Source organism: Helianthus annuus, chromosome 16 (assembly GCF_002127325.2).
Source record: "Helianthus annuus cultivar XRQ/B chromosome 16, HanXRQr2.0-SUNRISE, whole genome shotgun sequence".
In the NCBI taxonomy this organism is placed as follows: domain Eukaryota; kingdom Viridiplantae; phylum Streptophyta; class Magnoliopsida; order Asterales; family Asteraceae; genus Helianthus; species Helianthus annuus.
Window position 1 is genome coordinate 33,726,598 of NC_035448.2, and position 72,089 is coordinate 33,798,686.

At 37.7% G+C, this 72,089-nt stretch overlaps 2 protein-coding genes across 21 annotated transcripts; one reads left to right on the forward strand and one right to left on the reverse strand.

Annotated features, from left to right (window-relative positions):
* Nucleotides 1-21,494: 21,494 nt before the first annotated feature.
* LOC110920441 (abscisic acid and environmental stress-inducible protein-like) lies at nucleotides 21,495-36,137 on the forward strand. 2 transcript variants are annotated; one of them, XM_035985785.1, is made up of 3 exons: nucleotides 21,495-21,644; nucleotides 35,444-35,623; nucleotides 35,759-36,137. In XM_035985785.1, exons 1-3 carry the CDS (start codon nucleotides 21,545-21,547, stop codon nucleotides 35,971-35,973), a joined length of 495 nt encoding a protein of 164 aa, XP_035841678.1. In that variant the 5' UTR covers nucleotides 21,495-21,544; the 3' UTR covers nucleotides 35,974-36,137. The 2 variants fall into 2 exon arrangements, with proteins under 2 accessions (XP_035841678.1, XP_022020345.1); XM_022164653.2 differs by having other exon boundaries at nucleotides 35,444-36,137.
* Nucleotides 22,133-35,190, reverse strand: LOC110920442. 19 transcript variants are annotated; one of them, XR_004884333.1, is made up of 10 exons: nucleotides 34,995-35,184; nucleotides 34,755-34,828; nucleotides 34,494-34,572; nucleotides 34,305-34,400; nucleotides 33,746-33,908; nucleotides 33,546-33,636; nucleotides 33,263-33,340; nucleotides 32,474-32,578; nucleotides 23,676-23,759; nucleotides 22,182-22,486 (listed from the first exon to the last, which is right to left on the reverse strand). XR_004884333.1 is itself a non-coding variant. In XM_035985794.1 (10 exons), the coding sequence occupies exons 4-10, from the start codon at nucleotides 34,334-34,336 to the stop codon at nucleotides 23,250-23,252; spliced, it is 525 nt and encodes a 174-aa protein (XP_035841687.1). In that variant the 5' UTR covers nucleotides 34,337-34,400; nucleotides 34,494-34,572; nucleotides 34,755-34,828; nucleotides 34,995-35,183; the 3' UTR covers nucleotides 22,537-23,249. The 19 variants fall into 19 exon arrangements, 12 of the variants coding, with proteins under 12 accessions (XP_035841686.1, XP_035841687.1, XP_035841684.1 ...); XR_004884332.1 differs by having other exon boundaries at nucleotides 22,447-22,486; nucleotides 23,654-23,759; XM_035985794.1 differs by lacking the exons at nucleotides 22,182-22,486; nucleotides 23,676-23,759 and adding exons at nucleotides 22,537-23,263; nucleotides 31,141-31,182 and having other exon boundaries at nucleotides 34,995-35,183.
* Nucleotides 36,138-72,089: the final 35,952 nt, after the last annotated feature.

Here is a 72,089-nt window from a genome sequence, read left to right on the forward strand (position 1 = left end):
AACAACGCCATCAAACTGTCAAATGTTTCGTCTTTCGATTTCAAGAATGAAACCCACGAAAATCTGGAATAATCATCAGTCACGACCAAGCAGTAGTAATCTCCTGTAATACTCTTAACATTCACTGGACCAAACAAATCCATGTGAAGTCTTTCCAACGGTCTTGAAACTGAATTGACTTGCTTTGTAGGGTGTGACTTTTTCTTCTGTTTGCCTTTGACACAACTTATGCACTCCCCTTCCAGATAAAAACCTTTGACATGAACTCCTGTGACCAAATCATTATGCACCAAGTGATTCATCTTCCTTAGGTGAATATGCCCCATCTTTCGGTGCCATAATCTTGATTCTTTCTCAGTTGCTCTGGACACAAAACAATGAGCCTGATCCGTGGTTGTAGTAGCAACGCTCATGTCCAACAAGTACAGATCATTAACTCTTGGTGCCCTCATGATGATCCATTCCTCAGGTATCACAAATCCCGGTTTCAAGATCAAACATTCTTTGTCAGTGAAATGAGTAATATACATCCTGTCACAGATCTAGGAGATACTCAGCAGGTTGTTCTCCAGCTCAGCGATGTAGTTAACTCTCTCAAACGTTACAATCCCATTGGATAACGTTCCTTCACCTATAATCTTTCCTCCTTGATTACCCGCAAAACCAACGTAACCACCATTAATGTTTCTCACATCATACAGTAATGCGGTCTTCCCTGTCATATGTCTCGAAGCTCCACTATCCATGATCCATCTGGATACATGTTTTGGAAGATCCTGCACATAACAAATTATCACTTAAACAACTTCAAGAAAGATGCCGATTCATGCTTCGCGAACCAGGAAGCTCCGGCAATTCAAACTGTTTAGTCAAACATCGAGTCCACCCAGGCCTCATCAGCCTTAGGTGTAACCTTGACTCTCGCAATTTGAATTTTGATATTTTCAGCCTTGAGAGGTGGAAAATTTGCATTATAATCAACCGTAATTGATTCTTCAGCCTTTTTCACTTCAGACGTTGAAATTTTCTTTTCAATTTTGGGTTTCCAAACTTGTTGAGATAATGCAACCCTTTTGTAAAATTTGTCGTTTTTAGTTACCAACTTCTTTACGGGTTTATTTTTCACTTTGGTATTTTCATTTTTTACACTCTTTTTCTCAACAACGATTGGTGCTTTACCCTTTACATCAACTTTCTTTTGTTGAGTCTTCACAGTTTCAGTCTTAGACTTCACATTGGTACACTTTCGTGCAATGTGACCAACTTGATTACATCTGAAACAAGTTCGAGTATCAGCCACTCGACTTGTGCCTTCAGACTGAGACTGCGAAGCTCTTTTCTCAAAGAACTCTTTGTTCGATTTTGAAAAAAAAAATCTTTTTCTTCATCAGCAAGTGAACTTGAACTGTTCACAAACTGTTTCTTCTCGACAAACCTCTGGTTTGGAACATTTCTTTTCTAATAAGACTTACCCCACTGATAACCACCCAACCAGTTGTTTCTGTTGTTATTATGAAAACGCGGTGGATTAACAGATTTCTTGTTGTAAACCTTTTCTTTCTCAAAACTCATTTTATTTTTCTTTTGACTCATATTGTTCACTGCTGACAACTCAACTTCGACCAGTTTGAAAACATTTGTCAATTTGTTCATGTTTACATTCTCAATCGGAAACTCAGAATCCGAAAACAACTTATCCGATCCCGACATCTTGTACATGACAAGATCAGGTTCATCATTTAAGTTATTCTTTGACTTTTGTTTCGAAATGTATTTGTCCAAGAAACACCCATCTTCCTCAGTAGTGTCACCATCTGGTTTTAACACGTTTTCAACAACACTTTTTACAATATCATTTTGGACACTATCGTCATTGGAAGATGTGAACGTGACATCAATGTTCTCTGGAAGTTTAACTTCACTTTCTTCCTCTAGTTCAACCAAAACAGATTGCTTTTTCGTGTAGTTATCCAAAATCGGCGGTGGAACTTTGTGAAAACCCACCCCGGTTCCATCAGAATACACATCTTCGCCAGCTTTGTTTTTGCCAATGGGTTTTGGAACAATATGTTGCAAAACAAAGCTTGCGGAGCAATAACTGTTAAGCTTCAACTGGATTCGCTCGTTTTCAATTTCAGCCTCTTGAACTTTAAGTTTCAATTTAGCGATTTCATCCAGTTGTTTGTTAATTGATTCTTCTTTTACTCTCAGCACAGCTTTTAGATGTGCGTTTTCTTTAAAAGTTTTTCCATTTCGATCATCACTATCTTTTACTAGGATTTTGAGTTTTTCAAATTTTTCAGAAATCTGACGGTTTTCAAGAATTAACTTTTCATTTTCTTGTTTAACTTTTTCATGTTCAATTTTATTAGTTTCAATTTGAGCAGTTAATTCTTTAATCCGTTCAGTTGAAGCTTTAACTGTTTTGTCACGCGCAAAAATCTGATTCTCAACGCTTCTGACCTTAGCGGTTAGATCTTTGACTTTCTCACCGTTGAGTTATGTGACAGTATTACAAAATTTGCACTCTTTGTTGCAATTTTTGCAATCAGCGTTCCCTTCAATCTTTTTACCTGACGCATTTGTTGACGAGTTTGGACTGACCTGGCCTTTTGACTCAGACACGGAGTTAGAGTCTACCTCAAGTGCTTTAGCAGCTAGCACTTTGTCAGCCATTTTTCCCATATTTTCTGCCGTCAACTCCTGCGTAGTATCGATAATGCCGGTATCATTCTGCTTTGCTTTATCGATCTCTTCTTTCTCCTTTTTCTCTTTCTCTTCTTTCTCTTTCTCTTCTTCTTTAATTTTCTCGGTTGGAGTTCCCCACCATTTGTGTTGCCAATACTCATCATCTTCTTTTATCTCCTTGATGATGGCTTCCAGATCAAGTGTTTTGTCATCAATCGCAATATTTCCATACTCATCAAGATAACACTCCCTATCTGGATCCCATCTTCTCGCTCTTCTAGCTTCCAGATAGATACGAGAAATTCTGATGATTCTGTTTTCAGCAATCATTTTCCGATAGCTATACTTCTGCTCTTCAGTACGATCATCTTTCCACGGAATAGGTTCATCGTTTTTCGCCATGAATGCGTAACCAACCGCATCTTCTTCTGGTAAAACATCTTTACTCCAATCATACCCCTCATCATCGTAGATCACTGCAAGAGCTCTAGATTTCTCTCTGTTATCTTCAGACTGCTTCAATCTAGGCGGTTCAGATTTATTCTGGTGATAAATCGCCTTCTTGTAATAATCATCTCTGAAAGGGTTTTCTGACTCATCAGCATAAGCATTTCTGCATTCTCGTTTAAAGTGACCCTTCTGCTTACACTTGAAGCACGTCACCTTGGATTTGTCGAACCCCAACTTAGTAGATGGACCACCAATCGTCTTCCTGCCAGTTATTTCCATGAAGCGTTGTGCTCGACGAACTGCACTGGCCATAGCCCAACGAATATCTATAAGCTCCATTTCTTCAGGATCTATTTGGTCATAGTCCTCTTTCGTTAGGTTTGTGTTGCCGATCTTCCCAGCTACTAACCCTTCATATGATTCCAATACCGACGCCAAGAAAACCATTTGTTGTTTAGCCGACTCTTCGTCAAAATTCCGAGCATTCTTCAAATCTATTGCGATATTGTACTGAAACTTTGCATCAGAATGATTTGCAGATGATGAAGATCCACTGTGATAACCACTATGACTTCCACTGCTTTGACTGCTTTGACTTTCTTTGCTTGTTGTCGACACATTCTTAGTAGAAAATGCAGTTTTTGGAGAAGTTGCTTTTGGCATCATGCTTTTCGGATAATAAAGATCCAAATTTTGTTGATAAGATGAATGAATGACTTTGTATGTCTTCTTCAGCTCCAACTCGTGACTCTCGAGTTTTTCAATCAACAAATCTAACGTCAACTTTTCTGGTGCCTTGATGGTATTCTTCAACATCAGCACATAGTATCTCCAATCCATCTCGTCCGGTAACGAATCGAACAATTTGTCGATAAGCTCATCCTCAGGATATGTGATATCATGTCGTGCTAATTCCAGCTTCAGATGACCAAATCTTTCTATCATTTTACAAACCGACTCGTTCTTTAGACATCCAAAAAGATCAAATTCTTTTCTAAGAAGTTTTCGTTTGTTTTTCACAATTTCCTCGCTTCCTAAACATTTTGCTTTAAGTTTGTTCCACAGATCTTTTGCGTTTGAATAATCAATCTATGCAATGATGTCTTCCCGAACAGATTGAAACAACAAAGCCACACATTTTTGCTCAGCTACAAATGCATCCATCTCTTCAGCCGATCTTAACGCTTCACCATTTTTGTTTTAATTGGCATACCCGTTTTTCAAACTTTTCCAGCTGGGAAATGCGAATGCCATCAGCCAATCTTCAAACTTCCTAGACCACCGACTGTACTCCTCGATAGCCATAAGCTTTGGGGGTCTATTGAATGTTCCGAAGGCACTCTCCGATTCCCAAGCTTCCTTTTTCTTCTCTTTCGGCGGATTCTCATTTTCTTTGCTTGATGAAGTATCATCGTTTTCGGAATTTCCCGTGAAAGCGTACATATCGCTGAATGGGTTCAAGAAAATATCATCCATCGTGAACGTACCTGCAAAATCAATCAACACTTAGAAAAATTTTCAAGTTTTTGACAAAAATGACAAACAAGCGAAACAGTATGACTGATAAGCGAAATCAGAAGTGACTGATAAGCGAAACTAGCAAGTTGTCTTTATAAGCGAAACCAACAAGTCCGGATAAGCGAAAATATCAGTGTCCAAAAAAAGGGAAACCACCTAATTGTCATTACAAGCGAAACTAGGTCTTTTCAAGCGAAACCACCTAATTGTCAAGTGGAACCTTCAAGTGGATCTAGGTCTTACAAGCGAAACTAGGTCTTTTCAAGCGGAACTTTCAATATCCATTTAAGCGGAACCTAGTTCTAACCAATTTTTACCATGTTTTAGTCTGAATTTTAACCTGAGACTTTCTAGGATTTATTAATACTGTATAACACACAATATAGTCAAAATTCAGGCCATTTCAACCGTAGGAACCACTTCAAACTGAAAAAGTATGAGAGAAAGTGAGTAGAAATGAGAGATTTCTGCAGATTCAAGCTGTAGTAGTATGAACTCCTCGTCCTGAGCTCTGATACCACTTGTTGGACCGTGTTCCGACCCTGAATAGTCAGTAGAGAACGTTCATCTTCACATACGAAGGCGGAATCAACGTAAATGAAGTAACAACAGCTTTTCTATTCAATTCCTTGCTTTTTATTGCTTTCTGAAGTAAATTTGACAGAGTTTCACACCTAAAGCTCTCAACAGTTCCGCTTTAATGTTCAACAACTACTCTCCAGGTTTCGCTTATGAATGATATATATAGTCCCAGTGGTTCAGCTTATACGGACATGCCGTATAAGCGAACCTGCCTAATAAGCGAAACCCCTATGACTTACAAGCGGAACCTCTACAACTAATGACATTCAAGCGAAACTACATATAATAAACATGTTTTTGACTTTCTAGACCCTATGTTGACCTATCTTGACCTAAGACTTCATGCAGACGTAGTCAACAGACATTCCGCGCATCAACATTTTCGATAATAAGTTAACCGGTCCAAGTCTACGACTTGAATAAGACCCGTTGACATTCTAATTGGTTATTTATACCATCATTCCAGACTAGGTCCTTCCGGTAAAGTGCAACCTACCTTAGTTAATTGATTAACGGCTGAGCTATTTATAATTCTTGCATATTAAGACGAGTTTTAGCCCAGGTAAATACTCATAACCTATTTTCCCTAAACGAGCTTGGGATACGGTAAATTATTACCGCTTGGTCGGTTATGGGATCATATGTCGGATTGTGACTACAAAATTCCATGACCCATTTTAATCTGTTTTGTCTGATAACTTAAACATTGGGGGTTAACGCGACCTTGTCCTGGATATCCTTGACTCATTTAAGTTGCTAATGTCCACGACCGAGCACGGGGTGTATGTAGGATCGTATTCTGACCCGAACGAGTCGTTCAGAGGTTTTCTCCTTGGTTTCAGGTGCGGAATAACAAGAAACTAAGGTAGAAACAGCAAGCAAATCACTTTTAACTACTTGTTTATTGAATTCAAACGTTTACAGCTCAAATCTCGCACCGGCAGAACCTCGGTACGATTTCTACACCACGTTACCACACCTTCAACTGGAATCGCCCTAAAGGTATTTATAAAGATCTGGACCCGCTTATTGGACAGGCCCAATAAGCGGTCCACACATGATGTCACAAAAGCGGTCCAACCATGTGTCATATGAGCGGCCCAGATTGAATGTCACATGAGCGGTCCAGCTTGTTTGTCGTTCGAGCGGACCAGCATGTCCGTTCGAGCGGCCCAAGCTCTAAATGACCTAAAAGGCGATCCAACAACCTAATTTGACTCTAAGAGCGATCCAACCATCTATCACCTATACAATCTCACTATTTCTCGTATTTCGAGCCCAAATCTAACGTTCTAAGACAATGACTCGATACAAGACGTAATCAGCAGATGTAGTGCACCAACAGACTCCCCCTCAGATGTTGATGGAGTCGACTATCGAGTCACACCAATGCTGTCTTCCGTTCTTCAGTCTTGATCAGTCTTCGGGCTTCTCTCACTCTAACATTCTATCAATCTTTAGGAACTCAGCCTGGAATAATATCTTCTTCAGGAATTCCTTCCTGGAATCATATGCCTGGATCATTCTCTGGCTCTAACTTTCATCAGACTCCCCCTATCATCGTGCTGGGATCTCTGTCTGGAAATCGTTATCACCATTGAAATCAACTCCTGGCTTTCTCTGTTTAAGCTCTCCTCTGGTTCTGATGTATCTCCTGGCTATTCGTAGCAATAGGATCAGAAACCTGCAAAACTCAACCATACTTTTACAAACTAATACAATTTGCAATTCAACTTAATGAATCAACAAATCATATAAGAAAAATTATGAAGATCAAACTGTAGGTTACCATTCAACTTATTCATCAAGTTAATGAACCAAATTTGCATTTCAAATCTTCACAATTTAACACTCTCTCTCAAACCACAAGTTCAACATGTTTAGCACTTGAAATGTCAAATATCAGTTCTTCACACTCTGTTGTCGAAAATCTTTTTGTAGTTTTCAAATATCAAACAAAAATACAATATTTTTGGATTTTTGAATTTAATGAAATACAAAAATGAACACTATTTTTGAGAGATTGTGCACGAGGATCATATCGGTTTTTTGAGACATATCACCAACACCGTTGATCTTGATTAATCAGCAAATGTTAAAAACAAATTTACTTCTGATTGTCAGTATTGTTGTCCACTTAAACCTCTACACAAATTTTCAATTGATTCAAGATACGTATTTAATGTATTAGCACTTAAACTTATTTGAGTGTCCCACCTCTTGAATATACTCCCGTATCCAGATCCCAATATTCTGATCTACAGGTAAGTATAACTACAAATGATATATGTATATAAATTAGGGGAAAAATGCGAGAACTGAGGGATCTCAGGTCAGAACTTCCGTTCAGCAGAGAGATATCAGCTTCGACTTAGCAGTGGGTCCCCTTTAGAGGATCTTTTCAGCTACAACAACTGATTATCAATTTTATTGTCTAATCAGCTGAGGGCTTTATGCTATGTTTCAAGCATATGAAGAAAGTATTAGCCAGGGACTAGGTCAGAACTACCGTTCAGCAGAAGTCCCGGAATAATACCCCAGACATCAATTGAGTACAAGAACCTAGTATTCCAGAATAAGAAACCTTTCAAACGAGATTTCAGGGGTTACCTATATATCCAAGTAGTGTTCCCCACAAAATAAGTAAGTTTTGATTTTATGTTTATATCTCGAATACAATTTACTAACTGTGTGAAGCCTACTGACACATCATTAGTAAGACTTGTTTAAAAACAATTTTGTCTTTACAAATCTCTAGCATGCTGTGATAGTCCACCAATGTACTATCATCTCCTCTTTTTGCAACAAAACTCATTTTCATTTTTCAATTTTTTAAATTTTTCAAAATTTTAATACTCCCCCTAAAATCAAAATATGTTTCAATTTTGATTTTCTGAAGAAAAATTGAAAACAAACTATACAAGAAACTTGACAACATTATGTGAATTACCTCAATTCACCATTCTCGTGCAAAAACAATCAGAACTCCCCCTCACAACAAACTATTTTCCCATAATGATTTCAAAACACTTAAGTTTGTTTCAATCAAAATGGTTTTTCCGGAAAAATTAGTTTGTGTTCCAACCATTTGTAGATTCGGGGATATCTCTTCATCTTGTTTTCTTCAAACATTTTAAAGATTTATCATTTCCAGTTTGATCATAAACCATCAGTAGAAAATCAAGTACAAATTAATGTCCCTGATTTACCACGTACGAGGCGAAAAATCACCAAAGTGAAATTTCTCAAGAAATGTGCCGATTCATGATCCACGATACCATCTTGGGATCTCCGGCAAGTCAGGTTTTTCATTTAAACAGATTCACCCAAGCCTGACGGTCCTTGGGTGATTTCGAATTCTTGTTCAACAATGGTGGAAAATTTGCATCATCCATTGCTAAACTAGAATTCTCAACTTTTACCTCAACACATGGCTCCTCTGGTTTTACCATACCAGAATCATTGCCTGAAGGTGGCTTGTCCGACTTTGATCTGTCAGATTCATCGCCGACCTTCTCCTTTTTCTTCTCCTCTTTGTCCCCAGATTTGTATCTGATGAATTCTTTTTGCTTGTTGTTGCAGCTGAGGAAGTTGATTCATCAGAACTTTTAATCTTTTTGTCCTGTGAACCCGAGGACAAAATCTTCTCGAGATATTCTCTCGCTTTCTTTCTCTTCTTCCTCAGTCGGTCTTTCTGCCCCTGAGAAAGTTTAACTTTCGTCTCTAGAACTTTCGGTTGTTGAACTTTTGGTTCTCGAACTTTTAGTTCTTCGGGCTTGACCTTGACTGGAATTCTTGCCACTTTCTGAGACATAACCCTTGATCTTCCCATTGATCTCCTCGGGCAATCTCGGGCAATATGACCTTTGATATTGCAGTTATAGCACCTCCTGGTCTCATATCTCCAGTACTGGCAATTTACAGCAATGTGTCCATGATAGCCGCAGCTGTAACACATTCTGTTATCGTACCAGTTATCACCATTTTTAGTCCAAATGCTCAGATCAAAGCATTGTTTGGCTTGGTGATATTCCTTCCTCACCTTTGCTGAATTTGACTTTGAAGCACTATGATCTGTCCTGCACCCAGCAATTTTTGAATTTTTAAGTTTTAAATCTTTTGATTTTTGATTGTGATTGGATGATTGAACTGATGAGATTTTTTCTTCATTTTTAATCTTTTGTTTCTGTTTTACAATCTTCTTCACAGGTTTCTGCTTAGAGCATTCTCCCTTTTCAGTCGAGTGTAAAACAGTTTTCTGAAATTTTTCTTTTAACTTCAAAAATTTCTCCTTTTTCTTAATTTCAGCATCAGATTTTGTCTCAGATTCATCTGCTGAATAAAATTCCTCATTTTCATCATCAGTTTTCTCATCACAATCTTCAATCTTTTCACTTATCGGCATAGAATTGAGTGGTTTTGGACAGGGAAAACTCAAACTGTCAGATTTAGTCACAAAACCTTTCAATTTCTTCTCAAGTTCATCAATTTTGTTCCTCGAATTCTCAGCTTCACTTTCAAGCTGAGATTTTCTCTCAAAATGAGACTTGATAGTTTTCTCATTCTCAATCTTCAAATTTTCAAGAACAGATTTTTCATTCATCAAAACTTTTATCTGTTCCTGAAATTTTGATTCATTCGCTTTTAGGTTTTTGTTTTCCAATTTTATCCAGAAATCTTCATTTTCAGATGATTTCTGTTTGTTTTCAAAAACCTTTTCATTTTCTTTTAAACCTTTGTTCTCTAATGTCAAACTGTTCACACTATCCAACAGTTTAACATTTTCGGCTTTCAGCTTCTCACAAATACTCTGAACTATAAGAATCTGTTTTTCAGCAGTATGCTTCTCGTGTTTCAACTTTTTGACTTCAGATGTCAAACTTTCTGCATCCTTCACAAGTTTGTCATTGACTGTCTTGAAGTTATGACACTTTGAACATACTGAAGCAGACCTTGACGATTCATTCTTCCCAGATTCTTTGACTTTTACTGCTTTTTCTTTCTTTTTCTTATCTTTGATCTCCATCTGTTCTTCAATCCTTTTAATGAGTGGAGTAATTGTCAGTTGAGAAAATTCTCTAGAACTTTTCAAGTTCAAGACATAATCTTCCCATTCTTCTTTCGGTAACGCACTGATAAATTTTTCAATCCACTCTTTTGGTTCTTTTGTAATATTTAAATCAGACATTGAACGAACAAGATGTTTGTATCTCTCAATGACACTTCTTGTACTCTCTCCTGGAAAACCTGAAAATGAATCAAAATCATTTTTTAATATTATTATTCTATCAAGTGTTTCTTGAGTCCTGTTAACGAGATTGAAATCCATGATTCAATAACACGTTTTTCAAACACTGTGACGAATAAGCGAGCCAAGTTTGTCCAGATGAGCGATCCAAATAAGCGATCCACCAAATGTCTGAATAAACGATTCAGTATCGGTCCAGATAAGTGGTTCGAGAAGTTGTCCGGATAAGCGGTCCTGATCCAGTCAGATAAGCGGTTCAGACGTCCGAATAAGCGAGCCTGAACCTGTCGAATGAGCGGTTCAACCGTCCGGATGAGCGATCCAAATACGTACGAATAAGCGGTCCGACCAGAAAAGCGATCCTTGATTTGATCCGGATAAGCGATTTCAGAGTAGTCCGATCGAGCGGTCCATAATCAAATCCACATTTCACCCAGTTAAACTTTTAATTTTGATCTGAAACTTTCCAGGATTTGTCACGGTACTATTTTGCACAATCCCTGAGATTTTGAACGAATTTCAACCGTGAAATCTTCCCGAATCACAAAAAGAAGGTGTAGAAGTAAGAAAAAGTGACGAAAACCAGCTGATTTCTGCAGAGAACCTCCTCCTGAGCTCTGATACCAATTGTAGGATCGTATTCTGACCCGAACGAGTCGTTCAGAGGTTTTCTCCTTGGTTTCAGGTGCGGAATAACAAGAAACTAAGGTAGAAACAGCAAGCAAATCACTTTTAACTACTTGTTTATTGAATTCAAACGTTTACAGCTCAAATCTCGCACCGGCAGAACCTCGGTACGATTTCTACACCACGTTACCACACCTTCAACTGGAATCGCCCTAAAGGTATTTATAAAGATCTGGACCCGCTTATTGGACAGGCCCAATAAGCGGTCCACACATGATGTCACAAAAGCGGTCCAACCATGTGTCATATGAGCGGCCCAGATTGAATGTCACATGAGCGGTCCAGCTTGTTTGTCGTTCGAGCGGACCAGCATGTCCGTTCGAGCGGCCCAAGCTCTAAATGACCTAAAAGGCGATCCAACAACCTAATTTGACTCTAAGAGCGATCCAACCATCTATCACCTATACAATCTCACTATTTCTCGTATTTCGAGCCCAAATCTAACGTTCTAAGACAATGACTCGATACAAGACGTAATCAGCAGATGTAGTGCACCAACAGTGTAGGCATACACCTGACAGATGCTAATGCTATTATAAAATGTTTTTCTTACCCGTTAATCGGGGATACCCTTTTGTGGGTTTAAGTGGCGTGTCGGTTAATCATGTCTCGTTGTTTAGTATTGGGCCCCATATGTATTGACAGGCATGTAAAACTGTATACAAGATCATTTTGAATTGTCCCAAGTTATTTACAAAATCATGTGCCTTGTGCATGATTTTGAAAATATTTGCAAAACGAGTCGGTTGATTGTATTTACCAGTGTAAACTGACATATTTTCAAAAGACTAAGTTACAGGTTGCAAGGATACGTAAATAGGCTGGAAGTTGCTCGGTAATGCTAGAAGAGGAATTTGCAACTCCTTTGCATAAAGCCTAGTAGTCTGTTGATCTCACTTTTGTACAGTTTACGATCCGCCTGTGGATCTTTATTACAAACCGTCTGTATATTTTTTTGAACATTCGGACACTTGACAGCTTGTAATAATATTTTAACTCCAAGACTTTTGTTGTGCTATCTGTGTTTGTGTCTATGATGATACAAATCTTACATCACGATACTCCCCACCCGGGCCCACCAAGATATGCTATAAATATCGGGGTGTGACATCTACATAGCCAAAAGTAGAGACTCAAAAGGGAACAGGTTCGGGTTTATTAGCTTCAACAACGTGAAGGATATAAGGAGCTTGAGAATAATATGCACAACACGAAGATGGGAGACAACAAGCTGAAGGTGAATGTCGCCAAGTTTACAAGTGCCGAAGGGGAGAAACCACCCCCACTGGTGGATAATCGGAACCCTCAGCAGTTTCCGGTGATGAATAACGCGGATAGGAAGCACCTTACGTATAACCGGCATGGGGGTATGTCATGGAAGGATACGTTATTGAATGGCCAGAGACAAAACAAGCAAGAGGAGATTGTTGAAGTGTCTACAGGCAATGACCTAGGTTTAACTCTTATCCTTATTAAGTTATATGTATTGTTTTTTGATTTTTGACAGGAACAAACATGCCGCCAAGATATCGCGGAATGGGACGAGGCAAAGGTCCAATGAGGGGAGGACCATCGGGACACATACCCTCCCAATCTCATGATTCGGACCCCTACCAAGATTAGGGAAATTCGTATTCATCAGCGAGACATTCTGTCTCACTGGACTCGTCACCTTCATATCATCATTCTTACCACTCACACCATTCCCATTCCCATCATTCATCACACCACTCTCATTCTCATTCGTTTAATGGGTGCTTTGACCCAAACAAGTACATAAACAACCCTCCAGCTGCTCAGAACCAGTTGGACCAAAACATGGAGCCGGACGAAGATCTAGATCTGGAAATGCCACCCTCGGGTCACCAGCGCATCCCATTGAAATTTCAAGTGGTTACGCTTCTTACACGGGGTCACCTTATCAAGGTCCTAATGAATGGGACCAGTATTGGAACCAATTTACGTTCGAATACACACCCTCTTACCATTCTCCAGCACCGCCTCTGCCACCTCCACAAGAGGATGTGCACATGGAACCGGTGGAACAACCACAACCACTACCAGCTGTGGAGCAACAACAGCCACCTCTAGAGCCACTAAGGAGAAAACGTGGTGCACGCATGTCCATGCGTTCAGGACCGCGGTCAAGACCGCTACCATCATTACCACCAACTTACCCACCTATCCCTAAGGATCCACAAATGGGTGGACCCTCAAACACTACGCAAGTGGTTGATCCAACGCCAGCAACGTTTGCTCAACCACCACCGCCAATAGGTTTTAACAACCTAATTCCTACGTATCTAGTTACGTCTGGATACAATCCTTTAGAACCTTCTACGCCGGTAGATTATAACTACCAGACGCCTCCGTACGACCCTTATATACAAGGGGTCATACATAATGCCTTATACCCATCTCCTTTCCCTCCTGCTTACCCAACTACGGGATATCTAAATTATGGATACTCGTATCCTACTGTGCCTTAACCACAGCCACTGCCACCGCCACAATTAGAGGCCATTAACCAGGCCTTGGAAAGGGCAGAACAAGTTTAGCGTCAGGCTGATAAGAATGAGAAGAAAACAAGTAATTTCTTCAAGAAACTTACCAAGCTGATCAAGGGAAAGAAAGAAGAGTGAAGGCTTTCTTTATTTTATCATTGTATTTCTTTTAGTCCCTGCGTGGACATATTTTTTTAGTCACTGCATGGACATATCTTTTTAGTCCCTGCGTGGACAAGTATTTCCTTTTAGTCCTTGCGTGGACAATTAGTTTAAATTTAGTTCAAAGTCCTATTTAAAGAAAGTATTGTAATTTCTTATCATTTAATGACGATTTTGGAATTTGTATTATATATGTATTCATTACATCCTTTTCAAGCGATCGTCTCGATTTTAATTCGAACTTTATCGATCCGCTCGATAATTCCAAAAGATCTTCTTAATGGTTTTGACCAACCAATTGGCAATGTCCATATTATTTGACAATTTTAAATGATAGTTAAGGATGAATAACCTTTCTATCATGATAGTTAAGGAAGAATAGCCCTTCTATCCAGAGGTGGTGAAATATGTTCAAGCCTCAAAGCCTTTATGGTCAAATGCGATCATGGCTTTTTTTATTTAACCATTAAGACAATTATTCTCTGTTAACATTTAAGTAATGTTAATATTCCTGGCAGTGTGAACTGAGGAACCACACTAGCCTTCAAGGTGATGGACTACATCCAAACCTTATAGCCTATATGATCAAGTTAGATCGTGGCTGATATCATCAATTCGATGATCATATTTTAACATCCTTAGTGATGGATTGCCTACGGGCTATATTATATTGTCAAATGAGACAATGACAGTTGTGACCTTTATGGTTCCCTGTCCAAGGCAGTGGCTATGCCCAAACCTCATAATCTATATGATCAATGAGATCACGACTAATATCATCAGTGTGATAATTATTTTTTTTAACATCCTTGTGATGTCAATTGATTTGCCTACGGGCCATATTATATCTTCTATTATGACAAGAACAGTTGTGTTCGTGTGACTCCCTGTCTAAAGGTGATGAACAATGTTCAAGCCTTAAAGCCCATTGATCAAATGAGATCGCGGCTTATATATATATATATATATATATATATATATATATATATATATATATATATTAGTGTCCTTCGTGACAGGCCTATGTGCCTTAACTTAATGTTAATGTCCTTCAAGACGAGCCTATGAGCTATCTATAATTGTCATTATGACAATGGCAGTTGTGACTTTATGATCCACTTTCTAATGGGTAATGGACTTTGTCCAAACCTCAAATGCCATTGATGGTCCTTGTGACCTAGGCTAAACATATACTTGATTATCTTATTTAAACATTCATTTGAAATGTTAAAACTTGGACCAGTGTGCACAATGTCCAAAAAGGCAAAGGATTTATATATCCAAACCTTATAGCCTAAATGTTTTAATGATACCTTGGCTAAAGCATTATAAGTCATCAAAATTCGATGACTAATTGTATATTGCAACTGAGCAATTAATTATTTCTGGTGTTTAGTACCAAGCTTACGAATATGGCAAATTCGGATGAAGCCAATAGCGGTCGCAACAACGATGATGCGAATATAAACCGCAACGCCGATGGAGTTGATCTTCAGGCTATGATTGCCGCTGAAGTCGGCTAGGCCATGAATGTGTTCATGACTAATTATAGGGAATCAAGTGGTACTCGTTCCAAGTCCCAAACAATTCCACATTCATCAGCTCGTAGAGAGAGCTCACGTCACTCTTCAACTGCGAAGAGTGAATCTAAGAAGCAAGTGCTTCAGGATAGGTCTCGTTCTTCTAGGGACGGTTTTACCTACAAATATTTCGTATCCTGCAAACCCCGGGACTTCAATGGGGAGAAAGGGGCTATTGATGCCATGAGATGGCTGGATGAAATGGAGACGGTTGTAGATATCAGCAGTTGTGCTGATAAGGATATTGTGAAGTTTGTCTCACAATCATTCAAGGGCGACACCCTCACATGGTGGAAGGCCATGATTCAGTCAACGGGGAAGATACCCCTATACAACATTGAGTGGTCCAACTTCTTGGACCTCATTAAGGAGACTTACTGCCCACCGCATGAGTTGGAGAAGGTGGAGTCACATTTTCTAACTCTCACAATGAAAAACTTGGACTGTCAGAAGTATGTTACCGACTTTAACTCTCTATTGAGGTTAGTGCCTTACCTGATCACTCCAGAGTCCAAACGCATTACGCGTTTCATTGGTGGTCTAGCACTAGAAATTAAGGGCATGGTAAAGGCTTCGAAGCCTACCTCGTATAGGTCAGCTGTGGACCTAGCAATGTCTCTCACCCTAGATGCGGTGAGACAAAAATCAATCAAAACTAAGACCGATGGAAAGTGGAAAAGGGAGGAGGATAACTCCCACAAGTCCAAGAAGAAGGGTAAGTCTGTGTTCAATAAGAACCAGCAAAAGTCTGATGAGAGACCAAGTTGCAAGACCTGCAACAGGAGGCACTGGGGACAGTGTCGTTCGGATCAGCAGGCTAAGCCTTGCGGAATATGCAAGAAGACAGGGCACAAGACCTTAGACTGTAAAGATCTTAAGGATGCTGTCTACTATAGTTGTGGCGAGAAGGGCCACATTAAGACGAACTGCCCAAAGGCTGCTAAGGAAGGTACTTCTAAGCCTAGTGTGGCAAAGAAAGGAAATGCTCGGGCCCTCCAAATGAATGCAAAGGAGGCAGTGAACGGCAATTATGTCATAACGGGTACGTTCCTTATCAACGACATCTTTTCTAGAGTTCTTTTTGATTCGGGTGCTGATAAATCTTTTGTAGACCATAAGTTTAGCAAACTATTAAACTTGCCCATAAGAACTCTAGATATTACTAATGTGGTAGAACTTGCCGATAGAACCATAGAAACCGCATCTTCCATTCTTGATGGATGTTCCATATCCATTAGGAATCATTCTATTCCTATCTCTCTTCTACCAATGAAATTGGCGGGGTTCGATGTATTTTTAGGCATGGATTGGTTATCGCATAACCAAGCCCGCATTGCCTGTGATAAGAAACTCATTGAGATTAAAACCCCATCCGGTGAAATAATCACCATCCAAGGAGATCTACACTATGGATTGCCCGAGAAAGTTTCTCTACTTAAGGCATCCAAGTGTCTGAAGGGCGGATGTGTCATTTACATGGCACAGGTGATGGTAGACGAGCTGAAGCCCAAGATAGATGATATCTCTGTCACTTCTAAATACCCTGATGTATTCTCTGAAGAACTACCTGGTTTACCTCCGGAGAGGCAAGTGGAGTTTAGGGTCGACATCCTACCCGGAGCTGCACCTGTTGCATGAGCTCCTTATCGATTGGCGCCAATAGAGATGAAGGAATTGAGAACCCAACTTGATGAGCTTTTGGAGAAATGCTTCATACATCCTAGCTCATCACCTTGGGGAGCTCCCATCTTGTTTGTCAAGAAGGACGATTCAATGCGAATGTGCATTGACTGCCGTGAGCTAAACAAAATAATGATCAAGAATCGTTATCCACTGCGTAGGATCGACGACTTGTTCGACCAACTGCAAGGGGCTAGCTACTTCTCTAAGATCGACTCAAGGTCGGGTTATCATCAGCTGAAGGTCATAAGTGAAGACGTTCCAAAGTCTGCCTTCAGGACGAGATACGGACACTATGAATTTCTAGTGATGCCATTTGGGCTCACAAATGCACCTGCAGCATTCATGGAGCTCACGAATAGAATCTGCAAACCATATCTAGATAAGTTTGTCATTGTCTTCATAGACGACATACTCATCTATTCTCGTAATCAATCTGATCATGAGAAACATCTTCGGTGCATCCTCGAGCTATTACAGCAGGAGAAGCTTTACGCTAAGTTCTCCAAGTGTGAATTCTGGCTTCGAGAAGTCCAGTTTTTTGGAAACGTGGTTAGCGAGCGTGGTATCCAGGTGGATCCCGCTAAGATAGAAGCCATAATGAATTGGGAAGCACCAAAGACGCCTTCTGAAATCCGTAGTTTCTTAGGATTGGTCGGTTATTATAAGAGGTTCATTGAGAACTTTTCGAGGATAGCCACTCCTTTGACTACCCTGACCCGTAAGAATATTAAGTTCAACTGGGTCCAAAACCGCAAGAATCCTTTGAGATTCTAAAGCACAAGTTGAGCAATGCTCCAGTGCTAACTATACCTGACGGTATTGAGGACTTTGTTGTCTATTGTGATGCTTCGCACACCGACATGGGTTGTGTGCTTATGCAGAGAGGCAAGGTGATTGCCTACACATCATGACAACTAAAGGTGCACGAAAGGAATTACACCACCCACGATTTGGAGTTGGGTGCCGTTGTATTTGCACTTAAGCTATGGAGACACTATTTGTATGTAACAAAGTGTATTATATACATTGATCATAAGAGTCTCCAATATCTATTCAACCAGATGGACTTGAATATGAGACAACGCCATTGGATGGAAACGCTTAATGATTATGATTGCGAGATACGCTATCATCCCGGCAAACCAAATGTAGTTGCTGATGCGCTGAGTCGCAAGGAAAGGGTTAAACCGATACGGATTAACGCCAAGAGCATTGAGCTCAGGAACAGCTTGAATGAGAAGCTATTGGATGCGCAAAAGGAAGCCCTGTTAGAGGCCAACCTTCCTAGTGAAGGATTAGGTGGAACTATTGATCAGTTGTCACCTAGGAAAGATGGAATTCTTAGATTCAATGGTCGAATCTGGGTTCCAATCTTTCCTTTGAATTATAGATACCCTCTTTGCTTATGGATGAGAAGCTATTGGATGCGCAAAAGCAAGCTCTAAAGCAAGCCCGATACGGACTACCTATTTTAGCCAACTATTCTTTTGAATTATAGATACTCTCTTTGCTTATGCCTAGTCTAATGACATAATTATGCAGTGAGATTCTTTCTTAAAGAACCTTAGAGTTGGAATTAGTACTTGTATTTTGTCTATTGAACTTAGATATATCCTATTTTTAGGTTTTAGTGGTATGAAGCTTAGGATTATCCTCTTTTTAGGTTTTAGTGGTAGTGAGGTGAACAACACTTTATTTTTCAGTTTTAGTCATTTCTTTTCCAGTACGTATGTTGCTGATTAATATGTATGCACCGGAAAAAATGTTCTTATTTTTATTATATATAATTATCTTAGTATTGTACATAGTACTTAAAAACAATTTAACATCTATATTTATACGAAACTAAAACCTAAATAGTTTATTATAGAGTTAAATGCCATTTTAGTCCCTGTGGGTTGGGTTATTTTGCCAGTTTAGTCCAAAGGTTTGAAACGTTGCCATTTTAGTCCAAATAGTTTCAAACGTTGTCATTTTAGTCTACTGGGTTAACTTCATCCCTTTATTCTGTTAACTATAAGGGCATTTCGGTCATTTTATATGTAATTTTGTTCACTAGAAGGGCAATTCGACCATATAAAATGATCGAATTACCCTTCTAGCTAACAGAAAAAATGGATGGAGTTAACCCAGTGAACTAAAAAGGCAACCTTTGAAACTATTTGGACTAAAATGGCAATGTTTCAAACCTTTATACTAAACTGGCAAAATAGCCCAAACCATAGGCACTAAAATGGCATTTAACGCTTTATTATAATAAGTATTTTCGTCATAAATGTTATATACAAAATGTGGGGCGTTGTGGTTAAAGATAAAGTGGTGATGGACATGCGAGAAACGTTGTGGGTATTGCTAATATTTTAAACTGATCAAAAACGTTTTCAGGTGTTTTGAAAGCATGTATCATTAGAGCAATGAATATGGTAATGTGCTTTCATATGTATTCATTTTAGTGTCTAGATCCAGATCCAATACTATCTATGAAAATATAATAAAAAGCTAGGGGTTATTTTATAAATAAACACATCAGATTCTTTATGAATAAGTCAATGAAAGAAGTTTGTTGTATTGTTTATTGAGAAGGGTAGTCCCTTGATGATGATTCGTCATGTAGACGTCATCAGGGGCGGACCCACATTAAGTGGGTCGGGGTCCACGGACCCCAATATTTTTAAAAAAACTAGTAGACTCGGTATTTAAACTTGTATAAGGACCCCATAAATATAATTAGGTGGACACCATAGAAAGAAAAGTAAAGATGGTGTGGAGGTAAATCCCTTTTTTTTCTAATAAGAGGTCATGAGTTCAATCCTTGTATAAGCCCATTTTTGTCTTTTTTTTTTAAATCTAGTTCAAACCTCGCTTTGACCCGACCCGAACGAGGACCGACCCGAAAATTTTAACATTTTGTTATAAAAATTTTGAACACCGAAAATAATGGACCCAATTGAAAAAAAATCTTGGGTCCGCCACTGGACGTCATGAGCCTAAAGGGTTGGCCCTAGAGAATGGAGATAAGTCCCTTTATATATATACATATGTATATATGTATGTATATGTGTGTGTGATAAAAAGAGAGAGGGTCGTAGAAGGCGTCGAGGGGAGAACGTGAGAGACGGGGACGAGGCAGGTGGGGGCGGTGTGGACGGCTAGGACGGGGCTCGACATCCCTCCGCCGACCCCCACACCCGATAGCCTAACGTTCTTAAATAAGTTTGTTTAATGGTATCTTTGTGGAGTGAAATAGAATTAATTATGAGGTATAAATTATAAAATAACCCAGGTTAACCGCTTTAAAAATACCTATATATACAAACACGATACACATATGTCTTGATAGTCTTTATAATTTAATTAAAAAAATTAGCACCCTAAACCCAGGTGTTACAAACGCATCGTAAAATATTTTGTATAATTATTTAACTATATAGAGATACAATCAACATAATACAAAGAAAATCTAACATTTTAATTTCTAACAAAAATGTCTTCTAAATTTTTTGCACTTCAATATAAATTTTGGCCAGATAAGTGTACACAAGTGTGAAGTGTCGAATGGATAGATTGCAAAGATGCACGCTTTATAGGCATGCATTCTCTTCAATTTTGTACATCACTAATTCACTATATGCATGGTTTATTTTGAAATACACATCGAGAATCTGATATGACTCATTTGGCCGAAATTTATCTTTTTTTTTTTTTTTTTTTTTGAGTTGTGTGAAGATGTATAGAAATAGTTGTAGACAAAGTAGAAAGAGCATCTATTGGAGATGCTCTTATTATAAGTGTAAGAAGCTAATTGTTTTCGACCTTTAGAGGGAAGGGGGTGGTCACTAGTGATAGATTTCTATCACTCCTAATATCTAATCAAATCATGCAATGTCATCACCCAATACTCTATCACTAGTGATAGAATTGTAGTGGGGGTGGTCATCACTAGTGATGGGATTTCAATGTACAAGTATTAATACACAATGTACAAGTCATACACATTCATTCCTCAATATTCAACGCGTTATATATATAACGAGTTATTCCTATCACTCGTTACCAAAGTGGAGGCGGCGGTGTTAGTGATACTATCACTCGTTATGGGGAGTCCATAACGGACCAACCCCTCCCCCCTTATAACCTAATTAGTATAACGCATTTGTGAAAACTGATAAGTGTGTGGAAACAGATTATTGAAAGGATAGACACTAAAATTAACAAATATTAGCTAGCGTGTGGTGCCAAAAACTAAAATGAGGATTTTGATAAGAATGTGTAGCAAAACGTAAAAGAAAATGAAATAAACCCTGGCCCAGATCCTCAACAACCAACCCTACTGGGACCATAGCAATAATTATAATTTTCATCCTCATGCATAAAATCCTTCTATAAATAGAGACCATGAAGGCACTAGTTTCCTCGTCTTATATTTGTCTTTCAAAGTGAAAATGGCTTCTAAGACATTTCTTCTTCTTGCCCTTGTTTTTGCTGTGGTTCTTCTAATTACCTCAGAAGTTGCCGCTAGAGACTTAGCCTCCAACCATGACGGTAAGAACAGTTTTCGCTTTAGTTTTGTCATTACAACAAATAACTTAATCCCAATTAACTTATTTACGTTTAAAGGAATTAATTAGTTACCATCTCAATGTTTTTAAGCTACATAATTAACATCTATATTGTTACTTTATGTGCATTTATCTTTCATAATGTTATATATTCATACTAGGCTATCACCCGGGAACATCCCGGGTTAGAAAAATTTAGTTTTCAATAATAAAAGGTACATAAACAACATTTTGAACCTCTTAAGTTTCTTGTTTCTCTTCCCACCACAAATTTTTTGTTCGGTTTCATCAGTATTCCAACTTTGCCTCCATATGTATTCAAAGTTTTCATGTAAAACTATTACCTTTTAAATTCATAATGAGATCTCTGTATAAAAATGTTTTCGCAACCCATACGCCAGTGGTGGCTTTGATGGTGTGCGGGGAGGACCTCCGCACAAGGCCCATGATTTCGAGGGGCACATGATTTGTAAAAAAAAATCTGATATATGTATATGTTAATATTTTTTTAAAACAATAAACACATAACAATTCCAATATAGGTCCATTTACAAATTTACAAATCGTTTATCATGGTTTAGAATTTAGCCCACTTGGCATCAGGTTTATTAAGCCCGATAATAATTTGATTTAAAAAAATAATAAAACATTACGAAAGGGCACGTTTCTTCAAGCTCGAACAGGGTACGTGAATTCTCAAAGACGCATCTGCCAAATGTCTAAGAAGACACGCCATGGTGGATGAATAGCCAAAGGGGCCTATTACTCAAAATTTTTTTGGATCACACCAATTGTGCAACTCAACAACATATTTCACCTCAACATCTGAAATAAATAACTATATATGAACCCAAACTTTATCATAATCACAAAATTATAAAACTAAGCTGTTAAATGAGGTGCATCACATGTAAAAGAACTTGTAGAATTATAAGCACTAAACCCCCAATTTGACACATTTTCCTTCAGGTGCGTAAATCTTTTTATTTTCCCTAAAAAATGTATAAACCCAAATCTACCCAGCCATAATTAAACAGGCCATAATTACAACCTCAAAATCATACCATCACAACATGATCACAACATTAACAAAGATACTTAGAACTTTATCCACTTCTAATTAATTTAATCATATCTTTAAGTATTATCACTCCTTTGAACTTTATAAATCACATAAGAAAAACGTTGGTAAATATGTGGAGAAATAAGTTTTGAACAAAAAAATCAACCAATAATTAGAAAGAGTCGAGCAGCTTAGAATTGGTATGTCTATTATCTATGGCTAACTACATGAGGTTGGTCTAGTTCAATTTTTTTATGGGATTGGTTTAATTTTGGCATGTAATGCGCCTAGACAGAAGTATAGAACCATGGTGCTCGCCCCACCTATGTTGTCCCTAGACCAAGGTGCTCTCATCACTTGCGCCTGATCACAAAGGTCGCCTTGTGTCTAGTCAAGGCGCCAACCCTCGCCTCGCCTAAGCCCCTAGGCACACCAGGCATTCGCCTTTGATTACATAAATTTAAGGATGACCCGAAACATGATACTGATAAGACACAAAATTTATTAGCTTTTGGGTTCTCATGTCTAACATGTTAGATAAAAAAGTTGTGTTTTGTTGATACATTTAACCCTTTTATTAAACATGGGATGTCGGGTTGACGTGTTTAAGCGTACAATTAAACACGGCTACCCATCAACCCGTTTAAATTTAGAATATAAAAAATATATATTATAAGGCAAGCCCCCAACACATTTACAACTTCATTACCACCAGTTTAGAACTCGCCAACCCGTTTTACTCGATTAGATAAATGGGTCACACACGTGTAGTTTTCTGGTTACTTGATGTTAAGAATGTTCAAGTAATAAATCTGCTGTCTTCGGGTTCATAGATTATCTGTTAACCCAAACCCAAACCCGTCAACCCGCCTGTTAGTTTGAATTACTAAAAAAATGATACGGGTTCAGAGATGTGATTAATAAATTACCCATTGAAGAGCAGAGACATACAAGTTCATATTGTGCTTTCTTTGGCTTCTCGTCTCTTGCTTCACCTAATTTGATCATATTGAATTCAGCATGTTGAATGGGATTCTGGTTACACACAATGGAAGATGAATATGTGGAACAAACCAAGTATTAGGCTTTCAGTAAACATTGAAAGGAAGTGTAAAAGCTGCATACATATAATTAAAATAAATCAAGCTTCAAATAAAAAGAAATCTCACTTGCTAGTGAGAATGCCTGCGCGTTGTGGCGGGTACGTCTGCTTTATGGTTTTGTTTTTTGATAGATAAGAGTGAAGAGACAATCTATTCTCTAAGAGGATGGATAACACGTGAAAATAATATGACTAATATGTACACTGGCAACTTTTAATAATACACGAGTTTTAACCTACTTATAATTCTAAACATACGTAAAAGTAATAACATATGCATTTAATTTAAATATAATAATTCTAAATATTAATAAATAATAAACAAATCTAGTCCACGTCATGTTGGATCAGTTCTGTTTAAACATAATGGAAAACATGAATAATACCTGTTACAGCAGATAACCCAGCAGAGAATCCAGTCAGAGATGCAGCCATGGAGTTTGACATGATTGTCAGGATGATCTGGTTCCTCCTTAGGGTGTAAGTTATGATGGTGATGAAACCGAAGTAGGGTAATTTCGGTTAGGGGAGAGAGTCACGAATTCTTGATGTTAATGAGGGTTGTGATTGTGTAATGTGTGTAACTGTGTAACCCTTTAACTCTCTAATAAGCCCCTTATTTATACACCCAAGAGGAAACCCAATTAGTTAATAAGGGTAATATGGTCCATCAACAATTACCAACTAATTATTAATAGGTTAATAAATATATTTTGATCTAATATAATATAAATGATTATATAGGCTACAAGATTAAATATTACATTTTATATATTTAATCTCACATTCTCCCACTTAGCCAAGTAATCATTTATCATGAGTATTAGGTAAGCCTGGCCAGGAGTTAACACTCATTTTAGCTTTAAACCAAGAACTATAGCAGAGAAATACAGCCGTTGAATCATCATTCGACTCAGGACCCCCATTAGTCATACTATAGCCTCAATTTAAAACCTAATAGTTACGATCAAAATATGTATAAGCCCTTTAGCGTCTGATTTGTATTTATATTTGTCTATATGTCATTACACCGGCAGAACATATGTTAGAGACATACAAAATCAAACTGAGGAAATTTTATTAATTAAAACATAAGCTAGTACAATATGCCATTAAACAAGGTCTTTAGTAAGTCCCATATTCGATACATGTTCTTCGAAAACTTTAGGTGGGAGACCTTTAGTCATCGGATCCGCTAGCATATCTTTAGTACTAATATACTCAATACAAAGATTATTTTCCTCAACTCGTTCACGTACGAACAAGTATTTTGTATCGAGATATAAACCAGCTCCAGTCGAACTGTTACTGTTCGAGAAACTAACGGCAGCTGAGTTATCACAGTAAAGCTTCAATGGTCTAGAAATGGAATTAACAATTTTGAGTCCAGTGATCAGATTTCTAAGCAACATTCCATGACAGGTTGCGTTGTAAACAGCAATGTATTCTGCCATCATTGTGGAAGTTGTAGTTAACTGTTGTTTATGACTCTTCCATGAGATAGGTCCGCCTGCTAACATAAAGATGTAGCCCGAAGTGGATTTCTTGTCATCTTTGCATTTGGCAAAGTCAGAATCAGAATAACCTACCACTTCTAAGTGATCACTTCTTCTATAAGTCAGTTTATAGTCTTTCGTCCCTTGCAGATATCTGAGGACCTTCTTAGCTGCTTTCCAGTGATCTAGGCCAGGATTAGTCTGATAACGGCCTAGCATTCCAGCAATATAAGCTATATCTGGGCGAGTACAGACTTGAGCATACATTAGGCTCCCGACTACTGACGCGTAAGGTATCTGGCTCATTTGCTCCTTTTCAACCTCTGTTGTCGGACACTGGAATGAACCGAAAACATCTCCCTTAACTACTGGAGCGACGGAGGGTTTGCACTGTTGCATGTTGTAACGTGTAAGGACACGATCTATGTAAGTCTTTTGAGACAATCCTAAGATCCCTTTGTGTCTATCTCGGTGAATTTCGATGCCAATGACGTAAGAAGCATCTCCGAGATCCTTCATGTCGAAGTTATGCGAAAGTAACCGCTTCGACTCATGCAACATGTCTAAACTATTACTTGCCAATAGAATGTCATCTACGTAAAGGACAAGTATAGTAAAGTTACTCCCACTCATCTTGAGGTAGGTGCATTGATCCACTTGATTCTTCATAAAACCTTGCCTCTTCATGACTTCATCAAACTTGAGATACCATTGACGTGATGCTTGTTTTAACCCATAAATGGATTTCTTCAACTTACAGACTAGATGCTCCTGACCTTCAGGTTTAAAGCCTTCAGGTTGTTTCATGTAAACATCTTCGTCTAAGTCTCCGTTAAGGAAAGCAGTTTTGACGTCCATCTGATGCAGCTCTAAATCAAAATGAGCTACTAGGGCCATGACGATCCTTAATGAATCTTTACGAGAGACAGGTGAAAACGTCTCTTGATAATCAATTCCCTCTTTCTGAGTGTAGCCCTTTGCAACCAATCTCGCTTTATAGCGTTCAACGTTCCCATTCGGATCTAGTTTTGTTTTGAACACCCATTTACAACCTACAGGTTTGACACCGTTGGGTAATTCTACCAAATCCCAAACGTCATTTTTCTTCATGGATTCAAGCTCATCAATCATTGCTTTGTTCCATTCAGAAGACTGATCACTGCTAATGGCTTCATTATAAGAGATAGGATCATTGAGCTTTCCAGCATCCATTTCAGTCAGGTAGGTAATATAATCATCCCAATTAGTAGGCCGTTTTTGCCTAGATGACCTCCTGAGCTGATTTTCGGGTTGAGCGTTGTCTTGGTTTTGAGCGTTTGATGTGCCTTCGTTATGAGGCATGATGGGTTCTGGTTGTGGAGATGGAGTTTGTGCAGTGGCTTCAGGTGCAGTTGCATGGGGTACAAGAGGAGTAAACGGAGTAATGGTAAGCGACGAGTCTCTCCCCCCCGCGTCTTGTACTTCTTGCAATTCTTCATAAGGGTTGGTACTGCTCCCACTGACCTTGAAATCCTCCAGGAACGCAGCACGCTTGGTTTCAACAATACGGGTGACATGGGAAGGACAATAGAAACGATAACCCTTTGAATGATCAGGATACCCGATAAAGAAGCAGGTAACTGTTTTAGGGTCAAGTTTCCTTAGGAAAGGATTATATAATTTTGCTTCAGCAATGCAGCCCCATACTTTCATATATTTAAGACTCGGTTTCCTTCCTGTCCAAAGTTCATAAGGAGTTTTAGGGACAGACTTAGAAGGAACTCTATTGAGTATATGAACAGCTGCTTTTAACGCTTCAGTCCAGAGGAATAATGGTAAATTAGTGTTGGCTAACATACTGCGCACCATGTTCATAAGGGTACGATTTCTTCGTTCAGCGACACCATTCTGCTGAGGTGTACCAGGCATGGTGTATTGGTTCACAATCCCCTGGCCCTTACAAAACTCATAAAATGGACCAGGAGCTTGACCCACATCAGTATGTCTTCCATAATATTCACCGCCTCTGTCTGATCTCACAACTTTAATCTGACGATCTAATTGCTTTTCAACTTCAGCTTTATAATCTTTAAAAGTTGTAAGAGATTCAGACTTTTCCTTTATAAGATACAAGTACATGTAACGAGAATAATCATCAATGAAAGTGATAAATGAAGTATGTCCTGTGATGCCAGCGATTTGATAGGGACCACTAATGTCAGTGTGAATGAGTTCTAATAAATTAGAGCTCCTAGTGGCACCTTTCTTATTCGCTGATGTCATTTTGCCTTTAAGACATTTGACACATGTTCCAAAATCAGTGAAATCGAGAGGAGGTAAGACTTCATCCTTTACGAGACGATTTAATCGTTCTCTTGAGATGTGGCCTAAACGTTGATGCCACAACATAGATGAAGTCTCTAAGTCTCGAATTTGTTTCTTTTCCATCTTTGTGAGTGATTCATTAATATTATATGACAACAAAGATTTGGAAAAATTATCATCGAGTTCTAATCTATAGAGACCACCATCCAGAATGCCAGTACCATAAACAACGGAATCATAGAGAATAGAGAGTTTGCGATGACCATGAGAAACGACAAAACCGTCCATGTCTAACTTTGGTCCTGATACAAGGTTCCGAGTTACCTCAGGAACATATAAGGTATCATAAAGTTTAATACATAAACCAGTTTTCAAAAATAATTGTAATGTTCCTATGGCCTTCACTTCTAATTCCCGATCATCCCCAACTTTAAGTGTTCTTTGGTTTCTTCCCAGCTTCCGGATTGTAAGGAATCCCTGAAGTGAATTGGTTACATGAACCATAGAACCAGAATCAAACCACCAAGAATTAGCAGGAACATTTAAATTAAAGGACTCAAGTATCATGAAAAAATCGTTACCTTTCTTAGCCAGCCACTCCTTAAAGTCAGGGCATTCCTTTTGCTTATGTCCTGTTTTCTTACAGAACTTGCAATAGGGTTTGCCTAAGGAGTTCTTAGAGCTGGAAGGTGAACTTGTATTAGGATTTGGATTTGGCTTTTGAACCTTAGAAGCATCCTTTCTATGATAAGAGTTCTTCCTCTTCTTTGAGCTGGAAGTGGTGAAGTTAGCAACATCAGTAGTGCGATCCATCTTCATACGCTCTTCCTCCTGCACGCACATAGCGATCAGCTCACTCATCGTCCATTTGTCCTTCTGAGTGTTGTAATTGATCTTGAAAGCTTCATAGGACGAAGGAAGCGAAGTGATGATGAAGTGAACGAGAAAACCATCACTGATTTCCATCTCTAGGCCCTTCAGCTTATTGGCCATATCATGCATCATCATGATGTGTTCGCGAATGCCGCTCCTCCCATCATACTTAGTTGTCACCAGCTTGAGGATAAGAGTGCTAGCGTGTGCTTTTGATGTTCCCTTGAATTGATCCTCCACAGAAGCCAGATAGGTTTTAGCATTTTCAGAATCAGGAATGGCCCCTCTGATTGAGTTATGAATGGATTGCTTCATGAACATGAGAGACATGCGATTACACCTAGTCCATTTATCATGGACTATCTGCTCAGCAGCAGTACTGGTGGCGGTAAGGTCCGCTGGCTTATTCTCTCTTAGAGCATAGTCAAAGTCTAGCAATCCTAGAGTAAGCATGAGGGCATCCTTCCATTCAGCAAAGTTATCACCAGTCAAAGGTGGAATCCCGCAATTGGGTGCTGGTAGTGGAAATAAGATGAGCAAGTTATGATACAAAAGAAGAAATCCTAATGTGATCTAATGGGCTTGTTACACTAAGGCAGGCATAAATAATGACCATTATAATTATGAAGCTGTGATAATGTCTATTACTAACATCAAAATAATAGACTTAGTAAAAATTCTACTTAAACGAAGACAAATCAGCTTTGGCCAGAAGTGTAATCATTTAAGTATGTGTGCAAAGCAATCGTGACAAATCAGCTTTGGCCAGAAATGAGACAATCACTTTAGTTATGCACTTGTCAAGCATGCTAAACATAAATGAATTAAATCAGCTTTGGCCAGAATTAAGACATTTCAGGTTTGTAATGCATACTTAACATAGCCTTTTATAATACTTGAACAATAAATAGATGTATTAAATCAGCTTTGGCCAGAATTAATACATCAGAAGCTCATCCAAGTTAAGCTATTTTGGTTTTGTAAAAAGTTATCTGATTCTGATTAATGAATTAAGTATTGACAAAACCAAGTATTTAGTAGCAAACCACCTGTTAGCTTTGAGATTTCGAGTCATGGTCTCGAGTCGCAACCTTAGTCTCGAGTCGCAACCTTAGTCTCGAGTTGTGCTGTTATGGTTTCGAGTCGCAACCTTAGTCTCGAGTTGTGCTGTTATGGTTTCGAGTCGCAACCTTAGTCTCGACTAATCACGTTATGGTTGCGAGTCGCAACCTTAGTCTCGACTAATCATGTTATGGTTGCGAGTCGCAACCTCATGGTTGCGATAAATCACGTTATGGTTGCGAGTCGCAACCTTATGGTTGCGAGTAGCAACCTCATGGTTGCGAGTAGCAACCTCATTAACAGCTGTTTTGTGATAATAACTGAAAACTCGAAATTTAAGGGATTGTGGGATAATGTTTCCTGTTTTAATGCTGATCTAAACTTATCAATATATTTCGAAAATAATAACTGATATCTCTTTAACAGTTTTCGGAATTTTATTAGATAAAAATAAGATCAAAAACAGGAAAAACACCCACTAATCTAAATTATATTCCAAATCTTAGGGAATTTTCGAGTTTTCTTAGAACATTATGATGAACCCTAACAAAATAAGAACATAATCTGGAAATCCGAAACCTGATTTTAATGGTTTTGTAAGGGATTTCGTGATAATAAGTTTAATCTTTATAATTTCGAGTCGGTTTATCAATTAACAGTTTCCGAAAACAGGGATTTCGGTCACAAACAACCCGAAAACAGTTTTTGATTTTAAGGCTTAAAAAACTTCCGTTTTCCAGATTTTGATCCAAGAATAATGGATACGAAAACAGAACTGGTTTATCAACATATGCTCTGATACCACATGTTGGATCAGTTCTGTTTAAACATAATGGAAAACATGAATAATACCTGTTACAGCAGATAACCCAGCAGAGAATCCAGTCAGAGATGCAGCCATGGAGTTTGACATGATTGTCAGGATGATCTGGTTCCTCCTTAGGGTGTAAGTTATGATGGTGATGAAACCGAAGTAGGGTAATTTCGGTTAGGGGAGAGAGTCACGAATTCTTGATGTTAATGAGGGTTGTGATTGTGTAATGTGTGTAACTGTGTAACCCTTTAACTCTCTAATAAGCCCCTTATTTATACACCCAAGAGGAAACCCAATTAGTTAATAAGGGTAATATGGTCCATCAACAATTACCAACTAATTATTAATAGGTTAATAAATATATTTTGATCTAATATAATATAAATGATTATATAGGCTACAAGATTAAATATTACATTTTATATATTTAATCTCACACGTCAAACTCAAATTTGAAAAAATTATTATATTATTTTACAAATCAAACTTGAGCTTTAAAAATGAAGCTCTAAATGAGTCTAGCTCGGGACATCTTAAATTATAGGGCATGAAAGCGGGTCGGCTAAGCTCATTTACAACCTATTTTGTAACTACTTTTCTACTTATACATATGATCTACAAATATATGATATTAGGAATAGATTACACCAAGTCATAGAGAGCGCATAGAACCTAGAGCACTAAACAAGTAGACATTAAGCTCAAACTCTCTTAGGTCAAACAAAATCATGTTCGACTCGTTTACATCCATGTGGATATCAAGATCCAAATCTCCATCTACTTTCCATGTGCTCCATCGGGACATTCCTGCATTTGTATGTACAATTTATATGTCTTGGATGCTAATGTTTTTGTGGAAGTGATAATTTTGACCCATTTGACAAGTGTCCCCAAATTACTATAGTCAAAGGAACAAACATGTAAATCATGGTTTATTTATCTGAGTGCAGCTATCATGCCTTTAATAAAGAAGGAAATATATGATGTTTAGTAATGTGAGCAATGTGGGACATAACTAATTGTAGACTTGAAATCTTCCTATTCTTGATGTATGACTTCAGATTAGAAAGTTTCATTTTTTATATCTGCATATGATCAAATAATTTAAGTTTTTTTTATATCCATATTTACAAATAAATGTTACCTGTAAACCTTTTATTTGATCAAACCTTTTATATTATAATAATTGTCTACACAAAAGTATAATACTAATTTATTTATTAAATAAGAAACTTGATTTCGCAAACTGGATCACAAAAAATTAAACAAAGTTAACATTTTAGATACAAAATATCAAATATTTATGGACACAAATACCTATTTCTTAAAAACCAAAGATTTCCATGTCAACAAAACAGAATATGATTTAGATAGGTTAATTTTTTGAAAAGGTAACCCATTGGTAACCAGGCAGTGAAAAATCATCAAAGTTTTCTTTTAGAAAATGACTTAAGGTAACTACCTTTCAAAATTTTAGATTTTAGGTAATCTGACTTGGTAACATGTCAAATTAATGAACTGGCATTATCGTTAACTACTTTGACTTCTTTTTTCAAAAGATGACCCCAGAAGCTTCACCTTATAGCTCCATGGCTGCTTTGTGAATGTAAGAATGAGCATGAAGTCGATCTTGGAATCATGGGCGAAGCTTTTAAGGGGCGGGAGGGGGCAGCCGACCCCAGAACATTTCACTCAATAGTGGAGAGTATTTAGTTTTCGTATAGAATTTTTTTAGTATATACGTTTACAACCCGCGGTTTTATAGAAATTTTTAGGTCCAGTGACTTCCGCCTCCCCGGTCGGAAATCTCAAGCTTTGCCACAGCTTGGAATCTTAAAATTTCTATATAGGAACGCAGAATTTTTGTAAGAGTTTTTGTAACCATCATTTACACATTACTTATTTTTAGCATTTAAAAAGCCATTAGAAAGTAAGCGAAGCCTGATCTAACTGACTCGCTCGTTTCAACCATACTATTAAATTACCCTTTTCACCCATTAGCCACCCCTAACTCTGCATGAAAAGAGAAACAGAGAAACCTAGGTCTAGTCTAGAGAAATTTGAACATCTAAACAATATTTCAAAGGAATGTCGGTACCTGCAATAAAAGTGGCAGTTTCTCTCACTTTTGTAGCACAAACTTTCATTTGAAGTTGTCTTCTACATGTAGCACAGGCAAACATTATACTCTTGCAAATGTTATCTGCAAACAAAGAAGATAAACAAAGTCAGGATTGTTGAAAAGTATGGTGAGTTTTTTGTTTCTTGCTTTAGATGAATTCACGAAGGGCTTAAGATGATATAAATTAGCTGTTAATGAATTACGCCTGGTAAAAGTATACTTTTTATGTTAGATAAATGCATAGAATAGTAGTAGTATCACAAGCGGCTCCCCTGGTTTCCGAACAATCGCAGTTGTCATTGCCAACAACTACGAGTGTTCATTATTTGGTTTCAAACTGATTAAACCGAATAAACTGAATATCAAATAGTGCTATTCAAAAGGGTTGCAGCGCAGCTTGTTGCCAGTTTACCTGCTATTCTTATGTAATTTTTCTATCGTTTTTAAATCTATAATATAACTGAATATCAAATAGTGCTTATTTTAGTTTTTTTTTTTTTCATTTAACTTGCAGTTACAAGCTTATCCTATTCTTATCTAGTCCAACCCAACCCAACCCAATCCAATAACAAACACCAGTATAAACCATTAAAAATAAATAAACTAAAAATAATTTATTCAGTTTATTTATTCCATGGAAAACTGAATACCAAAATGAATATAAATTCAGTTTCTGAAATCTATTCAGTTTATTTTCCCGTCTTGACGAAAAAAAACTTTAAACCGAATAAACCGAATTGATTAACTTGAGGTTCAGAAACTTACTAACGGATAGGCTTGCTGGCGGTATTACTGGAGCTATTTCCGACCATAGTGACAATTTGGCACTGGCTATTTTCTTGTCTGTTTGTCAAAGTCAAAACAAAAAAAGGGAAGAAGAAGAAGGTCCAAAAAATTAAATAGTGAACAATAATCAAATCTTAACAGTTCCCTTCAAGATAACCTCACAAGTGATCTCCCACACTAATCAACAATAACAACTTACACCAAACAGAACTTAATTAACAACTTAAACTTCAAAAATTGAATACAAAATCTCCACGCTTACTTGCGGATAACACCGAAGGTGCGAAATTCCTCCTTGATTTCTTGCTCACTAACCCTTGGATCCAAATGCCCATTATCATCATAAAACATAACTGCATCATTCATTGATTCATATTATATATCAGTAACTTACATAGAAACAGCTTCGTCATTGACCATATAATAAGGAAAAAAGGCTCCAAGAAAAGCAAGAGTTCCAACTCCCATAGCCGATTTTGCTCGTGTGAAGAAAGTAGAGATCAGGGACGATAGCATTATGCCACTGCGCCCAAACAGAAAGAAATAGACAAACACCAATGTTTTATCACTGTACTGAAACAGTGCCCATCGTGCACACAGTGATGATTGCTGCTGTAATCGCAAACTGTAAAAAAAATCATCAGAAACATATAATGCTCAGGCTTTGCAATTGCAGGTTTTTAATGCTCAGACTTTCCAAATGTGTACTGATCCATCCACTGGTGAGATTATCATACAGTTAATCTTTTCGATGACGACTAACACGTGTTACCTGCCAACACAACATGAACTTTATTCAGTACATTTTGAAATTAAGAGAAAAGGCTATTAGGTGTCTTGAGTTCTGATAACGAATCTACCACTTCTAGACTTTAAATTTGAAATACACCATCCCACACTACCCTTTTTCTCCACTCACTAATTTTACATATAGTTCATAAAACTATATTGTTAAAAGAGTAGTTAAGCTTTTATAATAGCGCATGACCTAATAAAATCAAAAGAAGGTCGTCGGAAATACCTCTGTTTGTCGGGACCTACCTCAACCACCATCTACACCTGGGAACTCGTCTTTATTTCCACCGATCTGCTTGAGTTCTACCACCGGAACCCTAGACTACAAAACAACAAAGGTATCTTGAATTCTTATAAACCCTTATTGCAACAACTACAACATATGAAAGCGAGAACAGAAAATGAAAGAGTATACCTGATGCTTGAATGTTTAGATTTAAGAGGCTTCATCGAGAAGGAAGATGTATGCGATATCTAGGGCTTCGAAAATAATCCTACACAGATCATACAAAGAAAAAAACATCAAAATAATATAAATGTAAATAATAAAGTGTCATCAAGGATGGATGATTGTGTACCGCGAAACCCTAATCACACCCTAAATTAATCAAATAAAAAATATTAGAATGAAGAATCATAATACAATGAAAGTATAAATTTCACAAAAGGAAAGCACCTAAAGATATCTTTGGATTGCATAGGGTTTCTGAGATTTGAAATCGGATTGCGATGAGGAAATGGAAACCCTATCTACATATTCACAAACACAAAATACACTTAGAAATCAGGATCGAAAGATAAACCTGACTGGATTACACCAATATCCCCTACAAATCGAAAGACCCAATGATGTTCCAATTGTTGTTAGGAGCAAAAGTGATACCATTTAGATTGTTATTGTAATCGGAAGTGGTACCTGGTTTGTTTAACCATTGGAGAAGAGAATGATGATTCATGATGAAGGGGAAGAAAGGTTTGGGTTTACAAAAGAATGGTGATTTGATATCGATGACCAATGATGTAAGAACGAACGATGGAGGCGAAGGAGATTAGGGTTTCTGAAACATAGGGTGAAAGGATGATGGATTATTACATGATTTATACTCCGGGTCATATTTGCGGGTATGGTTATCTTCATTCGGATCCCGTGTAGAAATAACATGTCTCCCACATTTTCCCGCCAAAAACCTATTGAGGTTGCATCACAAATTTACACGTGTCCCAAACCTTATTTGTTTATTATATATATAGATGTGGATCTTTTTTAACTTGTACTTTTATTACCCTTCATTCGTTGTGGTGTGTTATCATTACTAGAAGCATAAAAATCATGCAGAATATGAATAACTACATGGAATGATGCAGGTGAGGTTGATGGCGGTAGTGGATACAACCGCGGTGGCAGTGGACATGGAGGGTACAACAATGGCGGCGGACATGGAGGGTACAACAACGGCGGCGGACATGGAGGGTACAACAACGGCGGCGGACATGGAGGGTACAACAACGGCGGCGGACATGGAGGGTACAACAACGGCGGCGGACATGGAGGGTACAACAACGGCGGCGGACATGGAGGGTACAACAACGGCGGCGGGCATGGAGGGTACAACAACGGCGGCGGGCATGGAGGGTACAACAACGGCGGCGGGCATGGAGGGTACAACAACGGCGGCGGACATGGAGGGTACAACAACGGTGGTGGACATGGAGGATACAACGTTGGGGGACGTGAAGGATATAACGGTGGGGGACATGGAGGGTACAACAAAGGCGGCGGACATGGGGGATACAACGGTGGTGGACGTGGAGGATACAACGGTGGTGGACATGGAGGGCATGGCAAAGGTGGTGGTGGTGAAGAGGCAACTGCTTACAAAGAAACTCAAAACTGATGATAAGCATATTCGAGCTGGATGAAACATATATAATTTCATGAGTCGAGTATTATAAGAATGTTTTATCTTGCATCATCAGTACATACTCCTTATATATGTAATACTTGGCATGACTCCTTGTGTGTATAGAATAAGTTAATAAGAGTGTACTTTTAATCCAACTTTATATCTTATCCTTATAACCAATGCCTTCACCATTTTTTAACCATGTAAAACAAGGTCTCCAAGGCCGAGTACTTCTCGAGTAGTCGCTACAAGGTAGGCTGTCGAGGCGACTTTCTTCAATTCTGCCTAGTTACTCGGAATCGATCAAACGCGGTCAACCTCAGCCAGAATAGGATGTAGTAGGTTAACTCGAGCCAAGTTTGACTTAAAAAAGAATAAAATATAATTTCTATGTCTATAATATTAAAGAATATTAAAGAATGAATATCATTTTCACGTATTTTGTTATAAATATTAGTAAATTTATGTTATATAACATATATTTAATATTTGAAAACTAATTTCTTTATAATTTAACATGTCTGAGTACTCCTTGAGTACTCTCCGCCTAGGTCGAGTACTCTCAACTCCTCGGCCGACCGACTAAAGAGCGCCTAGCGCTTTTTGCAACCATGTTTTTAAAAATGGTATTTTATAGAATTGACTATCAAGTAAAGATAGAGTAAAGAAAACAAACAATTACATGTTCATGAGTCGGTTTTTTTTTTAACCAATCCACCCAATACAACTTAGAGTTAATTATACAGTGGTTTATAGCTAGTTTCGCCTTAGATACTAACTTTTTAACAGGTTTAGGTTTTATGGTTTCAATTTTGTAACACATTTGGGTACTAACACCAAGCTTAGTAAATTTTTATGTTAAATTTTAGTAAAATGACTAAAATACCCTTCTATTTTAAAAGAACCATGTATGTCATTACTCTATTTTTACTTCCAAGGACCATTTGTGGATCGAAATAATACAAATTAAACTTCAATTTGGGGATATGTTTGAGAAACGCAAACATCGCCGGAATGTTGAACCGGAATGCACCCGGTTGAATTCTTGAGATTGATTCGATTTGAATCGTAATTGTGTTTGATAACATTCCAATTATTCGTTCGATTTGAAGTTTTTGATTATTATTAGGTATCACTGCAAGAAAACAGGGCAATAGCCGCGACAAATGTCGCCGTTAAAAGGTATGATCTGTGCCGCTATTGTTAATAGCGGCGACATGTCGTCGCTAAAGGTTGGCCAGTAAAGGCCCTCTTGTCATCCTAAAATCACATAAAACGTAATACTTAACATCCTAAAATCGCATAAAACGTTTAATCCATACAATAACATCCTAAAATAACATCTGAAAACTACAAGATAGTTGTCATTTGTCGATAATACTTAATAGTCATCGTCATCCTCATCGTCCTTGTCAAAAATGTCATCATCGTCGTTTGCGGCTCGCTTTCCCTTCGAAATAAGATAGGAATCGAGTTGATTTAAAAATGTCGGGGTTTAGAACAAACTCGAAACATATTCCTACATTAATACATATCAAAACCTATATTAGCATTTAACATACTACCAACATATATTTACCAAAGTAACATGCATTTGCCAAATTAACATGCGCTCATTAAAAAAGACTCTTAGGGTCTGTTTGGTATGGGGTAATGGAATGAACGAAGGAATGGAATGGACGAGGTAATGGAATGGACGAGGGAATGCAATGGATCATTACCATTCCATGTCTTGTTTGGTTACCATGTGAATGGAATGAATTATTATTATGTATTGTTCGGTAGGCAAGAAAAACGGAGTAAGAAAATTAGCGGTGAGTGATTGTGAGTGGTTGGTTATAGGTGGCGGTGGTGGGTGTCGGCGGCGGCGATTGGTGGTGGTGGCGGCGGCGAGTGGCGGTGACGACGAGTGGTGGTGGCGACAAGGCGGCCGTTGGTGGTGGGTGGCAGCAAAGGTGGCGGTTAGTGGCGGCGGCAGCAAAGGTGGCGGTTAGTGGCGGCGGTAGCGGTTGGTGGTGGCGGTGGTGGTGGCGTCGACAATGGTGGTGGGCGGTGGCGGCAAGTGGTGTTGGCGGTTGGTCGCAGCTGTGGGTGATAACGGTGGCGAGTGGGTGGCGGCGGCGGCGGTGGCTGTCGGGGTGAGGTGGTGGCGGGTGGCGGCGATGGCGTCGGTGGTGGGTGGTGGTGGTGGTGGGTTGTGGCGAAGGTCATGGGTTGTGGTGTTGATGAATGGTGCAAGAGGGGATGGAATGGAAAAAAAAACATGGGGGTGGAAGGAATGATTTTGAAGGAATGGAATGCATTTTGGAATGAGTGATTCCATTCCATTGACCAACCAAACACTCTTTTCTTCATTCCCTCGTAATCACTCATTCCATTCCACCTCTATTCCTGCATACCAAACACTACCTTAATTGTATATATCTCCAAGCCTAAATTAAAATTGCATATTTCTCCATCTCTATTAAAATGTGTATTTTACCCTTTCAAAATTAAATCATCTTTATCAGAATTCCAGGCCTAAAACACTCAAAATTGAGACTCTTCAATTTCTCATGTTCCACTCAAGCTTCTCTCTGTCTCGTTGTCAAACACAACCACAATAGTAAGTATAGCCCAAACATAATTATAAACAATTATGGTTTTATATTGATATAAATTTGGTTTTGGCAATGGTACTTAAAAGCTCAGACCTCCTGAGAGACTTTGACCTTTGCTGTTCAAGTGTAGACGGTGATTGAAGATTTTTGGGCATTGAAAGTCAATAGCTTTCGTTTTTGTACAGTAGGTTTAACAATTAGCATTGAAAGTCAATCACAATCCTATGGTTAATAAAGATGGAAAGTCTACTACTGATAATGGTTACAATTGTTGAATAAAAATGGAACGGGTGAAACATGATGAAAATATATTGCCTTAATATGGGTAAAGAAATGGAACACCTCAATAACGGAACAATAACGAAATGTGTTAATTTAGATGATTATTGCTCGTATTTTTTATGATTCTTACTCTAGTTCGTGATAGACGGACAATAATAAAAAACGCAAAAAAAAAAAAAAGAACTTAGTAAAGACGAAAGAAAGGGAAAAAACTAACTAGCGAAAGTAACAAAGAAAAAGACTCAAAACCTAGTTAAAATGGGTAAATATGCAATTTTTAAGTTTTAGTAAGATTAAGGGTAAAATAGTCATTATATAATGTATTTTAAATAAAATAAAACAAAACAGTAAATTTGCAATTTAGTTAGTTAAGGAAGGGGATATGTGCAATTTAAATCTTAGATCGGGTAAATATGCAATTAAGATGTTTTTAAGGGGAAATATGCAATTGTATAGTTTACCTCAGAAAAGGGTTGTGGAGTTGAGGTTGCGCACCAAACACATTCGATGGCATATTGGAAGAAGGTTTATTCCCAACCCCCCGCATCCATCCTCGTCGATCACCCAACACATTTTGAATCACGGTAACCTCATTTGGCGGTTGAGAACCGTCGCCTTCTTCGTCATATTCATTTCCGCCCATAATCTCGCCTTCTAAATTAAGTTGTATTTTACGGAGATGATTATATATCTATATATATATATATATACACATATATATAAAGTATACTGTACAATAGGGCTTATCGTACGATACGTACGCGATCATCCCAGCCGTTCGATCTGGTGCGGATCTGGTGCGAATTCAATCTTCGCATGTTATAAAAAGGCAAATGAAATCGCATGGCTTGAAAATGCAATGAAATCGCATGTTTGAAATCCCATGCAAATGAAATTGCATGTGAAAAAATGGTTAGCATGGGGTAATGTGAAAAATGGCATGTGGTGTGTAGATGGACAAAATCGCATGTGGAATATTGAATATCACATGTGAAAAAATGGCTAGCATGGGGTAATGTGAAAAATGGCATGGGGTGTGTAGAATCGCATGTGGAAGATTGAATATCGCATGTGAAAAAATGGTTAGCATGGGGTAATGTGAAAAATGGCATGGGATGTGTAGATGGACAAAATCGCATGTGTCAGATTGAATTCGCACAGTTCGTACAGTTCGATGGAGATATGAAATCGCATGGGAGATGAAGATATGACGACTGGGGTTATCGCGTACGTAATGTACGATAATATATATATATATATATATATATATATATATATATATGTGTGTGTTACAGGGAATTATACTTTAGATAGATGCTTATAAAATTCTGCTCAGCTACCGCGTCAACCCAATTCCCATCTTTATCGGTGTGAGTCTTGCGATACGTAGCGAGATGTTTCAAACCATGTTTAACATTAAGACTTAGATTAGACATTAAATAAACACAAACATACAAACACACACATATAAAACATTACATGTTTGTAGGTGGTGCTACTCTATGACGCTGTCCCCCCACGGTTTGGGAATAGTTAATGCTGACAGACTTTTGCATTAGCCTCACATCTTGTATTATATTTGGGGTCCAAGAAGTGATCAGTGGTTCTCTACCAGTTTTCATAAGGCATATCCACAGGGTGGTATGCCTTGCTCTTTCGATATCGTCATAACCACCATTACCAAGAAATTCTTCTTTAGTGTCATGCTTGCGGTCGGAGTACCGCTTCATAAGCACATGCTTAATGCCGCTTGTCAAGTTCTAAGCTTCCAAATCTTGTTCAACTTCATCAAAATTAAAGTTTTCCTAAGAATTAAATAAAAAAGTTAAAAAATTATATAAAATACGTTAAGACAGTTTAATGGCTGCATTTGCAGCCATAAATGCGCCGTTAAACGGCTGTAAACGATTGCGCTTTTGCACCCGTTTCCTACCATGTTTGCAGCCGTTTAACGACGCGTTCACGGCTAAAAACGCAACAGAAAACGGGTGTAAAAACGCAGTTGTTTGCTACTGTGTTTGCGGCTGTTTACCGCAAAATAACTTATTTACCTTTAGGTGGTTCTTGATGGCATCCTTATGAGGTTTCGATACTTTGTCCCAACCCATTTTATCGAATGGGATGGTCCGCCACATATACATACCCGCCTCACATGAAAATAGGTCGCTCGGTACACCGACGGGGCTATAGGTTATATCCCTATCGAATGTAAGTGACACGGGTCCCCCCGCTTTCACCATTCTGCGAAGTTTTTGATTTTTTGCTTTCCCCCTAACTCTCCTAAGGGGAACCGCTGTAATTAAAATAAAAATCAAATATAATGAGTGAAAACATTTATAATAAATGAAATAAAAGTACTAAATAGTAATTGATTACTTACGGACGGTCTCGTGTGTCCCTCTCCGAAAAGGATCCGGATGTGGTGGATCCCCAGCTCCGTCTCCCCATGTCCCCGGGGGAGCACATCCGCCATGAGATAAACAAATACAAACCACAAAGAAAACATTTTTCCTAAAAAGTTACAAATGTTACAACAAATGTATCAAATAGAAATTAATAGAAAGTACAACAAGTTTAACTAATATGCAAATAAAGATTTCAACAAGTGTTTTTCAAATACCAACTAATATAAACTACAATAACTTGTCTTTTAATCAAACTCGATGTCATAATCGGAATCGTCCTCATCATAATCAGTCTCTACCTCCAACACTTCATCGACGGTAGCCGTTGGGGGATCAACTTTAGTTGCAGGCTCACCTGAAGTAACATGAGAAGACCTAATTTGAAACTATTCGGTGAGGTCAATGACAAGTGGACAGTCAGATGAAGAGTTGTTGTGGACAACGTCAATATCTTCTAAGTCATCATCAACATTTTGAACCGGCTCGACGCGATCATCATTTAATGGCCGATCCCAAATTTTTCTATGATTAATGTTTTCGACTACCCATCTATGTTTATTTTTTTTTTCGAGACGGTTCTTGGATGAAGAACACTTGTTTGGCTTTCGAAGCAAATATGAATTGATCGTCTTTGTACCATTCATGTTCAGTGCTTATACTGGTGATATTATTGTCATACTTTACACCCCTTCGAGTATCAAACCAGTTGCACCGAAATATGACAGTTGAATAACCATTTGTATAATGCAACTCAATAATTTCTTCTAGTTGGCCATAAAATTTCACACCGTTCTCTCCAGCCACTTCTACCCCAGAGTTTTGCATTGTGCGTTTTGCATCACGTTCAAGTGTCATAAACCTAACACCGTTGACTATACAACCAGTGTAAGTTTCAGAATTCATTTTCGCACCAATTGAAAGAGCATACAACTCTGGGTGTAATTCTGGAGAATTTTGTGTTTTCATCGAATGGACCTAACAAATATAGAGTAAGAATGCTTATTATATATGTATTACCTAACAAATGTGTAGTAACGCGTGTTATATATGTTTTATACCTTAACAAGAAACCACCCCGTAAATTTGGTTTTAAGGTCATCTTCGGGATGTGTAGCTATGAACTCACTACATTGGTGACAAACACTACGTCAAAAAAGGCTTACGGCCACATAAAAAAAGTGACCATACGCCTTTTGCCACACTTTTTTTTTCCAGCTCAAGTGTGACCAAAGGCCAAGTCATCGTAGGTATCATACGGCCACATTCACTTATGTGTGACCGTAGCAACTTAAACCGTGGCTAAAAGGTGTTGCTGAAAATCAATCATTTTGTCCAAAAGTGTGGTTAATGGGTAGCAACAGCCACATGAATTTTCTATGAGTGTGGCCAATTCTATTATATAGTCACTAATAAATTTGTTTTAGCCACATTAATTTTTGAAAAATGTGGCAAAAAGGTTTTGTAATCAAGCAAATTGTCAATTAAATGTGGCTAAATGGTATCAACAGCCACATGAGTTTAGTGTAAATGTCAGCGTTTCTATTATATAGTCACATGATTTTACTGTAAGTATGGCCGTTTCTATTATATAGTCACTAAAAAGTTTAATTGAGCCACATCAATTTAAAAAAAATGTGGCAAAATGGTTGTTGTAATTAAACAAATGGCTCATTAAGCGTGGCTAAATGGTATCAGTGGCCACATAATTTACTATAAATGTGGTCATTTCTATTATATAGTCACTAAAAAGTTTGTTTTAGTCACATTAATTTAAAAAAAAATGTGGCAAAAAATTGTTAAAATCAAACAAATGGTCCATTACGTGTGGCTAAATGGTATCAATGGCTACATGAATTCACTGTAAGTGTGGCTAATGGTATCAACATACATAAATTCAGTGTAAGTGTGGCCGTAACTATTATATAGTCACAAGAATTTATTGTAAGCGTGGCTAAAAACTATATATAGACACATAAAAAAAATGTAAATTTAAGTGTGACTATTATCTAACCTTTAGTCACACACATTTGTTATAGTTTTATGTGGCCATTTTCATGTAAATAGCAATTTTATTTTTAATTTTTTGTAAAATTAAAATAGTAAACATGAACAAACCTAAAAACCAAATTAATGATATAGCAATAATAAACCAAAATCCGTACATAAGTTTTCAATTTTCATACTAAATACATAAACTCCTAATCAAAAGTTATCTACAAATGATGCAGTAGCTGCAGGATAGACTGCAGCACTTGCAACAGCAGCATTTTCGTCCAAATGGGAAATATTACATCCAAATTTCTCTTCTACATCTCTTGTTGCTTGCATTTGATCATCAAGATCATAATTGCATACACCTGAGATTAAAAAAAACAATTTATCATTGGCATTCATAAAGTTAGTAACAATTGCAAGAAATAATAAATTTATAAGTTTCAACTGTTACCAATTGTAAGTAATTTACGAACTGCATATACATTAATATAAAAACAATGCAAGCTTAATGAAAAAAGATGTGTAATTGTACTCTTATTGTCATTTTAATCTCATCGAATATACGGTATTTGCAAAAAATTATACTAGAAATTTGAAAAAAAAAATGTACCTTGATTAGCATGAGATTGATCTGCCCGCATGCATTTTTTGCTCAGATCGTCCTGTGTAGATAACCATGCAAGTAATTAGTAATGCTATAACTCAAGAGGTACATTTTGACTTTTAAAGTCAACCCAATACTTGAAGCAATATGTTACATCATACATTTTGAATATTGGCCCAATTGGACTGGTATACAAAAAAAAACACCCAAAACAACCATTCTTTAAAAAATGGGTCATGATCTGTACACCTAGCAACAGATCAAATGGGTCAAATGGAACATATATCAGCTAATGACCATCTTTAGCCGAGCAAAATATCAACCATCCCATTTTAATATGTTACCCTACCAATCAAACCCGTTCATCTTGCCACCTGAGACCATTGATCCAATTACCATACAACACTTGAAGCACAAGAGAATAAAGGGAACACAATTCGAAATGATATGCATCCAAAGCAATAATCCGTTAAAAAGATGCAAAAGTTTCAAACTTACCAACCCAATCCATTCCGTAAACATTATATCCATGTGTGTTCAGCTGCTTTGCAAATTCATCATACTTGCCACTGTTACCACAGATTGTTTAATAAAATCACCATGTTAATATATTCTTTAAAAGAATGTTCAAAATGTTACCTGTGTTCATAGAGTCCGTGCAATAGTACCACCAGCGCCATGCAAATTATAAATGAAAACAAAATAAATTATTGATCTAATACCAAAGTTTAATGGACTTGAATCAAACTATACTAGCCAACCGTCTAAAACATAGGCAAAAACCTTTATAATCATGTTTGACACACCGATTATTTACACATGTAACAAACCCTTTAAACAAAGAGTATTTCCAGTCAACCAAACTCTATTCAACCCATTTTGACCCATAACAAAAGTAACTTGTTTTGACTTGTTACTTAACTAGTTAGCTCACCAACTTGAGGTCCTCTTGTCCTATAATTACAATAAGTAAACTCCAAAATAACATTAAAAGTAATGATCGGAAAAACAATTTTAAAACACAATAACATTAAATTAAAGAATAGGATAATTAAAAAGCTCTTTATTCCATTATTTGAAATTGATGGTTAAGAACATAGTTATCAAAGTCGTTAGGCGCACTCAAGGCGCATATGCCTCGCCTAGGGCCTAGGCGCAAAGCGCAAAAAAAAGCGCGGGCCTGAGAAAAAAAAAGCGCACTTAAATGAATATATATAATGTTACATATTTGTAAAAGAAACTCTTAACCGATGTAGTTGTGTACTAACTTATATAAATATATAATATAAAATTAGACACAATTCATTTAAAAGACGATAAAACAAATATAGAAAACCTTCAGCTCTGCACTTTCTTCAACCCAGTCACTGTTGACAATCCAGTCCTAATTTATGATAAGTCACTGTTCACATATTAGACAAAGCACTGTAGCTACTTTTTACCAAGACACAGATGACTAAATACTATTTAAAAAGTCTGCCTTTTTATCTTCCTGTCTACCCCGTTCCATCTCTTCTTCCTCTCACTATCTCCTCACAAACCTGCAACTCTAGCCCCGGCAATCTGCAACATCACATAATTTATCAACTTGAGAATAACGTACCTGAATTAGTTCATATGCGATTTAAGGTGATATATCCACAGCTTTTTGATAGCATTCATAAGCTGCTGCTGATGCATTTCCACATGACTCATGTACAGTTAGAAATCGTAAGGAAAGCATAAATAGATTGAAGGTACGAACTCAAAATCATGCGCTTCTCCTTACACCCAATGAATCGTAAGCCAACGAATCCGACCCCAAATCTTCAAGAATCAGAAGCCAACGAACTTGATTGAGATTTTATTCCTCTTCTTCTCGATTCCATCAGAGATTTTACAAGCACGTTGCAGGTACGAACTCAAAATCATGCGCTTCTCCTTGCGTCGCATCTTCGAAACGAAACAATCGTTAGGGTTTGATGGTAACCAAAATTGGTTAGGGTTTTGTGGAAGTTGGAATTGGTAGTGGTTGTGGAGATACTGTGTAGATCGGAACCAGGGCTCAGAAAGGATTCGCACTGAACTTGGTAAGTTGGTGGGATTGAATTTGTTTCAGGAATGTGGGGAATTTTAAGGGTTTTGAGGAAGAGGAAAACTGGGCGGGGTGAATTAGGAGTGAGGGAGTGTGAAAACTAAAATTTTTGAAACCACAGAGTGGCAAAAAAAAAGTTACTTGGAATCGGTTTTTTAATATCAAAAACCGAAACTGACCCTACATGTAGGATATAAATAGGATATGCATTTTGATCTTAATACTAGGAATCGAAACCGATCATACCTGGTTAATTCCCAAAACCGGAAAAAAACCGGAAACGATTATACCTATACCAGAACATATTCTAATATCTATCTATTAAATTTATGATAGTGCATTTATTTTAACCTTAATAATTATAAACAAAAAGACAATAAAATAGAGTAATAAAAAAGAAATAGAGTATTAAAATACCTCATAATATCAAGCGTTACTGATGCAAGACATTTGGTGCTTACATTGAAGCTGAGATAAATCTAGTGTAAGCATATTAAAAAAGAAATATATATATATATATATATATATATATATATATATATATATATATATATATATATATATGCTTTTGTACACCAAAATTGGTTACATGTTTGGTGTATATATTGGAGGTGAATGAATAACAAAAGTTACATTCATAGCAATGAGTTAAAAACATACCATAGCAGTCTGGTGTTTAACGACTTGTCAACAAGAAACTTGAGCAAAAAATATTTTCTGCAGAATAAACAAAATGAAACTTTCTTTCGTGGATTTATTTCAAATAAATACATCAATCTTTATGCCTTTTGTTATAAACTAGCCTTGTGTGTACTCTACTCTGTTTCCTCCACAAAAATCAGCATATCCAAATACAGATTTTCTTCCACACAACCGCTTTTATCTACTAACTGCAAAATCTGAAGGACACGTTTTGGTTCATCGCGCAATTGCTGCTAATAAGTACGATACCAGTTGCATTGTATTTCAAAAAAGAAAAAAACGAGGGGGGATTCAGGCAGTATGTTTAATACTCTGCATTACACCATTCAGTGTCACACAACAGTGCTTTTCATCATCTTGGGTAATGTCACTTACTTTGCAGATTCTAAGAATTCTAGTCGAATCTAAGGGTTCTTCTAGATCCTTCTCTATCAGAGGTGCGTTAAACATATCAAAGGTCCTCTACTTTAACAGTCTTGAAAGAAACGATGCTTGAAAGAACAGAGCGATGGAGAGTGGAGACAATAGATGCTTGATCGAGAGTTGGAGGTAGATATACATAACACAAAAGAGTTGAAGGAAACATGTAACAAACCGTAAGGCACCCAACTTGGAGATTGACAGTTGGTCTCTCGGGCTTGACCTGTATCAAGGAGAATTAGCTGGAACTGAATTCGTTTTGCACAAAGTGTAAATAGTAACGGTGTAGCTGCTTTTGGAATACAAGGGGCGAAGCCAAGAGATTTAGAATTTGGTTTCATTATGTTTGTTGTTACCACTGTATCCGCTAGAAACCCTACAAAGAACAACCTAGTCACAAAGGACAGAATTCTAACAGAATATGCCCGATCTGTGTTGTTACTAGCTGCTGCAGCAAGTGAAGAAATTAGAGTGGTTGTTCCACCTTTCCAACTAAGGCGTTTATCCCCTACATAAAACGTAAGCACCACACTATCCTAACAGTTTGTGTATAAGTGATATTCTCCTTAGAAGGAACGACAGAAAAGATTGTGCAGAGTCGAACAACCCAATAAGAGGGTTTGCAATTGAAATTGAACAAGGCATATAATCTGGTTCCTTATATCGTCGTTCACCACCATAATTTGAACCAGTGCCAGCAATTAGGGTAGTTGAACTACCAATATGAGTATGATTAACACTAACAACAACGGTGATGGCGTTTCTATGAATTGCCTGATCATGATTCGTAACAGCAATAATAAACAGAATTGAGACAGAGTATATCGAACTAGATGGAAACGAAGGAGCAACAACTATGCTGGAAGCCAGATCTGGATGTGAAATGCCCTTGGGAGGCATCGGACTAGGCATCAGAGTCAATCAATCAATCATACCCAGTAAATCCCACAAATAGCAAAGCTACTTATAGGGTCTGGGGAGGGTGGATGTAGACAGACCTTTCCTCTATCCCTAGGGATAGAGAGGCTGCTTCCAGCGAGAACCCCGGCTCCAAAACGAACAACATACCAAAACATCAAGTCAAAGAACACATAAACAAAAATTGTTTTATATCTAAGAACACTGAACACATAAGCAAATTCAACCTAAACTGCACAAAACCCTTTACCACTTCCAGTATTATCACAATATAAACTTCAAATCAGTTGTGTATTTTACCGGCTCAAGTATGACCGAAAGAAAGTTAATAAACTAGGATCAACATCATGCAAAACAAACTCTCCATAATCAACATAAGACTGAAGAATAGCCTGAATATAAAACAACATTAACATAAATCCCCAAATCCTAAAGAACTCACAACTTACACAACAAATTAATCACAACCAGCAAAAGAAGTCCAAAAGATGATCTAGATTGAGAAGTAGAAGAAACAAATCGTTGGAAGATCTTACCGAGTTGAGGATAAGCCCTAGCTATCAACTTCTCATAGTTCTCAATCTTATACAGTTCATACCCGCACTTGATGATGGATAGAAGCATAACCTGGTCGGATTGTGTGGGGATATTGCGAACAACTAACTAAAAGTGAAGAACTTTTCGTCTGTGGTTTCAATTAGGGAGAAGATGTCGAATGGGGAGGGAGGGGGATGGTTAGGGTTTAGAATCTAGAATCAGAAGCGAGGGAATATAAATTTTGGGTGTAAAATTTTACACTGTGTTACGATTTTCATTATTAAATGAAAGAAAAGAAAAGATTTGGAAGGAAATAATTTTTAGCTATGTTCCAGAGTTTCATTAAAGGAGAGAAGAGAAGAGAAAATGAGAGGTTTTTTTGCCTAAATTTAATCTATCCAATTTGGAAAGAAACAGAGAGAAGAGAAAAGAAAATGAAAGAATCATTTCTTTTCTCCCCTTAACTTAACTCGGGAACACAGCGTTAGGGTATTAAAGGGAAGAGATGGAAGTTAAAAAATTTAAATAAGTTTAGCTTTTTCAGTTATAAGTTTAGTTTTTTATTAAAAATGTATATATAAATAAATAAATACATAAAAATAATAAAAAAACAAAACAAAAATTGTATAAATATAACATATCTTATAATGTATATATCTTATAACAAGGTAATTTTTTTAACTTTTGCTTAGTTTTCTTATTTATTTAATTATAAAAAGCATACATAAATATTTAAAATGTAATATTATTGTTTTTTATTTTATAAAACTGATCTACTGTTGTCCATTGTGATCCATTAAGGCCAAATATGGTCCATTAAGACATGTATGATCTATATTGTCCATCGTGATCCATTAAGGCCCAATACGTTCTATTAAGACGTGTATGATCTATTGTTATCCATCATGATCCGTTAAGGCCCAATATGGTCAATTAAGACATGTATGATCCACTATCGGCTATTGTGATCCTTTTAGGCCTAATACGATCCATTAAGACATTTAAGATCCACTATTGTCTATTGTGATCCATTTTGGCCAATATGATCCAGTAAGACATGTATTATCTACTATTGTCCGTTGTAATCTATTTAGGCCCAATACAGTTGTTTCAGACATAATTGAGCTACTACTGACCATTGTGATCCATTGAGGTCTAATATGGTCCATTATGATATGTATGATCCACTATTGACCATTGTGATCCATTTAGGCCTAATATTGTCGATTAAGACATCTATGATCTACTATTGGCAATTATGATCCATTAAGACACAATATATAGTCCATTAAGACATGTATGATTCACTATTGGCCATTGTGATCCATTATGTCCCAATATGGTTCATTAACACATACATTATCTAGGCCATTGTGATCTATTAAGACCTAATATGGCCGATGAACACATATATGATTATGGATAAGCTCGGTATCAAATGTACAGGTACCGAATTCACTAATGTGGTAACGGTACCGGTAAGACATGTATGATCCACTATCATTTAAGCCCAATATGGTCTATTAAGACATATATGTGATCTACTATTGTCCATTGTGATCCATTAAGGCCCAATATGGTTCAATAACATATCTATGACCACTATTGGCCATTGAGACCCAGTAAAGCCCAATATGGTCTATTAACACATATATGATTAGGGATGAGTTCGGTACCGGTACTGGTACCGAACATTTCGGTACCGAAAATGCCGATACCGGAAATCATCAAATATAGGTATAGGTACCGGTACAAAAAAATGTTCGGTATGGCACTGTATAGTACTCGTACTGCAACGCTATTTGAAAGTAAAATTTGGTAAACTACCGGTACCGTATCGAACTGAAAGTACCAGTACCGAAACAATTAACTACGAGAAATTCGGTACCATTATTAATATACATACATTAATATATTATTTAGAAGAAAACAAATATGATTTAAAATTTATAATATTGAATAATAGTTTGATTTATTAAATATCTAGTAAGATTTTGTTTTTTTGTTTTTTAATGTTAAACAATGTAATTTTTTAAATAAGAATATTACTTGAGAGGAAAGTTTTGAATCAAATATTTTAGGGGGGAGGGGGTTTAAGTTTTAAGATGAAATATTTTGGGGGGAAGTTTTAGGATGAAATATTTTAGGGGGAAGTTTAAGTTTTCGAATAAAATATTTTGGGGAAAAGTTTTAGGAAGAAATATTTTAGGTGGAAGTTTAAGTTTTGGAATTAAATATTTTGGGGGGAAATTTTTAAAGATGTACTAAGTTTAAAATTTGGTCATATATTTTTTTTAATGACATTTGATAATATGTCGTCACACAAAATAAACAAAATGATGATTGTGTGACGAATGTTAATGTAAAACCACATTAAATTTTGTAATTTTAAGTGTGACTATTATCTAACATTTGATTACATAAAATAATATATGTGGCCACATGTATTAGATTTTAGCCATATTATTAAACATATAATGTGGTCATAGAACACATTTGGCCACACTTTTCTAATGTGGATGTTTTATGTTCACGTGTGGCTAAAGGTTTGGAATAGCTTTGTGTTTAGTCACGCGAAACAAATACAGTAACCGTAGATCAAATTTGGCCACACTTTTTTAGTGTGACTAATAAATGTCACAATTTTTTCTTAAAGTATGGCTAAAGGTTTTGAATACACATGTTATTGGTCACAGGAAAATAAATAATGTGATCGTGGATAACATTTAGCCACACTTTGCTAGTGTAGCAAATATATGTCACAGTTTTTTCTTAAAGTGTGGCTAAAGGTGTAAAATACATGTATTTTCGTCACATGAAACAAAAATATGTGGCCATAGATCACATTTGGCCACACATTTCGATATGTGGCTAATAAGTGTCACATTATTTTCTAAAAGTCTGGCTAAAGGTTCTGAACTAGTATAAATGGTCACATTAATTATAAAAATGTGTGGCTAAAGATGTTTTAAAATGTAATGAATAACCTTTAGCCACACATTTTTACAAATGTGTGGCAGGGCGGTTTTGCCAAAAGTGTGGCCGTAGCCCCTTTTTCACGTAGTGAAATATAAGCAAGTAAGGAAGAGAAATAGTAATTAACATATTATGAAAAGTAAAGATAGGAACACACACTTCATGTACACCCTAACATCTGCGTAGTATTCGAGGACAAACCATTCCATCTTGCTTTTTTTGATGGTTGAAAGATATTTGCTCTTCGTTGCGCTTGCTCGACAACATTTAGACTCAAACACCCAAAACTTTCAATTTTCAACAACGACATCCTCGTTTCCATCTGGGCGATTGAACTTAGTCTGAACATCTTGAAGATACATTGAACAAAATGTTAGAGCTTCTTCAATCACATAAGCTTCAGCTATAGAACCTTCCGGCCTTGTCGGGTTTCTGACATAGTTTTTTAGCTTTTTCATGTACCTTTCAAATGGATACATCCATCTGAAAGCTACTGGACCTCCCGCAATCGCTTCATCAGGTAAATGCACAACTAAATGAACCAAAATGTCAAAAAATGCCGGGGGGATAGATTATCTCTAACTTGCATAGGATGGTAAGAAAATCATCCTTCGCTTTCCTCATATCCTCAACCAATAGTGTTCTGGAGGAAAGTTGCTCAAAAAACATACAAAGGTCTACCATTGGTGTAGATGTATCTTTGGTCAAAAGCCCTCTAACCCCAATCAGTATCAAACGTTGCATGAGAATATGACAGTCATGAGATTTCAACCCAGTAACGTTAGAATTGTTAACTGTCACCCTCTTGCTGATATTAGATCCAAACCCATCTGGTAGTTTAAAAATTTTTATAAATTCACAGAAAAGCTTTCGATCATCGGACTTGAATGAGTACTTTGGGTGGGGACTTAAGAACTTGCTACCCGATTGTTTCAACCATTGTGTCAGCCGGATATTTAGTTTTTCCAAGTCGTTTCATGCGTTTGGTCTTTGGTCTTGTCATTCCTTAAGAGAGTACCAAGTAAGTTGTCGCACACATTTTTCTCGATGTGCATTACATCTAAGTTGTGCTTCAGCTGCAAAGAAAACCAATACTCAAGTTCGAAAAAATGCTTCTTTTGGTCCAGTTCACCTCGAAATCTGCCCAGTTTATCCTCCCACCTCCAAAAGTTGGATGCTTGCCTGGTAGACGATGAAGTGGACGACCATCTTGAGCTTCTATGTCAGCAGGACTAAACTGTCTTGGAGGGCCTCGTGTCTCGGTTGTGACAACTATCAAATTTGCATGATTCCGTACAATTAATTAATATTAAATTTGTGCTTAATGACTGTGCTTGATTTCAACTAAGGATTAAACTGTTTCCTGATTTCTACTACATACATACATATGCATCACATTTCATACTGTCACCACGTTCATTACTTACAAACTTTGGTGACATACTTGATGCACAAAACACAGTTAGCACAGTGAGCGGATAACTCAGAATTATGCTGACAATACCAGCACATAGACATACACTATATTGAGGCCCAGTATGAGCCGGAGACAAGGTACTACACTAGTAGGGAGTGTAGGGAAGTAAGGACCATAAAACTGCGTCACTAGGTGATAATTTAGGTGCCGGAAAGTGCCTAAAACCCACTTAAAATGCAAAATTTTGCATTTATTACCAAAATTCAGCATTTAAACATACTAGTCACTTGCAAAAACATGGCAAAATGGTCCTGTATGCTTTCCTAAGTGTCGAGAATTAAAAGTGTCACAAAAAGTTACATAAAAGATACTTTACGATATAACTTAGCGCTTTAACGGAGCGGTATCTAACCGAACAACCGGACATTAGCCGGAACACCAAAATATTGTTAGAAGCATTGTTTTAATGTTACTAAGCTAGTTATGAAGCCTAAACATCATATTACTACTTAAAACATATAACACACTTGAACACCAAAAATTAACACTAACTTGTAACTAGATCTTGTAACTAGCAATTGAAATCAAACTTATACCTCCCCCCCCTCTTCCTAAGGACGGTTACAAGTGTACCCCACTTGTTGATTTTCTTTCATTTGTTTAATAGATTGGTTATGTACTTAGGGAACATTAGATCCAAGGGTTAATGCAATGTTGGAGGTCTTGTAGTATATAACCATTAGGTCACCCATTCTTCATCTTCACAACTAAACACCATCCATCTCTCCTCCTCTCTTCCTTGTTCGGCCGACCCCAAGAGACACCACCACCAACATCATTTGATCACTTTCATCCATTTCACTAGTATACAAAGGTGTTGAAGTGCATCCAACGGAGCTCGGTGTGTTCGGAAGTTGAAGGACCTCCCTTATCTTCTTTTATCCACCACATTTCTTCACTTGAACTCCCCTAGCCTTGAGCTAGTGGTAAGTCTCTTAGATCCATTCATTTTACATCCTATGAAGGTGGTTAAAGTATGATTCATGATGTTAAACTTAAGAACTCTAAAGATCATAACTTAAAGCATGAACATAAAAGCTTTACATAAAGGTCATGAGATGAAAGAGTATAATACATGATAAATCTGAATTAAATAAATAAAACCTGCTGTAAATGACTTATGGCCTAATGTTAATCGTATTAGAAAGTATGGCGATCGTAAGTGTACATTTTAGTGGCGTTTAGACCATAAAAAGCATGCTGATTTGCATTTTCAACCACCTTCAACTGGCTGTAAACAGATCATTCTAAGTCGAAAAACTGATTTTCTGAAGTCTAAATTGTATATTTTCGAAAAACTGATCAAATGGCACTGGAATCGAAACTTTTCGAGGTCGTTTACTATTTTTAAAGACCCATTTTGTAACAGCAGCAAAAGCTGAGTTTTCACTGCAGTAAATGGGTGATATGTTTTTAGTCATAACTTGAAATCTATGTTAAATCAGCTCATGAAAATTGTATTGTAGGTGACCAATGACGTCATAGTAATTCTCCCACTGGAATTTCGTCAAACGAACTTACGATAAATTTTAGATGAATTATTTCGTAGACTGCAATCAGAAAGTAACAAATCTGATTGCAGTCCGGTAAATAAATTTTGATAATTTATTGGTAATGAACTGGACCCCGATATTTTTACACAATAATATTTAGATCGTATAAGACATTCTGTAAACATTTGGGAATTTTTGGGATAAGATAACCATTTTATTAAAATGCCCGAAAACAGCCCGGTTTTGTATATTAAAACTGAAATGATATAAGTAGTATTTTGCATATCTAAATGTCGGGTTGGTTATTTGAGAACGATCTAACGTTTTATGTGTTAAAGAAAATGATATGCTATTTAGCATGAGCACCTCCATTTACAAAGGAAAGTATGGCAAAATTTTCCAAAAATCCTAACACTTAGTAAATATTTTTCTGAACGAGTGTTACAAGTATATTTTATAACTTGTGTTTCAAATATAAACTTCGCCATAAATTTTGTTACTAATACAAAGTATCGGAGGTTGGTTTTTCACGAATAAAAATTGGTAAATATGTATTTAGAATATGTATTTTATACTAAGACACTCGTGTGATCATTTGTATATTTTGTGAACTAGTTATATTATTTTAGAGTAAATTAATATAACTTACAAAATACCATGGAAATTACAACTCCAAAATAATACCAAATTGCAAGGAATAAAATACTTAAGTTACGCACGTAATATTGTGAAACCGAACAAGAAAACGTAACTTATGAAATATTCCAGGATATACCATTAAACTATATTTTTGGGTAAAATATTATTTTGGAAACGAAGGAAGTAAAAATATATTATTTTTGGGAAAAATATATATATTTTGGCAATCGTTATTTTTTTGACAAATAAGTTATATATTTTCTAAGTGAGACTTGAAAATATATTGTTTTTGGAAATATATATTGGGAATATATTGGTATATTTTAATGGGAATAGTGCACTGGAATACGACGCCAATACATGGCTAAAGACACACATACAAAAATACGAATACACAAAGTATGAGATACCCCCATCCTTGGGAAGGAAATGCGAATACAAATACATGAGAAGTATTACTACAAAAATATTGTTTAACAAATTATTCCAAAAGAAAATGCAACTTAAAATATTTATTATTTTAACAACCAATTATATAACCTGGAATAATGGTGAAAGCACTTGAAAACACAACTCAAAGGCACTAATTAATACTAGTCAAGGCACGACCCGCTCGTCTAATAAGACCATAATACATTGTAGGTAGTCGTGTACACCAGAGGACACTTCGAGTTACATTGGATACGAAGACGCAAAACTGTGAGTTCATGTCCCCCTTTTCTTTAATTGTTTTCAGTTTTACAACTTCGGGGGTGAAATACATGTTACATACTGTTTACAAACGCTTTAAACATGGTATGATTAGCTAAGGAATTTACTGCTAGATCACGTAAATGGGTAGGCTATTATTGTAAGACCATTAATCCTTGTATAAGGACCGAGGGGCATGAGTGATAGATCTATTGGGTGTTGCGAGCCCCACCCATGGGCCGGCGAGTTGGCTGCATGTGGTGACTATGTCGTTCCGCCGGAGGGGCCGGTACAAAATACGCATACAGGTTTGAGTGCTTCCTAGGCCATCTCACTTATTAATGTATTAGCTACACATTAATTGATCTCTTTTTCCTTAATTGCTACATACCAGGGACTTTCATACATACAGACATACTTTAAAGGTTTATACATACTCACATATACATGAACTCGCTCAACTTTTGTTGATTTTTTTTTTCAAACTACATGTATTTCAGGAAATTAAGTATGGAGCTGGCGGGCGTTGGAGTTTCAAGTCATGTTAAGTATAAAGATGTCATCCATGGTCTTTGAGTTTGGTTAGTGTGTCTTATTCCTGGACGAGACACGTCTTCCAAAACTTGGTGTTATGCAATATCTTTTGACAAGTCTTTTATGAACTCATAAGCAATGTGTACGATTTGTAAAACTTGAATTTGAAGTCTACGTTTTAAAACAACGTTGTTATGTTTTGAACTTATTTAATGGATGACAATCCTATGGTTTTATCATATAGTTGATGTTATGATTGAATGCAATGATATTAAGAAAGTCACACCATAATCACGCTTCCGCATAAGTCAGGGTGTGACAGCTTGGTATCAGAGCTTCGATCATAGCGAACTAAGATTCTTTCTCGAGTCTAGACTATGATCATTAGGGCTCTCACGAAAACGTTTTACGACATGTTTTCATTGCATACATAAAAACGTCCAGATCCAGGGAACAAACATTTTTACAAACAAAAAGGGGACAAATACACATTTCAAACTTATATTTATAGTTCAGTCTTAGAGACTAAGGGAGGATCAGTCTTAGAGGCTGAGGGAGGATTAGTCTTAGAGGCTGAGGGAGGATCAGTCTTAGAGGCTGAGGAAGGACTAGTCTTATAGACTGGGGGAAATTTAGTCTTAGAGACTGGGAGGTTGGTCCTAGAAACCAGAGATTTAGTCTTAGAGACTGGGAGGTTGGTCTTAGAGACCAGGGACTTAGGCTTAGAGGCTGGGAAAGTTGGTCTTAGAAACCAGGGAGTTGGTCTTAGAGACCAGGGCGTTAGTCTGAGAGACTAGGGAGTTCAGTCTGAGAGACTGGGTGGGATAGTTTGGGAAGTTTAGGACGAATATGTGAATACATGTTTACATTATAAATTGTCTTTATTTGCAATACACAAAGTGTTAATAATTACTGTATGCATGCTATGACTTTTATGTACCGGCACACACGTCACCTTCCTCAGGGAACGAATTGTCAGAAGACGACGACTCTACAGCCACCGCCGCAGATGATGAGACGGTACCTGCGCCGGAGATATTTACATCAGACACTGGGAGTGACCCTGACATGCTGACCAAGGACGAGGATGACTTCCAACCGTCCGCACTGCCAGGCTTTGGCGATGAATTACCCTTACTGATGGCTTTCCGACAAGAATCCTCCTGTCACTCTTGTTTCAATCCATGACCGCCTCATCACTAGTCATCCCGATGGTGAACACACCATGGCCCCAATCCTCGACAATGCGCCTCATGTGGACATTTCTCCCGAAGGTTGGCTACTCAACGAATAATTAATAATGACGTTTACATGTTATTGATGTCCCTTCTGATAACACCCATGATGATGGAAAGTTAGACGAGAACGATGCTACTAATTTCACATTTTGAGACCCCTGTTAACAAGCTATCCTCTGATTCTAGCATGCATTCGATTTCAGACTCCTTTGAGTCTGCGACATTTACGGCTTTACAAACAGGCAGGTTACCGCTTTTTGCTACAAACACAGACGACGACGCCGCTTTGACTACTGCACTAGCACCTGCTCAAGATCACATACCTCACACGACCCAGAACCTGCCCCTGAGGCAGCTCCAGTTCCTTGTGGGCCAGCTTGATGTTGCACTTACTAATCTTACGCCTTTGCTCAATCATGACCTTATTCCTTTTGGTTTAACAGACATTGCGCCCTTTGTACCTGAACCCGTACCTGCACCTGTTGAACTTCCTCTCGGGACAATTGCCACTGCACCCGCACCCGCTGATGTTACTCATTTCCTCTTGTGGAGTCCGACGTCCATCACACCAGTTTGCCTATTGCTTTCTTTCAAGACATACCCGCACCCCGGGAAGGAACTCCAGGTCAGCACCCGCATAACGATCTTTTTGCTACCACAACATTTTCCCCAACCTCACAGGTCGCACCGTTTGCTACATTCACCTCTACAACGCTGGACGAGCCATTTCAATGATTCCTATAATACACCATGCTGATTTTAAACCTTTGCCATCCCTCACATGATGGAGGCTACACACGGAATGAGTGCTCCTGTAACACCAACTACAGTTTGAGGATATGAGTCGCAAAGTTTTGGAGCTCGAGCTGACACCACAACCTCCACCCTGTTTATTGCCGGCATACTTCGACCCTCCGCAGTAATCAAAGACTTCTTTTGCGCTCTCACTTGCTGCTCTTGCACTTTTCTTAGGTGTTGATGCTCGTTTCTTTACTATCGAGCGGCAGATCAGTTAACTACTTCAATGTATATACATGCTCGAGGAGGAGTTTACGCATGTTAACAGTTTACTTTTCTTTCCTCCTCCACCTCAGTCACCAGTATAGCTGAGTCTGGATTTATGCGGAATACATTAATCTTGGGTAAAGACACTACAAACGAGCTGAGACTGTGGAGACTTTTGGAGACTACTTTTGACCACGCAATTTTGATACACTGATAGATTTGTTGGGCAAGGGTAGGGTGACCCTGTGTCCCTTCTAATGTGATACATTTTGTAAGACAAAGTGATTTTGTCCGGAGGATAATGAAAGCCCAATCATCCTTAAATATGGAACAATACTTATGACTAATAACTAATGAAAAACTCTGTCGCTATGTTCTCACTAAGCACGTTGTTGATCTGCATATTTGTGCTATAACTATAATGCTACATACTTACTTGCTACGTTCCGATTTACAAGTTGTGCTATAATTGTGATGATATGTGATTGATTGTTATAACGACTGTGTATATACATATATGTAATACACCTCTGAGGTCTTATTCGTTAAGTAGAGGCTTGTGTGCTCGTGTCCTAAACAAGACCTGACCTAACCGACCTTCTTCTAGGAAGATGTCGACTCAAGGGAACACCGATACCAACAACCCTCTGCTGACGACAGAGGCGGAATTTCAAGAACGCATCTTGCAAGTCATCGCACAGTACGAGGCCCTTCGCTCCGAGCGTAGCGGGGGTACCTCAGGAAATACCCCACCCAACGGTAATGTTTAATCCCTTAAGACACATTACAAAACGTTTGGACATTCCCACAAGTGCCTTGCTATTACCTTACGCGAATAATGTTTCTTATATCGCAGGTTGCACCTACAAGCAGTTCTTGGGCTGCCAGCCCCTGCATTTCGACGGCACTGGGGGTGCCGTAGCCTTCGTATGCTGGGTTGAGAAGACGGATTTCATTTTACGTGTGAGTAAGTGTGCCCCAGAGCATCAGGTTACGTACGTTTCCGGACTGTTCCAAGATGGGGCTCTGTCATGGTGGAAACTCCAGGTTCAGACGATGGGCAAGACTGCTGCGTATGCTTTGACATGGGATCAACTAAAAGAACTAATGCATAAGAAATACTGTTCGAGAGCAGAAAGCCAGAAGATGGAAACTGAGTTCTGGAACTTGAAAATGGAAGGACCAAAAATAGCTGAATACGTGGAGAAATTCCATGTTCTATCGCGTATTGTCCCCTACATGGTAGAACCAGAATTTATAAAGATTGAGCGTTTTATTTGGGGATTGGCACCCCAAATCATGAGCATGGTGATGACATCAAAGCCTGCAACGATCGCTGAAGCCATTGATCTAAGTGTAACCTTGACTGAAGAGGCGATCAGGTTGAACAAATTTTCAACCTCTGAGGAGAAAAGGAGACTCATGTAGAGTCATCTGGAGACAACAAGAGAAAGTTCGCAAACTTCAAGCAGGGTACTCAGACGAATAGCAACAACAAGGCCAAAAAGGGAAAAGAATACATGGGTAAACTACCTCAATGCGACAAGTATCGACGACATCATACCAGGCGATGTAAAAATGGAAAGTGTGACAACTGTGGCAAAGTGGGGCACAACAGGGAAATGTGTTGGCATGAGACGAAACGTGGAAAGAAAGGTAAGGGATGTTATAACTGCGGTGATATGGGGCACTTTAGGAAGGATTGCCCAAGGGAGATTAAACAAAATCGGGGGAAGAATTTCTAACACCGGAGCTAGGGAAGCACGCCGGGATCCAAACATGGCTATCGGAACGCCTCATTGTAGTCAATGTTATGCGTCTGTGCTATTTAATATTGTTGTCAAATTTTAGCTTCAGAATATACTTGTTTTTATAGTATGCAAGATAGATACCCAATATTCGGTAGAACTTGCTTAAGGGAAGCTTCGATGTGATATATGGGATGGACTGGCTGACAAGCAATCAATCGAAGATTGTATTCCGCATTCAGATGACGAACGGAGAAACGATCATAATTCATGGAGCAGGATATGCCCCTACGGATTATCAGACAATGAAGACAAGAAAGTTTTGCGTAAAAGACTGCAACGCCTTCTTGGCTCATGTCGTAGACAGGGAGCCGAAGAACCAAAACTTGAAGATATCTCTATGATGAGTGGATAACCCAAAGTTTTCCCCGAAAACTTGGCAGAATTATTTTCGTAACGACAAGACAAATTTTGCATCGATTTGTTTCTAGGCGCCGCGCCTGCTGTTAATGCACCTTAACGACATACACCTTCGGTATTGCAAGGATTGACAGTGTAGCTCTAGTAGCTGATAGAGAAGGTAGATAACAGACCAAGTTCCCACTTTGGGTAACCCCAGTTTTGCTCGTCAAGATGAAGGACGATAGCTTTCGCACGAACATCGAACTACCAGGAGCTGAACGAGCTAACCAACAAGAGTCGGTGACTCTTGCTATGGATTAACGAATTTCTTATTTAACTAACTATGAGCATTCAATTACCATTTTACGACCGATCGATGATCGAGTATCATTAGCTGAGGATTCAGGAAGACATCATACTGGGGAGATTGTGGGACAATAACTTGTGTTTCAACGTGCACAAAAATGGTGTTTCTTACACGATGCACAGAACAATTTTACACAGAATACGAAACTCTGAGAATCTAGAAAACATGTACTTAGGGTCTTGGGAACCCAGGTCCAAACTCGTAAAGGTTGTCACTTAGGAACCACATCTGTTGACTCAATCAAACACCATTAACCTTACATATATGCCATTTCGGTCAGCCAAACAGAAAGTACTTAAATTTCTTTTGTTGAGATCATCACTTTTGCTTCTAGCGAGTAGATGTTTGCATCTCTACTCCCCTGATGGTAGTTGCATCGCGCCAATTTTCTTCACTGAGAGCGAACACACTTTTGCTTCGATACTTGGTCATTTCTTCATTTTAGCAAATACTCATTATTTCAGGACTCGGAAACTTTTATGACACACATGCACCATTTGCTACGCATGTGGTTTCAATTGAAACAAACGCTTCATTGAAATTCAAAAATTATTTTGCTAAATTTAGTTACAAATTTGTAATTCGAATGACCTGCTTTATTATAATTGGTGGCTCTTTTGTTACCAAGTCAACACACTTTCTTGAGACTTCATTTCTTTTGAGTTACATTCATGGTTTATCTTCGTAACCATGCTGAGATACCCTCGTTGATACATACGTTTATTGTTAGGTTACCAAGTTCAATTGCTTGAACTTATCCATTTCGCATATTCAATTTAAAACGTCATATGATGTATTGGGAACATCGTATTCAAATATTTTTACAAAAGTTCTTGTGTTTCGAGTCATAGTAGACTTGATTGATCTACGACTCCACTAAATCGTTTGTCGGTTTCGACACCTTGTGGTGATACTTTCACAAAATTGAAGCTTGCGCTAAGTTGTTATGCACCTCATACACGGATTCAAATGTTTATTTATTTGCTCTGAGTCCGTTTTGCTTATCACAACCAAAGCAGTCTCAACACATTTGTGTGTTAAGGCAATGGTACATCGATTCATTTCATATCACAATGTACCTCTTAACGATTCTATCATTATTGGTCGAAGGTCTCTCACAGTAATTATTGCTCTTTCGTCGGAAACAATGGTTCTTCGATGTTCCGTACTCAGTTGAAAACGCTATGACATTGTGTAAGTCAAATCTTCAGGCTTGTTTCGGTATATGTTCATTTGATTTCCAACACGGTGAATTTATTCAGTCACCACTATACTTGAATTATGTCATTACAACACCTTGTGGTGTCATTACAAACTTGTAACCTGTGCTAATCAGGGTCAACCGTTTCACACAAAACTGCACGTACTTTTGTTTGACTTGCCATTTAAACATTTCTGATGCAACTACGGATCAGGACAATGATACACAGATTCGCTTGTATTTCATTCGATGTACTTTTGAAATTTAAGAATGTCAACATACTAAACCTCACCATCCATTTACTCGGGAGTTAGCAGACCATTTTACTATTACATTGAGTTGTTGATTTTGAATTCATATAGCGGATGCTATGGGTTGTGGAAAACTCGTTTGCATATTCCAATCGATCGTTTGAGAATCTTATTAGTCAAGACTCCTCTTTTGTGGAACCCCTGCTAGCTGGATTACACTAGACTATAAGTCAAATACGTCTTGCACCTTTCATATCAAATGCTAAAAGCACACACCTTTTAACTGTTAGGATCTGAGGCTGTCATGATTGTGTTTGTTTGTATATTCTGATCATTCAGAGAATATTAAACAATGAAAAGTGCAGCGGAAATGGATACAAACTTGGTAAACACAAACATAGAAGAGAATAGTATGTTTAAACACTTGTTTTACTTTGAGTCGAATGATTACAATGAAAATCAAAAGATTACAAGCATGCTTACAATACTATGCTCCCTCTCAGCCTGATACTCCAGGGTTGGTTGCAAAAGATGAAAGGATTGGACTGAAGAAGAAGAACCCACTCAGTCAATCAAATTTAACAGTACAGGGTACTGTTACATTTATAGGCAAACCAAGCCACTGATGTATCTCAGCTAACGTCACCATGATATTGACATCTAACAGCTTAACAACATATAAACACTGATCTATACAAAACTACTGATGTCTAACAACTGATTGATAATACAATACAAAACAAGTCTAACACTGTTCACGTTCCACTGTTGTAGCCTAAGTACTGATTACTTGAACATCAGTGCTTTCTTCAAAGGTGATCACTCTTTGAGTGGGCAGTGCTTGTGTCTTCAGCAGTACTTAAGAGACAGCAGTAGATAGAGCTCAGTGTTTGCCTTTTAGCAGTCTTTAGTTGTTCCATCAGTGTTTGGTTCATCAGTTGTTCTTCTAAGCAGTGTTTAGAGTGTATCAGCAGATAGGTAACCACTGTCAAGGGGAGAGCTTAGTGTAAACGTTTGCTTATTGTGAATCCACTGTTGTGATCAGTTTTTGGCTTTACATTATCTGTTCCTCTGGTAGGGTTCAATCCCAACAATCTCCCCCTGGAACAGATAATGCCAAAACCTGTCATTATTCTGGATTTTTATTCCTCATCAAGAGTTCCTTAGCTTGTTTCTTAAATTCAGCTTCAAAATCCTTGGAACCCTGGTCATCCTCATCCCTACACAATGTAAGTTCAAGGAGATCCTGCAGATCTTCAACACCAAGGCCAAGTGCTTCTTTCCTTGATATGTACTTCATTTCGCCACTGGATCTGACCAAAGTCAATACGTGGGTCTTTTGATCAGACATCCACTTTAGTATTTTAAATCCTAATGGGTTTCTTGGGAGAGATTTATTCTTTGATGAGTTGGGGGATGATGGCCTTGTAAACACTTGCAAGCTCTCAGACATTCTTTTGAAGGCTTCTTCAATGACTTTGTTTGCTGTAGCTATGTCTTCTGCAGTTTCTTGTTCAATAAGCTCTTGCCTTTCAATTTCTGACATGTCTGTTGCAGTATTTTCATGATGACGTCCTTGAAGTACTCTGCTTCTTTTTCTTTGACCTCTTCCTCAGTCAGCTGTTTACCTTCCTTTTGGTCTGACACAAAAATAGGATTGTATGCTGATTTGAACATTGTTCTGAGGTTTTCAATCTGCTCTTCAAGTTTCATCATATGTTCTCATTTGTTTGAAGCACTTGAAGCAGTTATCTTTCTTTTCTTCAGTCTTTTATAGGCTTCATCAGTCTGTTGCCTGGACCATTTTGATATGGCTTCAGCAGTATCCATTTTTGCATCCACCAGCTCCTTTTTCTTTCCTTTGTACTCAGTAGTGAGGTCAGCAATGAGCTTTTTGTTTTTGCTCTAGTTTGGAGCATTTTTCTTCTTTGTAGGATCATCTTTGATTCTGTCAATCCTCTCAGCTTCATGCTTTAATGCAACTAATGGCCAGTCTTCAAACTGTTGTTCTTCAGCAGGATAGAATTTCTCTTTCATGATGTAGGCTAGATACTGTTTTCTTAACTTTTTTCTTTCGATCAGCCTTTTCTTTGATTAGCTCTTGTGCAAATTCTTCTATCTGCTTTACTTTTGTGAAGTAGAACTCCAGTCTTTTTGCAATACCTTCGTCGCTTAGACCTTCACTTTCACTCTCAACCTTAGCTTTTACTTTAGCTTGCCTTGCCTTGATCTTGAGGTAATCATCCATATCCTCTGGTGGCATGTAGCCTATGAGTGAGGAGAATCTTCTTTTTGAAGGATCTTCTTCTGTATAGAATTGCCTCATCTCATTTTTGAGAGCTTCAATTTCTAGTGGATATTTTGCAGCATTAGGATCATGTATTTCCTCATTGGCAGGGATTGGCTTTCTTTTTCTACTAAGGAGCTTTGGTTGTGATATAGGAAAGGTGATAGCAGTGGTGGATGATTGACTAACAGCTGCTGAAACAACTGGTGTCTCAACTGCTGTTGTCATTACAACTACTGATGTATCAGCAGATGTCTTCTGCTTTTGAGTAGGGGTTATGATGGCAGTGGTTTGAGTGGTGATCAGTGGTAGACTAACAGTAGTTGAAACAACTGGTGTTTCAACCACTGTTGCCGTTACAACAGATGTTGTAACATCTGTTGTCTTCTGCTTTTTGGCACGGGTGATAATGGTTTGGCTGTTTGTGATGGTAATGGTGGTGGAACAGTGGTTGTGATGGTATGTGATAGAGTGGTGTGTGTTGGAGGTGTGTGTGTTGTTGTCATGGCAGCTGTTTAACTACTGACAGCAGTTTCTGTAACTACTGATGTATCAGCTGTTTGAATTGTAGTTTTGGATTTTGTGGTTTGAGGTGATGACTGTTTTTCTTCTTCTGGTTCAATATACAGCCCATCTTATATTCCTTTCTTTCTCAACTTGATTTTCTCCCCCTTTTTGGCATTATCTGCAAGGGGTGTATCCATGAAGAGGATGGAAGATGGAACTTTTTCACTGTGGGCAGTCTTTTGTATGCTGGCCTTTATAGCCTTGATATCTGCTTGAGTGTCTTTAAACCTTGATTCCACCATGTTAGTCAGCATTTGTACTTGAATAGCATGCTTTTTATCAGCCATATGTTGCTGTTTTTCAAGCATGGGTTGAAAAATATTCCAAAGCTCATTTGCAGCAAATGCATGTTGTGCAGGTGCTTGAGCAGGAACAACAGTAGCTTGTGCTTTCTGAGCTTTTAAAATCTCTTGCACCATATCTTTAATTTCAGCAACTGAATCTTCAAGTTTTTCAACTCTTTTCGTCAATTCCTGATATTTTGAATCATCACCTACATTGGTAGGATCATCTGAATCCCCACCAGTGGTGGTTGTACCAATGTGTGACTTAGGAACTGAGTCCCAAAAATCATCCATTGATGCCCCTTGTTCTTGGTACTGGGGACTTCTTTCTTCAGCACTCGATAAACCTTTGATGGTACCGGTGGTTACGATGTTGCCATGGAAGAAATTGCCTTCAAGGGAGTCTTATTAATGAAACAACTGTCCAACTGAAGATCTGTTGATCCATCAGTTGTAGTTGCTGCTCCACTTGAACTACCACCGAGAGTTACTTGTAACTCAGGGGGTGTAACCTCCTCAGTTGTTGATGGGATAGCAGAGGTATAAGCATCAGACCCAGTCTCTTGTGGAGGTATACTCTCAGTAATGGGTGATAGAGAGGAACTGGTTTGTGTCTGTGCAATATCAACTGCATGCAACAGGGGTATTATTGATTGTGGCATTATGATTGGTGAGGGTATGTGTGTTGAAAGAGACATGTCCTTGGGATCAGGACTGTGGAAGATAGATCCGAATGGATCCAGAGCTTCATAATTTGGTGTCACTGTGATTACAACCTGATCCTTTTGTGAGGATGCAGGAGGAGTTTGAGGCTGGGGTTGAGATCTTTCTTCCATCTGCTGTGAGGAAGTAGCAGCAGTGGTTATTGGTGACTTTTGTGCTGTCACTGGCATTGTCTCTGGGATCTCATCTTCCAGAGATGCCTTTGTTTTGGGTATGGTGGGCTTTCTGGATATTTTCTTTTTGTTTCTTTTTGTGGTGGCAGGTGTGGGTTTCAAAGCAGTGGGCGTGCTGCGTTGATCACCTGGAGCAGTGGGCTCAGCAGCAGATACCTGAGGAACAGTTTCATCTACTAAATTCTGCTCAGGCACCTCTGCTTTTGTTTTTATTGGTGCCAACATTCTAGAGAATGTTTCAGGTGTTAAGCAGTTTATTTTGCATCTTCCTTTACAAATTTTTGTTCAAAATAGTAGCTTAGAAATCGTGGAAAGAGCATAAATGCCTTATTATCAATGTTTTTTACCAAATCATCAAATATTTCCTAGGAGTAATTAAAGTTTTTATTGTTTAAAATTGCATACCCCAGGCATTGAATTTTTGTTGGTATTTCATTAAAAGACGTTGTTTTATTAGAAACACACATTAACAGTGTGTGAAATAAAAATCTGGGTGCAGAAGGAAAATAACCTTTTTGTAAGGTATCCCTTTTAGGTTGCTCTGCATACCCGCGGTTTATGAAATCCTTTTTTCAACTCGTCTTTAGAAAATGAGGTTTTTCCTTTCAAATCATCGAGTTTAAAGATTTCAGAAATGGATTGTGGAGAGATTTGAACCTTCTTACCCTGTATCGAGGAGTTGATGGTTGTGATGATGTCTCCTTGTTTTTCAAGGGTGGCATTCTTCCAGAACTCTTTCTGGGTCTGAAGATAAATGGGAGCTTCTGCTGTTATCAAATTTTTGTACTTTGATGCAGATAAGATGTCAATGATAGAGTCGAAGGTGTTGTCGGTTGTGGGTTTTGTGAGTATACCCACATAGTTGTGAGGAGATTTGTAGCGAATCTCCGTAGTTTCAGCGGCCATTTGAGTGGCGTCTGATGGGGTGGAGGAAGAAGATGGTTTTGATTTTGACTTCGATTCTAATTTCGTCATTTTTTATGAAGAAGATCGAAGAAGGTTTTTGGAGTTATGAGAGGGAAACTGCTTTGTGAAGAGAATGTTTGGAATTCAATTTGACAGTGTGAGCCCCTGTTTGGGTTTAATCAGGGTTTTATTCAGGAAAAAATGAATGCTGATGCGGCAGCGGTTATAATGATCTGGGCTAGAAACTGACCACGTTTGGAATTCAATTCGACAGTGTGAGCCCCTGTTTGGGCTAGAACTGACCACGTGCCAACCCCTGATGAAATGGTAAACAATGGAGGACAGTTGTTTTGACAACCACTGATGGATCAATCATCAGTAGTTACAGCGGTAATAAAATGAAGCAGTGGGTATATCAGTGGATGGAACAATGATTTTAAACATCAGTGTTTTTGCAAGAAACAGAGGTTGACTATCATCAGTGGACAGACTTTAGAGGGAAGATGTTGAAGCACAACAACATTTAAGGAACAGCAGTGGTTGGAAACAATAATGAGGATCATTTGTGTAACAACTGTTTCTGCAGCAATGTTTTGACTTTTGACAAATAATTTTAGCATCTGCTTGTCCAGATGTAGGAATTGATTTTGTCTTGTGAAAGCACAATATCTTATCTAGCATCTGTTGAACACCAGAATTGCTATTCTTAACAAAATACATTTTAGATGTATATTATCAAGATTAAATTGCCAGCAGTTATCTACAGATATTTTTGTTCAAGGTTTTGCCAAATGTCCATTATGCCAGACAGTGGTTTAACATTCCAAGTGATGAAAACTTTTTCTACTAAAACAACTCATTTTGTGTCTAATTACTTGAACTAGAACATGAGTATCTCAGTAGTTCAAAATCAATTTCCAATCAATTTTTGATCTGTGACAACCAAACTTGAGCTTATCATGACCTTGGTATGTGTGCCATTTCCTTTTGATCAGATTTAGGATAGTAATTTCACACAAAAATAAGGAAATTGCATCCTGAACAAAGAAGAACTTTTACTATAAAAAATGAGTAAAAGTACAAAATATATTTTATAGAAAGTATATATGTCTGGTTTTATTTGGAGAAAAACACCTTTAAAAATTAAAGGATGTTTTGAAAATTATCAAAGTGATCTGACAGCTTTCCAATAAGTTCATGATCATATCATTCTCAAGTTATTTTGACCATTGTTTGGGGTCATTTTCTTGTCAATCGATTGTAAATTCTTCTTTTAAGGTCAATCACTGGGAATGTCATAGATACCTGAACAATTCCTGTATTAATGAATGCACACAGTTGCATGATCCCATTGTTTAACCCAACTTTAACCTCAAGAGTGTTTTATGCTTATACTCTTTTCTTTTGATTTCAAAAGTTTTGAGATAACCACACTTTGAGATTTCTTCATTTCTTTTTCCCTTTTTACCCTTTTTATTCACATGTTCAGAAATACTCACTGGGAGATTTTATTTAGAACACCCTTAGTCCAGAATCACTTTGAAGTAATGTTTTGAGAGATCTGACCACATTTGTGCATGTTTTATTATCAGATCTCACATTACATATGATTAGGACTGTTTTGACACCTTATTTTCTTAATGTGTTTTGACAAAGTTGATTTGGTCCTTTTGAGGATTCTCAACCTGCCTTTGAGCACATAAGAATTTTGACTAAAGCTTTATTTCCCTCTTTCTATGTTAGCAGATCACCTGTGTTTAGATGAACATAGGTTTTGCTAATCTGAGGTTCATACTTTAGCATTTAGTGAAAACATCACAAATATCAAAACAACAATTGAAATCAATTTTGAAAATATCGAACGGTCCCATAATTTATCAGATATTTTACAGATCTGAAAACTATGAGTGACTTGTGCATGATATCACTTGCTGCGTGAAATTTGTGTGTCATATGACATCTTGGTTGTTTTATAGAGTTTCTAAATAACCATTTTGATCATGATTCACTTGTTACTCTGTTTTTTAACTGAATACAACCAACCTTAGTATCAATGAATTGTGAGCTGAACAGTTATGTCAAATTGATTGTTAGATCGAATTTGACTGTCCAGGCTCTGATACCAATTGTTAGGATCCTAGGCTGTCATGATTGTGTTTGTTTGTATATTCTGATCATTCAGAGAATATTAAACAGTGAAAAGTGCAGCGGAAATGGATAAAACTTGGTAAACACAAACATGCTTACAATACTATGCTCAAAGTAAAACAAGTGTTTAAACAATACTATGCTCCCCCTCAGCCTGATACTCCAGGGTTGGTTGCACAAGATGAAAGGATTGGACTGAAGAAGAAGAACCCACTCAGTCAATCAAATGTAACAGTACAGGGTACTGTTACATTTATAGGCAAACCAAACCACTGATGTATCTCAGCTGACGTCACCATGATAGTGACATCTAACAGCTTAACAACCTATAAACACTGATCTATACAAAACTACTGATGTCTAACAACTGATTGATAATACAATACAAAACAAGTCTAACACTGTTCACGTTCCACTGTTGTAGCCTAAGCACTGATTACTTGAACATCAGTGCTTTCTTCAAAGGTGATCAGTCTTTGAGTGGGCAGTGCTTGTGTCTTCAGCAGTACTTAAGAGACAGCAGTAGATAGAGCTCAGTGTTTGCCTTTTAGCAGTCTTTAGTTGTTCCATCAGTGTTTGGTTCATCAGTTGTTCTTCTGAGCAGTGTTTAGAGTGTATCAGCAGATAGGTAACCACTGTCAAGGGGAGAGCTTAGTGTAAACGTCTGCTTATTGTGAATCCACTGTTGTGATCAGGTTTTGGCTTTACATTATCTGTTCCTCTGGTAGGGTTCAATCCCAACATTAACCATAGGATTCGGGTTGTTATATATTCTTGGACTCACCTGATGTGAGTAAGGTTTGTTGCGGTTTGGTGATTATCTACCTCGGTATTATTCATATACATACACGTGTGACGAAACCCTAAGGAGTTAAGGTAGTACAAATTTCGAGGACGAAATTTTCTTAACGGGGGGAGAATGTGACAACTATCAAATTTGCATGCTTCCGTACAATTAATTAATATTAAATTTGTGCTTAATGATTGTGCTTGATTTCAACTAATGATTAAATTGTTTCCTGATTTCTGTTACATACATACATCATCACATTTCATACTGTCACTACGTTCATTACTTACAAACTTTAGTGACATACTTGATGCACAAAACACAGTTAGCACACTGAGCGGATAACTCAGAATTATGCTGACAATACCAGCACATAGACAGACACTATATTGAGGCCCAGTATGAGCCGGAGACAAGGTACTACACTAGTAGGGAGTGTAGGGAAGTAAGGACCATAAAACTGCGTCACTAGGTGATAGTTTAGGTGCCGGAAAGTGCCTAAAACCCACTTAAAATGCAAAATTCAGCATTTATTACCAAAATTCAGCATTTAAACATACTAGTCACTTGCAAAAACATGGCAAAATGGTCCTGTATGCTTTCCTAAGTGTCGGGAATTAAAAGTGTCACAAAAAGTTACATAAAAGACACTTTACGATATAACTTAGCGCTTTAACGGAGCGGTATCTAACCGAACAACCGGACATTACCCGGAACACCAAAATATTGCTAGAAGCATTGTTTTAATGTTACCAAGCTAGTTATGAAGCCTAAACATCATATTACTACTTAAAACATATAACACACTTGAACACCAAAAACTAACACTAACTTGTAACTAGATCTTGTAACTAGCAATTGAAATCAAACTTATACCCCCCCCTCTTCCTAAGGACGGTTACAAGTGTACCCCACTTGTTGATTTTCTTGCATTTGTTTAATAGATTGGTTAAGTACTTAGGGAACATTAGATCCAAGGGTTAATGCAATGTTGGAGGTCTTGTAGTATATAACCATTAGGTCACCCATTCTTCATCTTCACAACTAAACACCATCCATCTCTCCTCCTCTCTTCCTTGTTCGGCAGACCCCAAGAGACACCACCACCAACATCATTTGATCACTTTCATCCATTTCACTAGTATACAAAGGTGTTGAAGTGCATCCAACGGAGCTCGGTGTGTTCGGAAGTTGAAGGACCTCCCTTATCTTCTTTTATCCACCACATTTCTTCACTCGAACTCCCCTAGCCTTGAGCTAGTGGTAAGTCTCTTAGATCCATTCATTTTACATCCTATGAAGGTGGTTAAAGTATGATTCATGATGTTAAACTTAAGAACTCTAAAGATCATAACTTAAAGCATGAACATAAAAGCTTTACATAAAGGTCATGAGATGAAAGAGGATAATACATGATAAATCTGAATTAAATAAACAAAAACCTGCTGTAAATGACTTATGGCCTAATGTTAATCGTATTAGAAAGTATGGCGATCGTAAATGTACATTTTAGTGGCGTTTAGACCATAAAAAGCATGCTGATTTGCATTTTCAGCCACCTTCAACTGGCTGTAAACAGATCATTCTAAATCGAAAAACTGATTTTCTGAGGTCTAAATTGTTTTTTTTCGAAAAACTGATCAAATGGCACTGGAATCGTAATTTTTCGAG

Excerpts from the sequence above, each read along its gene's own strand:
- LOC110920442 (XM_035985791.1), bottom strand. The coding sequence starts at position 34,336 with ATGGTGGTTGAGGTAGGTCCCGACAAACAGAG. Across the intron at positions 33,909-34,304 it reads GTAGGTCCCGACAAACAGAG|TTTGCGATTACAGCAGCAAT; the intron begins GTATTTCCGACG and ends TTTTTTTTACAG. Across the intron at positions 31,183-32,473 it reads AACTGCCACTTTTATTGCAG|GAATGTCCCGATGGAGCACA; the intron begins GTACCGACATTC and ends ATACAAATGCAG.
- LOC110920441 (XM_022164653.2), top strand. The coding sequence starts at position 21,545 with ATGGCTTCTAAGACATTTCTTCTTCTTGCCCTTGTTTTTGCTGTGGTT. Across the intron at positions 21,645-35,443 it reads CTTAGCCTCCAACCATGACG|GTGAGGTTGATGGCGGTAGT; the intron begins GTAAGAACAGTT and ends GGAATGATGCAG.